General features: G+C 43.3%; 1 protein-coding gene and 2 pseudogenes across 1 annotated transcript in view; 1 reads left to right on the top strand and 2 right to left on the bottom strand.

Moving 5' to 3' along the window:
- Nucleotides 1-12,396: 12,396 nt before the first annotated feature.
- Nucleotides 12,397-34,536, top strand: LOC150053680 (serine/threonine-protein phosphatase 2A regulatory subunit B'' subunit gamma pseudogene; annotated as a pseudogene).
- An 18,672-nt stretch (nucleotides 34,537-53,208) lies between these two features.
- Nucleotides 53,209-54,597, bottom strand: LOC150053681 (lupus La protein homolog; annotated as a pseudogene).
- Nucleotides 54,598-72,011: 17,414 nt separating this feature from the next.
- Nps (neuropeptide S) overlaps nucleotides 72,012-72,089 on the bottom strand; it is a gene marked incomplete at its 5' end in the record, with an annotated part of 3,726 nt that continues 3,648 nt past the window's right edge. The window contains one exon of the mRNA XM_090346828.1: nucleotides 72,012-72,089. This exon is cut by the window's right edge and continues 99 nt beyond it. Coding sequence (XP_090202954.1) covers nucleotides 72,012-72,089 — 78 coding nt within the window.

Raw genomic sequence — 72,089 nt, forward strand, 5'->3', positions numbered from 1 at the left:
TAAAATGCAGAAAAAGTCATTTTCTACATGTTTACTATCCATGTTGATTAGCAGTACTCAGTTTTCTCTATGGAGTATTTCCCTCGTTTTTTCATTTTTGCTGAACACATGAACTCATGTGGGCTTCTTTTCTTTTATTTGATGTTTGGAAAACTTGGTGGAGGGTGGAGACAATATTTAAGCATTCTCCACTTGGTTATCAGAAAAATCTCTTTAATGTAGTTTCAGTCCACGTGCATTCCCGCTTAAGCTTTTGTTTGTTTCTGCAAGACTACTGAAAAAGATAAAAGGCCTCTGTGTATAGAACAAATACAAATACATTTCTTAAAAATGGAATCTGTGAAAATATTTGACAGTAAGACACAAAAATGGCTTATAAACATTTATTAACAAAATATATTTACCTTTAACTGAAAATTAGAATTGCAGACAATGTTAAAACTGCATATTTTATGACACTTGAAATTCTGGACCAAATGTGAATCTTCTCCAAAGTAGTATATATTTTTAAACTATATAACATTCAACATATATAACATATAAAAATATAACATTCAACATATTTTCTAGAGTAAGGTAATAATGGTAGAAAACATAGACTGAGTAGTTACACTATATAACCTAGAGGACCTAACCCTGCTAAAATTGTCTTCAGTGTCATGTGCTCATAAATAATTTCTTAACAGTGATTAGAAACTTGTTTATACAATAAAAGTATGTTGCATAATGAGTCTTCCTATTATGCAGATAATAAAGACAACTTGGAGGCACTCTGGAAAAAAAGCTGAAGTTTATTAAAGATATAAATTATAAATTCAACAGATGCAAAATAATAAGTGTGAAACATATTATTTATGTGCTCATGTAATTATTCTCCCATTTTCTTCTAATATCCTTTTGTTATTAGCAATTGTGTACCCAATTACTCTTCCTTGACTTCTTCCTATGCTGTGGCTTTAATATTAGACCTGTGCACTCACTCACACCGACATCTCACAACAATGACTACTAACTTTGACAGAGTGTGGCAGTAAAATTGAAATACAATAGAAAATGACATTTCTAACCAGACTGTGGACTCTTTTCCTAACTTTACCCCAACCATGAATTACAGAAAACCAAACTCAGATGAAGTCCTTGTACATATAAAACAAATAAGCGGAAGCTGGAGTGATTTTTGTTGTTTGCTTGAGTCTCTGGGCTCAGAAGGAGTTTAGATTAAAACAGTTCTGCATCGCATCTGGCGGCCCACAGGTTCACAAGGTGTTTCTTTTTAGCTTCAGAGAAGTCTTCATTAATTGTGTCTTCCTTGCAGGCCTTTGTAATTCCTCAGGAGAGGCGTGAGTACAATTAGTTTACCGTCGCCTGGGGAACAAGGTTAAACTTATTGACTGAAAGGCCGCATCCAAGTGTGACATCTATTCTCTACCCGTGAATAATTGTGTGCTGACTACACGATCAATTCGCCTGGTAGTAAATCATACTTTTCCCTAAAATAGAAATGTATATATAAACAAAAGGGACAGTAAGTAAAGGTTCCATGGTGATGCTTGAGATTGTGCTTTTTATAAGAGCATCGATGACCTCTCTCAGGCTGACAGCTGTGATTTGTCTAGACTAGAGGTCATCACTTCCAGTTGGTAGGTTGGAGCCTGCAGCTAAGGTGGCTTGGAAGTGTCCTGTGACTGGGGGTGGCCTTCTGTGGGCTCTGAGTCTGCCCTGTCCCCTGGGACAGGCAGGCTCCTGAGATAGAGGGTGGTCCCCAGTGTCCTGGGATGGAGACTGTGTCCCCAGTCTCGCCATCTTGGGAGGTGGTGACAACTTTGGGAAATAGATCTTGGGCATGAAGAGGGCTGTGGGCGGGTTGTGCTTCTGAAGGGCATCTTGTTCCTGTCTTTCTCTGTGTGCTGTCGGCTGCCTGGGAGCCTCCTCTCAACTGTGGAGCCAGCTGGCCATGCCTGAAATGCTGGAACCAGGACCCAGAGTGAGTCCCTGCTCCTTTTCAGTGGCTTCTCCTGGGTATTTGTCACAACAACAGGGCGGGGCGGGGGGCGCTAACCCCCTCTCTCTCCTCTCCAGTCTCTTGATTTCAATACTCCAAGTCCAGGCAGCCTTCTCTTCTTAGAATGTACTTAGGTCTAACAACGCATAACCACAGTATCTTCAGTGGTTCAGAGTCTGAACTATCTGTACCTCATAGAGATATTTGAAAAATGGTTGAAGAGGGGAATTCAGGGAGGGAAGGAATGGAAATAGCTATTTATCAGCCGATGTGGGTACTGTGTTCAGTCTCTACACAACCCCCAGAGGGCACCTAGGGGGTTCCCCACTTCCTGACGAAGCTCAGATCTGGAGGCCACATCAAAGAAGCACAAGTCCTTGAAAACTTGAGCCTCGGGACTGGGCCTGGCCATTTATCAGTCAACAGGCAGACAACAATTGCAGACAGAGGCTGAAATCGTTGAGTACATTTCCTTCCCAACTAGTTTCTGGACCAAAATTTTACCTCTTCTCATAAGTCTTGATCAGATCAATATGAGCCCAATGCTCGCACTGGCTGACATCTTCTTCTAAATCATTTTTATTTTTTTCTGCAATGGAAAAATCTATCTTTAAAACAAGGGCAAAGTATATTTTCCCAAGTCAAAAGAGTGCCCACAGAAAGTCATATTATTTTCCTGTCATGTGTAATAGACACTTATTATTTTCACCCAAGGAAGAGTCAGATCTGATTCCTACAAAGGAAGGGTCAGTAATAAGAATTTTATGAGTTTCAAATCCCCAGTCAGACATCTTCAAGGAAGGTCAGTGCTTACAGATGTGCTCTGAAGCCCCGAGTGCCAAATGTATGCCCACACAGGTGCACGGAGCAGAAGGCAAAGCCAGCTCTCCTCTGAGGAGTTTTACACACCATCTTTTGGCTCTAACATCAGTATTTCAGAGATAATATTCAGAGATGAAAGTTATTAGTTTTGATTTCTTTTATGCTATCCTAGAAGCTGCGCAGTAGAAGTTAAGACCCAATTTTGAGATTCATAGCTTACTGGTAGGACTATATTTCAGACAGATATTTGACACATACTATAACCCTTGATTTATTAGTATCTATTTTATACATTTTATTGGGGAGGAGGTAGCAATGTAGCATTTGAAAATTCAGGGCCAGATATGTTGGGTAACTTACATTATTCCTGGCTGCTATAATTAATACTTTAAACGAGTCTTCTCAGGATGCCTTGGGATATTTTGATCTAAGTATATAAGTATAAAAATCTTGTTTCCTCTGCTGGCCTAGGAGTGAGGATAATTCAGGAGCAGAGACACAGCTTCTTTCTGTATGCAGCATGGCCATCTCACTGAAGATATATATGCTTTTTGATATGCATTAGGTTTACTCTTCTGGAATACTAGAGATTTCAATTTATATATAGGTCATAAAGTAGCTTTTCCAACATTTGCAGTAGTTATTCAGGTTAAAACTGAACCACTGGAATTTTGGAATTGAGACTGAAATTCTTCTCATCAGAAAAATGCATTCTCTTGGGGGTTGGACTTTGGCATTCTGATATATGAAGTAAGCTGAAATAAATGGCTGGGAAAAAGTAAGTGGTTAGAAATATGCCCTAGTGTTCCAGCAAGTTGGAGAATTTAGAAGTTTCATGATGTCATTTTTCTACAACTGGATGGAAATGAGGTGTGCCTAATTTGAATAAAATCTAATACTGCATTATTTTAAGTTTCTTCGGTGTGAGAGGTAAGTATACCCCTTCCTCAAGCCTCTGTTAAACACGGTTAACAATTCAGTTGGGATGGTTCTAATTTAAATTATATTTTATATGATGTGTCACTCAATTTATATCTCTTCCTTTTAAGAACATAAAACTTTCATATTTCTAGAATCACTTTTTCAACTTTCTTGCATTCACCATCCAGCTGAATTTAAGGACATGAACTCGCAAGCACACACCGTCTTCTGGGGACCCATAGCCTTTTTTCAGGCCTGCAAGTGCATTCTTACACCTCATCCTCATTTCCAGCAGCCATCCCTTGATGGCACTTGGTTGTTTAGGCAATTTGACCCCTACAGGTGATAAACAATATTTCTGAGTTGTAGTCTTCAAGTGGTTTGGCTCATTTTCCTTTGAAAAATAATCTATCCTATAAAATATTTTTTTAATTCAACACCCAATGCTTCTAGCACAACTGTGAAAGACATATAGTATTTCAGAAGGCTGTGTATATTTATATCCTAGAGTGAAGTAACTCAGTCATTTTTTAATGATCCAGTATTATTTGATACCATAGTACCAGATTTGAGGTCCACCCTCATCCATTGAAGACATACATGAACTATTCTTTTATTGTTTTGTTTTGTGGGGGGTGTTTGTTCTTTTTGTTTATTTTTGTCAGTCCTGGGGCTTGAACTCAGGGCCTGAGCACTGTCCTTGGGTTTTCTCAGGCTAGAACTCTACCACTTGAGCCACAGCACCGCTTCCAGCTTTTTCTCTATATGTGGCACTGAGGAATTGAATCCAGGTGTTTGTGCTTGCTTGGCAAGCACTCTCCCACCCAGCCCAGCTCCCAGCCCCATGAAATATTCCTAATAATGAGAAATGCCACTGTATTTACACTTTCTATTTGAACTTATAGCTTCGTTCCACTTCTGCTTAGAGTTTTCTCTAAGTAAAATGTGTTCTGGAAAGCCTGTAATGGATGGCTGTTGGTGGGGTCCAGTACTCTCCTCTGCAGGGTCCTTCTCAGTGACCTGCAACCTTGCGTGTCCGTCAAGATGAGGAAGAGCCAGTGCCCTGGGCCCCACACTCAGTGTGTGTGCTCAGCATAGAAGCCAGGCACAATTCACAGGGAGAGGGGCATCCTGAGCATAGAGGAGGACAAGGCAGAAGGGGGCCTCTGTGACTGTTCACCAACCGAGGGCTAGTGTCCCCAAATAGTCTCTGGAGGAACAGTGGTGTCACCTAGAAACACTCAGTGTTCACTTCTCAAAAGTGTCTACCCCCAGCAAGAGGACACAGCTTGGTGGTACAGCATGTGCTTAAGATGCTACAAACTGTGGGTTGGATTCCTCCAGCACCGCGAAGAAATAAATAATAAACAAATAAATAAATGCAACAAAATGAAAGCGATCTCTTTTTCTTACTGTTGGTCCTTCTGAATAATTTTCCTTCTCTTCTTTCCAAACTGAAAATCCTCTCCTTAGGAAGAAGAAGCAATGCCATGACCACCGGAGGCATTTTACTCAAGCTCGTCCTCCGTGAAGTCCTGCTTCTCTGCAGAGCCGCTGGCTCCACGTCTGTAGGGCAAAGACTGTGATAGTTCTTTTCTCCCTCCCTTCTTCCCTCCTTCCCTTCCTTTTTTCTCCTGCTCTCCCTCTATCCCTCTTTCCTTTTCTTGCTTGTGCTAAGCAGCACACACTATCACAGAGTGACTCCCTCCCTCCACTCTATTTATATAAAAATAACCTTGTACTCTTAGATAAAGCATTATCATGTTCTCATTGAGAATAACTCTTCATCCTAATAAGCTCTGGGATTCTCACAACTTCCCACCCTTCTGGATTTTCTTTCTTTCTTTTAACTTTCTGTTAACAGCAGCAAGTTAACATGTTTCTGTGTACTTATGTACCGCATTCATAGTTCACTCAGGTATTACATTTATAGTTTAGTTAAAGCTCCATAAAGATACAGTACTTTCACTCTGGGATTCACCAAAATGTCTCTGCAGCTAACTAGAGTCTGACTCTTAATAGTTAATAAATATCTATTGATTGAACGAATGTGCTGGGAAACGCTCAGGCACAGCCCCCGTAACTAGAAAGCATGCTGGAGTTTGCTATGGATTAAAGTCCAATCAATGCAGTAGGCTTTACCTGAGTGAATAACTTGCTTTGAGAATCGAAGTTGAAAGAGGCACTCTACTAATATTGTTTCATGACTGTTCTCCACCAGGGCAAGACAGAGGGCACGCCTGGGCCACTGGTTCCTCTCCCAATCCAACATGGAAGACCTGGAGGATGAAGAGAGGACTGCGTGGCTTTGGAGAATGCAAATAAAGATCTCTTGCGTCCTCAGGGACCCCCATAGGATCAAGACCCATTGTAGGGAGAAAATAGCAGTGCAGGGAGGACAGGCGGCAGGCAGGCAGGGCGCTCTGCCTTGGTGCTGTTTTTCTTTCTGCCTTGCCCTGTGCTGCTTGCTGTCTCTCTCATCACTAATGTGGCCCAGATGAACTACCTCTGGAGGCCAGCGAGGCTGGCAGGGTGGGGCTGGACTAGGAGAACTCCTGCCACCGCATTCTACGGACCCTGCGCCTGTTAGAGCCCTGTTAGAGCCTGTTAGAACAAAAAGGCGCTGTGTCTCTCAGGAAAACAACAATGGAGGGACCGTGGGTTCTCAGGGAAGGCCTCAGAAGGACAGGAAGCAGGGCATTCCACCCACATGGGGGCTTCAGTCATCACAGCTCTTCTTGGAGCTCCCTCCCTTTTAAGCCCACCCAGAGCAGGACAAACAGACCCATAATAAAATTGGCCCCAAAGCCCATACTAGAAATGACACTCAGGGAAAACAGTCTTCGGATGCAAAGTTAGCCGATGTGTGAGGACACCATGGCCTGGGAAAGGAAAGAAACCGAAAAAGGAACAGCGCGGGGTGGACAAACCAGGACAAATGGGGAAATAGTCTGTGTAAAAGCACACCGGCTCAAATAGATAATAAAACAGAGGAATGAAGGAGATAGCATGGCCTCTCCCCGCCCCCACTGCCCAGCCCCTCCCCTACCAAAGAGGTTCATGATCCACAAATTCAGCTCAGAAAACTGGCCGCAGGCACCCAGCTCAAAGGCGCTCTGCAGCCTGGTCCATAGCTGGCAAGTGAAGACCTGCCCACGCCTTCATCTGGCACATGTCCAGCGGAAAGTCTACACTGCCCACAGGTTTTAACACTTCCTCAGGTGGACAGGAGAAGTGGAAGTCACCTTCTTCTTTTCCTCACCTTTCCCAGTCCAGCACTGCAGTTCAGCACTACGTGACTGGAGTGAGAGCCTGGAGAATGAGGATGAGATCAAAAGGCCATGGAAGGAACAGAAATCCAGAGAGCAGAAACAGTGAGTCTACCCTTCCTGCCCCAGGCTCCAATCAGTTATTTGCAGCTATCTGTGGCATTAAACTGGATAACCTTAGCCATGAGGCCTTTGGCCTTGAATCTTTCTCAAAACAGTACATAAACAACAACCAAAAAAGGTCTGAAAAGGCCAGATCTGCTTCAAACATAGGACATTAGAGTTTATGGTTTGAAGTACAAGCTTAGATAGAGCACATCATATTATTCTGTCATGTTCTATATATTTTCCCCTAAACAAAATTTAAATTCAAAGCTGCATTTTAAGCAAGGGCTATATTTTTCAGGTGATCAAAACAAGAACCATTGATCAATGTACACCGCTGGCCTAAAATGGAGAGTCCTTCATTTGTGAGCAGGAGGAATTCATGCAGATGCTGCTGAGAGCCCCGCTGCCGTCATTCAGGGTAACTTCCAAGGTCATACTTGATCACATTTTTTTTGTTCTGAGGTGAATTTATACCCAGGGAATGTTTCTTTACATGGTTGTCTTATTAGGCTGCAGGAGAAGCCCGGGGGTGGAGAGGTGAAGTGGGAGAGCAGAGGAGAGAGAGAGAGAGAGAACCAAAAGGAGATTTTGCTTTGGATGCTTTCAACCCTTGTTGGCTTAAGATTTCAGAGGTCTCAGTCCATCCAGTTGGCAGGAAGGCTGTGGTAGAGCAGTTCACATCATAGCTGAAGCAAGAGGGGAGCAAAAGTAAAAGATGGAGGGAGGAAGAAAGGAAGGGAAAGAGAGAGGGACCAAAAAAAATTGGTTTTTAGTAAATGCTTAAAAATAGTCAGACCCAAAACATCCTTTCAGTTCTCTCCCTCCATGCTTCTCTCCCCCCACCTCCTACCTTCCTCCCCCCCCTCTCTCTCTCTCTCTCACACACACACACACACACACACACACACACACACACACACACACACACATTCTCTCAAGTATTTTCAAAACTTTAAAAAGTTTTTAATTTTATTGTTGGGGTGATGTACAGAGGGATTTCAGTTACACTCATCAGGTAGTGGGTAGATTACCTCCTGAACGCTGTTACCCCTCCCATGTTTTATTACACTCATCAGGTAGTGGGTAGATTACCTCCTGAACGCTGTTACCCCTCCCATGTTTCATTACACTCATCAGGTAGTGGGTAGATTACCTCCTGAACACTGTTACCCCTCCCATGTTTTATTACACTCATCAGGTAGTGGGTAGATTACCTCCTGAACGCTGTTACCCCTCCCATGTTTTATTACACTCATCAGGTAGTGGGTAGATTACCTCCTGAACACTGTTACCCCTTACCATGTTTTATCACACTTTACCTCCCCCTTTTCAAAGCTTTTGATGACTAGTAGTTAATTAAACCTTAAATCTGGGAGTTGGCCCTAAATAGCCATATACAAATGTTGCATGTTTGCAGAGGGCATGTAATATCGGGAGAAGTGTTTGTTTGTTGTTGTTGTTGTTTTAAACAAATGGGTGCAGAAAACAATAGATGAGCAGATTGGTTGGACTGTGAGATGCCCTAGGCCTGTGTATGCACAGGCTGTGGTTCTCTGAGGGAGACAGCACATTGCCCAGCTACCAGAGCGTCCAGTGGGCTGAGCATTTCCACTCCCCCCCCCAGGAGCGAGTACTTGTGCTCAGTGCTCACTATCTCAAGGAGCCCAGGACAGGGGAGAAGGGCAGGTGCCAGCAGTCTCTGCTTCAAAATAAGAGCCTCAGCTGGGAGTTTGGCCTAGTGGTTAAAGTGCTTGCCTAGCATGCACGAAGACCCGGGTTCGATTTCTTGGTACCACATACATAGAAAAAGCCAGAAGTGGTGCTGTGGCTCAAGTGGTAGAGCTCCAGCCTTGAGAAAGTCCAAGGACAGTGCTCAGACCCTGAGCTTAAGCCCAGGACTGGCAAAAACAAGACAAAATAAGAGCGTCAAAGGCCACCACAGCTCCCCATGCCCCAAGTTCCCAGCCTGTATTTCAAACGCAGTTCAAAACAACACTAAAAACGGGGAAGAAGTAAACGCATGGATTATCTAAAAGTCTTTAAATGGTACTAAAATACAGTCCCTTAGGCATTTAACACAGGACACAGTTCAGAGGGTAATAAATAGAATAGCCCAAACAAGAAGTAGAGCATATACTGACAGGGTGAGCGTTCCAGGCCCCAAGGAAAGGTTATATAAAACAAACGCTTCTAAAAATGTGAAGTGCAAGCAATTCACCTGAGCCCCACTCTCTCTTATTTGACAATGTGTCCTATAAATTTCTAAAATATCAGAAAAAGTGATGGATTTTGGCTTGCTAAAGGTCAACTTTCTATTTTCCCTCTCCCTCCTCCTTCCCTCCCTCCCTTTCTCATTTCCTTAACTTTTCTAAATATATTATACATATTTTAAATTCGCACAATTAATTAGACTTACAAATCAGAAGTAGAAGGAACCATCAGTCAGATGAGTTCATGAGCAAACCCCAAATCCAACCCCACCCCTCTTGCATTCTTTACTTTTCTTACTTGCTCTTTCCTTCCCTCCCCCCTTACACAAATGATAAATCCTCAAGACTAAATATGAGTTCATTTAACCCTCTCACACTGCCTAGCATTTACATTACTTCAGGTGTCCTAAAGAAATAAACACCCCAAAGCGTCTACCTTCACGGATATGAGTTCTCGCAGTGCCTCACCCTCATATTTAGAATTTCAGACACAATTGGTGAATCAAAGAGTGCTCTTCCTAGATGGCTTTTGCTCACCACTGGTGCTCTATCACTTAGCCCAGACCTCCAGAGTGTCACAGACTTTTCTTCCCCAGGCTTTCTTCAAACTGTGAACTTCAGATCTCAGCCTCCCGAGAAGCTAGGGTTTTTCCAGTGTGAGCCCCTGGGCATTTGACAGTCTCATTTCATCTTAATTGCTCTGGAGGTATTGTATGACTTTACACTGCCACCAGCAATCTGCACTCTGCCCACAGCATCTTTCCCTGGCCGGAGAGCAAAGTTAAAATGTCTTGTTATTTCAACAACCCCATCCAATCTGTGCACATTTATTAATTACTTGCTACAGAGAGTGACAACAGACCATGGCCTGACCTCCAGAGAATTCACAATCTATTTTTTTTTAATTTACCAAGCTTTAAATCTGAGCGCTGACCATAAATTAATTTTTATCTACTATCTAGTGCTAAGGAAAACTCTGTAATGAAACAGAAGTCTCATGAAATACAGATAGTTTCATATGAATTATAAAAGCAGGTATGTCTCCTCAATGAATCCCCAGATGTGGTTCTGTTTACAGACGCAGCACCCTTTGAAAGCTGAAGGGGCTGCGTGGCCTCAGGGCGGGACCCAGAACCTTTCTCTCAGGCTTCCTCCAGGGAGCCAAAGCATCTTCCCAGGGTACCTGGGGTCGGGGAAGGGCAGTTGCTGGAAGCGGTCTACTCCAGGAGACAGCACACATCCTAGTGGTGCACCGGAGTAGGGTCAGAAGGCAGTGGAGTTTTATGTCCCGCCTGTCTCAAAAGGGTCCAGGGGGTCTTCAAACTGCCCAATGGCTGTTTCCCCGTTTAAGAGTGTGAGACTGAAATGGGCATGCACAGCATGGAGCAGAATCACGCTGTGGTGAAGGATCTCTGCAGTCAGCGTGGCTGTGGGTGATCCTGGGCAGGTTTCTGGACACTGGGCATTCCTGTCAATCCGGAGTGCAGCCCTCACAGCTCCCTCACTGTGGGTGGTGAGCCATGATGCGAGGTGTAAACGCTCAGTTCAGCATGGCCCCAGCCCTCCTCCACGAGGAACAAATCCTATTTTATCCACACAAGTTCAATGCATATCACAAAAGGCCATCTTTTCAAAGACATAACCACAGTATCGTTACTGTGCTTTAAAAAGTAACAAGTAATTCTTTAATATCAAACATCCGGAGATTGAATTTCTACATCACTGTAATTGTTTTAAAGTTTTTGTTTGACCAAGAACTCGTGGAAAGTCTGTAAACAATTAATTGATTAATTAGTTTGGCATTAATCTATAAACTGGGCTCTCTCTCTCTCTCTCTCTCTCTCTCTCTCTCTCTCTCGCTCTCGCTCTCGCTCTCGCTCTCGCTCTCGCTCTCGCTCTCATTGTTTATTGAAGAACAGAATCCTTGTCCTATACAGTTCTGAAAGTTATAGATTTGATTATTGCCCTCTCCTATCTTGATGTTTCTTCTGTCTAGTCATGGTGTTCTTGGAAAATTGGCCATGAGGTTTAGAGACTTCATTGAATTCCAGCACAAATTTTAGAAGTTATAGTCAATGTTTTCTGACACCATTTTCCATGCTCATGTTCATGCTCATGTGGCCACAAAGAGTAATATTAAGTTGGCATCCATGTCATTATATATTAATACGTATAAAACTAACCCGTTTAAATGTCCAAAGTGCTGACATTTAACATATGTAAATGCCCATTAAGCTCTGATGACAACCAACTTGTAGCTGTATAATGTTTCCTGTCATGAACATTTTCCTGGTATCCTTTTGAAATTCATCCCTGCCCCTCTGTATCCCCAGGTAAGTCACTGATGCAGTTTCTGTAGTGATGGATTTGTTTGATTTTTCTTGAATTTCATATAAATTGAATAAGCTGGCACAGACACTTTTGTAACTGTCTTCTTTCACTCAGTATAATACTTTTGAGATTCGCCGTATGTTCAGTGTATCAGTGGTTCATTCATTTTTATTTCTCTGTAGTATTACATTAGGTGGACCTGCTACATTTTGTTTGTCTGACTTGCTGATGGAGGTTGGGTTGTTTCTGGGTTGGGAATCAACCCAGAATCAAGAGGTTATGAATATTTGTGCACAAGTTTTGTCTCTGACATAGGTTTCCATTTCTCTGGAAGACATTTCTCTGTGGCTATGTGATGAAGAGTGGATCTTGGTCCCAGATGCTGTGTGGTTCTCAGAGGATCCTGTGGAGTGAAAGCTGCCAGTGCTCAGCATTCTGAAACCACACCACATCCCAACCCCGTTCACCATCACTCAGCATCTGTCACATCCAAATTCATCACATGACGACAGGAGTGTGAGCAGATGGTGACAGGAATGTGAGCAGATGGTGACAGATGAGTGTGAGCAGATGGTGACAGAGGAGTGTGAGATGAAGGATGACAGGAGTGTGAGCAGATGATGACAGAAGTGTGAGCAGATCATGACAGTAGTGTGAGCAGATGATGACAGGAGTGTGAGCAGATGGTGACAGAGGAGTGTGAGATGAAGGATGACAGGAGTGTGAGCAGATGATGACAAAGGAGTGTGAGCAGATGGTGACAGAGGAGTGTGAGCAGATGATGACAGAGGAGTATGAGCAGATGATGACAGAGGAGTGTGAGCAGATGATGACAAGAGTGTCAGCAGATGATGACAGGAGTGTGAGCAGATGATGACAGGAGTGTGAACAGATGATGACAGAGGAGTGTGAACAGATGGTGACAGAGGAGTGTCAGCAGATGATGACAGAAGTGTGAGCAGATGATGACAGGAGTGTGAGCAGATGATGACAGGAGTGTGAGCAGATGGTGACAGAGGAGTGTGAGCAGATGATGACAGGAGTGTCAGCAGATGATGACAGAAGTGTGAGCAGATGATGACAGGAGTGTGAGCAGATGATGACAGGAGTGTGAGCAGATGGTGACAGGAGTGTGAGCAGATGGTGACAGGAGTGTGAGCAGATGGTGACAGGAGTGTGAGCAGATGATGACAGGAGTGTGAACAGATGATGACAGGAGTGTGAGCAGATGGTGACAGAGGAGTGTGAGCAGATGGTGACAGGAGTGTGAGCAGATGATGACAGAGGAGTGTGAGCAGATGGTGACAGGAGTGTGAGCAGATGGTGACAGGAGTGTCAGCAGATGGTGACAGGAGTGTGAGCAGATGATGACAGGAGTGTGAGCAGATGATGACAGGAGTGTGAGCAGATGATGACAGAGGAGTGTGAGCAGATGGTGACAGGAGTGTGAGCAGATGATGACAGGAGTGTGAGCAGATGGTGACAGGAGTGTGAGCAGATGATGACAGGAGTGTGAGCAGATGATGACAAGAGTGTGAGCAGATGATGACAGAAGTGTGAGCAGATGGTGACAGGAGTGTGAGCAGATGATGACAGGAGTGTGAGCAGATGATGACAGGAGTGTGAACAGATGATGACAGAGGAGTGTGAGCAGATGATGACAAGAGTGTCAGCAGATGATGACAGGAGTGTGAGCAGATGGTGACAGAGGAGTGTGAGCAGATGATGACAGGAGTGTGAGCAGATGATGACAGAGGAGTGTGAGCTGAAGGATGACAGCAATGTGAGCAGATGATGACTGGAGTGTGAGCAGATGTGACAGGAGTGTGAGCAGATGGTGACACAGGAGTGTGAGCTGATGGTGACAGGAGTGTGAGCAGATGGTGACAGGAGTGTGAGCAGATGGTGACAGGAGTGTGAGCAGATGGTGACAGAGGAATGTGAGCAGATGGTGACAGGAGTGTGAGCAGATGGTGACAGGAGTGTGAGCAGATGATGACAGGAGTGTGAGCAGATGATGGCAGGAGTGTGAGCAAATGGTGACAGAGGAGTGTGAGCAGATGATGACAGGAGTGTGAGCAGATGACGACAGGAGTGTGAGCAGATGGTGACAGGAGTGTGAGCAGATGGTGACAGGAGTGTGAGCAGATGGTGACAGGAGTGTGAGCAGATGATGACAGGAGTGTGAACAGATGGTGACAGGAGTGTGAGCAGATGGTGACAGAGGAGTGTGAGCAGATGGTGACAGGAGTGTGAGCTGCATTGTCACAACGGTGGAGCAGAGGAGGCTGCTCCCTTCATGGTGGCCAGGAAGTAGAGGATGCTGAGCCACCAGATTGGCGGTGGATTAACACCTTGCTAACGTCAGAATCTTCACCACCCAATCACTTCCCACACAAAATGCTGCATTAAGTGGCAGGTAAACCACCAGGAAGGACATTTTAAATCCCCTTTCTGTTCTTTTATATATATTTATATGTTCCCTTCCCATTACTATTGAAATGTAATGTGCGTGTGTGTGTGTGTGTGTGTGTGTGTGTGTGTGTGTGTGTGTGGTGTAAGTCTGCTCGGCTTGATGAAATGAAGGCCCAGGAACTGATCCTGAGATCTTTTGGCTCAAGACTAGTACTCTACGCTGGAACTATAGCTTCACTTCCAGTGTTTGTGTGGTGAATTGGAAGTGAGAATCTCAAAGACTTTTCTTCCCAGGCTGGCTTCAAATTGTGGTCCTTACATCTCAGCCTCTTGAGTACAGGCACAAGACACTGGCATCCACCTTCTGACAAAATGACAGGCTATATCTCCCTCCATCCCCCAATGCTTGAAATGAACCCCTCCCCGCCTCTGTACCCAGGCACCTTGGTTTCACATTAGTAAAGAATAGTACTGTGTCTTTGGAACATTCCCTACTAACTATCCACGTGGCATTAAGTTGGAAAGTCAGTTGAAATAATGTATTTCTCCGTGTACTTATGTTATTCATTTCATAGTTCATATTCATTTGATCTCATTTATTTCCAGCTTCAGGGTTTGCTTTTGTCTGTTGATTCAATTTTAGTGTTGGGGTATGAAGACTATTAGCTGTTTTCAAACACCTCAACTACATGCAGTCAAAGTATCCTGCTTCCCTGTTGACACCATGGTTTCTATCCCACCTGGCACTTGTTTGTGACTGACTCATGCTTTAGCTTGAAATCTGAAAGAGTTCCCCATTCCTTCTCTTTATATTCAGGGATCCTGCATCCCTCCTTTCTTTTACAGGTTCAGCACGATACCTGCTGTCTCAACTTACATGTTTATCCCGGGGTTTACTCTGTGGGAGGAAAGCTGGCCCTGTCCTGGGCTTACATGGCTTTGTAATTTTCCTTTGGGTGCAGGCAGCATGAGGCTTTCCACTGGCATCTTACTGAGGGACCTGCATGGTACCTCACATGTACAGCAATTATATATGCTATTATGTATTATACTATGTATTGCTGCTTTGTGCTTGTCGATGTCTGTTCAGGGTAAGAGCCTTGAGGAAGGATGAGGGTAAATGCAAAGGTAATTTTGTTAGACATTACCTAATGTCCTTAATGGGGTCTCTACCAGTTTATACCCTCAGAAATATGTGTCAATGTAAGTTCTCCACAGCCGTGCCAGCAAAAGCAACCATTCTTTCAGGGATATCTATAATTCTTTCCAAGATAACCACCGTTTTCAACGGAGTAGGGCCCACAGATAGAATCAGTGACATTAAAAAAAAATGGTGGCTGTTATCAATAAGAGAATGCCAAAGTGATTTTGCAGTAGTAGCAAAATCACAAGACTGAGTGATGTACAAAGAGTGCCCTTCTCTCCCACCCACTCCAGATCAAGGCGCTGACTGGCTAGAGTGGCTATCTGTCCCCAGGTCAGGCTTTGTTGTTCTATCTTCTACAGGCAAAGCATGCTGTCCTCGAGCAGCAGGGAGGACAGAAAAGTGATCCCTTCTCCCTGAGCCCTTTGTGAGGGTGCCAGCCAGTCCCATGTACCAAGCTTGGAAAGGCCACAGCTCTGACTACAGTTGCCTTGAGGATGGGAGGGGCTGGCCTCCCTAACCAGCACCAAACCGCAGCACGGCGGCCCATCCTGTCCTATGCAGATCCATTGCCATTTTCTGAAACATTCTTAAGTCCCCATGAAAACATTTGCCATTTTGATGGTAACTCAAAAATAGTTTTTGTGTTTGTCATCTTTTGGCAGCAAAAATTAAATTAGTTACCTGGGCAGATTATATATCCCTTGGGCAGGATTTCATTTTTTATATCAAAGAAGTAGGAAAAGTTAAATCATAAAGCACATTGAAACTAATGGCATTATTGTCAAATTGTTATCAACTTTTACTTAATGATACCCATAATCCAAAAGCCTGCATTCAGCATGTCAGCAGATAAACACAGGTACTAAAAGATGTCTTTTACTCTTCAGGATGTAGCTGACTTGAACTAGTTACATGTGCTTTAGTTATTTGTTATGTACAATTATGTATAATTTTAGCTTGTTTTGCCCAGAGGACGGGTCCCCCCAAAGAAGACCACCGAGATAGAGGCGTCCGAAATGCAAAAGCAAGGTTTATTGCCGGATACAAGCCAGGCAGGGAACTCATCCGCAGGCACTGGGCAGCGAGGCTGGGAGGAGTCATTGATCAGGGTTTACACAGCCTTTTTTTTTTTTTTAAACCAGTCCCAGGCTTGAGCTCAGGGCCTGAGCACTGTCCTTGGGCTTTGTCAAGGCTAGAGCTCTACCACTTGAGCCACAGCACCACTTCCAGATTTTGTCTATGTATGTGGTACTGAGGAATCCAACCCAGGTCTTCATGCATGCTAGGCAAGCACTCTACCACTAGGCCAAACTCCCTGCCCTACAAAGCCTTTTTAAAGGCAAAAATTACACCCATCAGGTGGTCAAGTGAGATAGGGAGTTTCCCAGGCTGGTGGAAACTGGCAGAAAGTTCTCACGCCAGCTGGGTCCCATTCAAGTGTCAGGGAGTACTGGAGGGGGTGGGTTGGGGGGTCTCTACAAGCTATACATTGTATTAATTAAGGAATGAGATTGGCATACTGACTTGTTTTAAAAAATCAATATGCGAGTTGATTCCTATAGATCTGCATTATTTAATCTTAGCAAGTTTTAGTTACATAGCTTCTAAGATTCATTTCGCATTTGCTTCTTGATAATTAAAAACATATCATCAAACATATCATTTTACATTACAATTTACATTCTATTAGTAAACAGTATATTATTTCAAAGACAATATATCATTTCCAGTTGAATGTTGTCCTCCTCCTGTTCCACAGAAAGGTATGTTGAAGTCTTCCCTCTTGGCGTTTCAGAACATGACTCCAGATCACAGGTCCTTGCATGTGTTTCCATGTAAGACCAGTGTGTACTGAAATAATGTGGGTCCCTAATACAATGTGATTAAGGTCCTTCCAGAATAAAATCATGCAAGGGAAGATTTCCTCAGAAAGACTGCACAGTGCTCCCATCTGTTTATGTCATGGAGCTTGGGGGCCTCTGGGAAGAGTGAAGATCCTCTGGGAAGATGGGCAGGAGTCTGGCCTGGGTACACCAATATGGTGGACTTCCGGCCTCCAAAACTGAGGTGAGAAATTTCTGTGGCTTTGAGTCATCTGCTTCACACCTCAAGAAAGCTCACAGATACGTGAAATAACCTATTTATGTAAAAGTAGAAGTGAGGTAATTATGATAGAAAGTAAATCTTATTTGATTGACTTTGTGATTCAGGTTCTGTGGAGAGTTGTGTCCAGAAAATTTAATGAGCTCCGTCAGAAGCTCAGGTTTTTTTGATTAAGGATATTTAAAGCAAGCAGTAAAAATGTTTTTTTTTTATCAGAAATGTTATCTTGGCAAAGGCATATTAATGATTTTTAATTTTCCCATCTCTTCTGAATGTGTCTTGTTAAATCAATTGCCTCTCCGTGAAGGAGTGAGAAGTATACTTATTGGTAATTCTGTGAATCAGTACGTATTTTGTTGCTACGCTTCCCAAAGTTAGAAAAAGCAGCTCTTTTTCTAAATCTGATGTTCACCAATGAATTTTGCTTTCAACAAAAGTGACAGAAGATATACAATTGATGATGGATTTTTCATTACAACTGTATTTTATTATTTAGAATTGAGGAATAGACTTAATGTTTGTCTCTTTCTAGTAAAAAGTTATGTATGCACATAACTATTTAGAATGAATTCCATAAAGTTGCCTTTATCTCATTAGGGCATGCATTTCCAATAAAATGATGTATTTACCTTTAATAATTGTTGCCTTAAGTATGAAATTAATTTGAATTGTGTTTATATTTTTGATAACATACACTCTGGTGCTGATTATAATTATACTTCAATCTTGAAGGTAATTTTAGTAACCATAGTTTCAGAAAACTTTAATGATTTAAATATTTAAATACATCCTTTTATTGGAAGGAATAAGGATGAAGTAAACAGCAAAGTCTTTCACTCATAAAGTATATGTGGCATCAGTGGCAGTAGTAGCTCATGTTTGTAGACAAGCCACCCAGGACACAGAGATTGAGAGTGGGAGGTCAACAATGGCCTCTGTCTGCGTTACGCTTCCATCACAGTGAGATGACAGGAAAATATCATATCCATTCACCTTGTCTGTCAGATCTCTCTGTCCATATCACTCTATTCAGCTTCTCTCCACGGGCATGAAGTCTCATGGATTTTTCTGCCTCGATGGCCTGAAACCATGGTCTGCCTGTGCTCAGCCTCCAGACATCAAGGACCACAGACATTAGCAACCATGTATTAGCCTCATGTATTTTCTAAGTGGGTGATATAAATACACAGTCATCATCATGGTATTTTGATTGCTTTGGAAATACTGAAATTGGGACTTTATTTGTTTATTATTTTTTAGTGTTGGGGCTTAACCTCTGGGCCTGGGCACTATCCCTGAATCCTTTTGCTTACTGTTAGTGCTCTATCATTTGGGCCACGGTATCACTTCTGGTTTTCTGGTGGTTAATAGGAGATGAGTCTCATAGACTTTTCTGTCCCGGGCAGCTTTGGACTGTGACCCCCAGATCTCAGTGTCCTGAGTAGCTAGAATTACAGGTGTGAGCCACAAGCACCTGGCTAAATAGGAACCTTTTTAATGCCAATATTTATAGTATTTTAGAAATTATCTTCAAGTATTTAAACAGAATTAATAATCTAAGACACAACTTAAAATATACAAAGAGGGTACATGGTTTTCCAAGTCATTATAAGGAAATGTTTTCTCTTATCTCCTACATGAATTTTCTGGGCAGGCTAAGCAATACCAAATAATACCATGTGTTGATCTAAACACCGAGTAATTGACCTTGACCCTCTCCAGTGTTGCCAGTGTATGAAACAGATTGCTTTCTCCCTAATCACTCTAATTTGAGTTGCTAATAGTTTCTATGTATTTGTTTTTCTCTTCTTTGTTGTTTTCTTATTCTTTTTTAATATAAAATACATAAAATATAAAACCCACCTCAAAGCCTAGCAGCAGACTCAAGAGAGGAAGAAGGGCAGACAGAAAACACTATAAAAAGTTCCTGCTAATTCAAGAAAGACATCACAGAGAAGCAAGTGAGTGGGAAGAAATACCAGCAGGAGACTGGAAGCCACAGTAGTAGCCCTCCCTTCTGAGGAGGGGACCAAAGAGTTTGCAGGATGTACAGAGATGATGTGGAGAAGGACTGGGAAGGCACTTGCCCCTAGCATCTCTAAATAAGTGGCTGTAAATGGCTGGAGATTGCATGCCATCCATGGCGGGCTGCTTCTGTCCTAGTGGTGTCTAGTACTGGGAGTGTGGTGGACAAATCTTTGGTGACTTCACAGCACCTCACATCCAGGCATGAAAACCCAGAACTCCAGCCAGCTGCTGTCTGCTATGCTTGAGCACTTCAATTGAAATGGGAGACTGAAACTTCCAGCTAACCATGCAGAGTCAGCTATGAAAATTCCAACTCAGGTAATGGGATCCCTCTAAATGTCAACAATCCAGACAATGGCAGAATCTAATGATTGTAAACCGGATAAAATTTCTAAGAATTCAAAATAACAATGGTAAGACTGGTGAAAAAAATCAACCAGGTGAACAATCATACTAATGGCTTTAATCCAACATAAAATAAAGAACTGCTTAAAAAGTGATGAACACAATGGAGGACATGAAGTAAAAATTCAATAAAAACAGAAATTCTGAAGAATAAAATGAAAGTGAAATATTAGAAATGGAAAGCTCAATAAATCATAACTCAGTTGGAAACCTCATCTGTAGACCAAATCAAGTATAGGGCAGAGTATTAGGATCTGAAGTAAAAACAAATGAATAACAGTATTCAGACAGTAATAAAAAAAATAAGGAAGTATAAACAGGACATGTAAGACTTCTGAAACAACATTAAGAGAACAAACCTAAAAATCATGGACATAGAAGAAGAGAGGATACAAGCTGAAAGCTAGAGTACTGAATACATATAGATTCAAAAACAGTCAATGTTTGTGAATACCAGAAAATTTGCTCAAGGACACTAAGCAGAGGGCTCAAAGGTCTTGCCCACATTCAGTTAACTACATTTCTTGAACAACCAAAATGGCCCATGACACTGCTAGATGTTGGCATTCTGTGAAAAATCAAAGTTATGTGGCCATACCATTGAGGACCCTTAGGAGATGGTGGGAAGGATAAACAGGCACAACATGTGCATGTCATTTGCAGTAAGCATGCAACTAAAACATGGAATTAGCCTAAAAGCAAACACAGCACTGCAGAAAGACATCTCCAGAGTGATGAGCCATACAGGGAATGGTGAAGGATGAGAGTGCAGTGAGACTCATGGGCAGACTCACCCCTGCGAGAGGGGCGAGTGTGGAGGGCTCCAGGTGAGAGGGAGCTGCCCCAGGAACTGATGGGTCAAGGCATCAGAAGCTCCTGATGGAGAGGCAGGGAGGTGACCACTGAGAGGGATGGAGCACAGGCTAGAGAGCTTCTACAACGACAAGAGGGCATGTGAGGTTTATCTCCAGCAATCAGGGACAGAGTCTCGCAGACCTGACAGAATTTTAAGCAAGGATGTAACATCATCTAGGTTATGTCTCTGATTGCTGGCTGGAAGAGTGGAAATGGAAGGACAGGGAGTCCACGGGAGTGAGTGGGGACTGAATGGGAGAGGGGAGAAGTTGCCTGAAGGGATACAGTCTGACCTGTTCCAGGCATAACACATTTATTTATTCCAACCATTAGAAACTAATGAACACTGGGCTTAAAAAAAACAGCGTAGAAATAAAAAGAAATGAGTTAACAGACCACAAAGGATGTGGATAACCCTTAAAAGGCAGCCTTTTAATTTCTTTTGGAGAGAGAGAGAATCTTACCATGTAGCCTAAAACTAGGATATAGTGGTGTTTATTTGTTGTGTTCTTTTTGTCATAATTGAAATCAATTTTTGCCATATGAAATCAACAAAAATCACAGGATATCAAGTTGACTCACTTGAGACATGCTATAAATAGAGGCATTGCATTATGATAAGGGGATTAGCTCATCAATAAGATATAATAATCCTAATGATGAATAAACTTAATTATAAAAACAGAGAATACAAAGAACCAAAAAGCAATGGAGCCAAGAAGATAAAGAAGAGAAGGAGGAGGAGGAGGAAGTAGAAATATTTGAAGTTAAAGAAGTCACCAGCCTTCTATCAATAATTGATAGTATATTTGATTTTTAAGTTCAGTAGAATATATGCTATCACATATAACGATAGATAATAGGATATATATGGAGATAAGTCAATCTCAAACAGAAGTATTGCATGATGTTACTAATATGCAGAATCTAGACTTAGAAAAATTCATGATTGTAAAATGAGACTGGAGGGAAGAATCCATAGAAGGAGGAGGGGAAAAGGAGAAAGTGTAGGCATGTGGGGGGAATGTTTAGAAGTGTGTGTGTGTGTGTGTGTGTGTGTGTGTGTGTGTGTGTGTGTGTGTAAAATTAGCACAATGAAACCCGCCAAGAACTGTTAAATGGAGAGCAGAGGAAGGAAAATGACTGAGAAGGAATGTTAGCAGGGCTTGGTGGCTCACATCTGTAATCCTAGCTATGTAGGAGGCTGAGATCTGAGGCTCGAGATCCAAAGCCAGCTGGGCACTGAAGTCCACGAGACTCTCCTCTGCAGAGAACCACCGGAAACTGATAGTGGTGCTGAGCTCCAGGGCTAGGGTGATAGCCTGGAGCTGAAGAGCTCACGGACAGTGCCCAGGCCCGCAGATCAAGTCCCACGACCAAAAAATAAATGAATAAAGGCGTGTCAAAGAACCTGTGTGCATACTGTTAGACTCACAGCGACATTTTTTGTACAGTTTATATTGACCAAAAAAATTAAAAGTCAGTGGGATATAGGAAAGTTGGAAACACTGTTAGATGAGTTGATTTAACTATAGCAAAAAGGGAGAGTGACTGGAGCTCACAGCTTAAACACCAGAAATAGAGATGGCACGACTCATTAATAGGAAAGAAGCTATAAATGTATGTGGCAGTCAAGGACACAGAAAAATGAAAAAAAGAAAAAAATGCAAGCTGCTTGGTGGAGGAGATCAGCATAAACTCAGCCATACTGAACATAGGAAAAACTGGAAATTGTAAATACTAGGATGACATACGAAACAAAAGGCATTTGTGTAGATCCCTAAGAGGCCTTAAAAGCAGGTGTGAATATTATGAATGACTTCAAACAAGAACCTAGAAGGAATGGAAAAAGTTCTTTAAAGAGACATCACTAACGCTCTTTGAAGGCAAATTAGATCACTTACCTGGACAGCATTCCCTTACACAGCTGCGGGACAACACGGCATCTCTGATAAATTCAATCAAGCATTAAAAGAAGAAATGAGCGAGGGAATCCTCTATTTGTATGATCCTAGAGTCACTTTCATATTCAAGTAGGCTTAATGTTGCCATACATGAAAACGAAGCTCAGACCAGTTTTTCCTCTCCCTCCCCTTCTTTTACTCCTCTCCCACTCCCTCTATTCCTCTTTTTCTCTTCTTTTCCTCCTTCACTTCTTATCCTCCCCCTCTCACTCTCCTTCTCAATAAAATATGATCAAATTGAATTTAGAATATACTGAAAGTGGCCAGAATGAGTTTATCTTAAAATTGAATAATTGGTCTAATATTCAAATACTGAATAAATGACAATATTGTGATTTTTTTTTAGAAACAGCAAATTAAACTTAAAAAGAAATATGAGTAAATACTTGCAAGAGTAACTACGACCTTAAAAGCTGAAATTCAGAGTTATTGAGGATTTGGAACCACTGAACGTTTTGTATATTGCTGGCAGGAATGGAAAATGGAAAAGATTTAATGGTCTTCATTAAGTCAAACCAACACTTGCAATGTCTTCCACGTGTCCCTGCTGTTACATGCTTAGACGTGAATTTGCTCAAGAGAAATGAAAATATAGAGCCTCCAATGGCTTTCCTGAAATCGTCCCTCAAATTTGCTGGTCAGGGCCCCAAACGGTCAAACCTAAAGGTCCATAAAGCTGACTCAAAGAGAAAAACTCAGGACACAGAAATAAAACAGTGGCTCAAATAATCATGTAGAAACACTGAATAGGAAATATTAGAGTGATCTGAAAAAGTTGAATAGGAAGTACTGATCATCAAAAGCTCAACCTACACCAGAGTTACTATTTTTTTTTTCAGAAAATACGATCAACTTATTTTCAAATAAACTTACTAGATCAGGTTAATGTGTAGTAGATGGCTTTAATAAGGAGGCAACATTTTAATTAGCCTGCCCATCTTGCATGTAAATGAATGCGTGGAAACACTTTGTTCTCTTGGGCAGCTTAAGCACTTCCCTCTCTAATCTTATTTACATTCTTAATTTGCTTTGCAAATTTTTTATTACCTAGATAAAATTCAAGTGGTCACAAATTGAGAAGAGACATATCTGAATTAATGAGGCTCCCCTATCTCCATTTTGGATGATGCACTCTTGGCTTCTTAAAGAGAAGTGCTTCATTCTACATTCCCAGGATGCCCTGGCAGGTTCCTGGGTCTTCACACTCCACTCGGTGTCTGTCTGCTGTTGCCAGGATGGTGCCAATTGCCTGGTTGACAGAAAATATCAATTTGGCTCATTTCCCTTTTGAGCTAAAAATTGTAAGTCCTAAAGAATAAATAAAAGCATCAGACAATATTTGAATGAGGTCCTCAACTACGAGCAGTTTCCAAATAAAGATCATTCAGATTACATGGTGTTAAAATATTTATTAATGTCGATAAGCTGTTGATGGACGCAGCAGTCTCCTTTTCTGTTTTCTCCCTGTGATCCTGGCTTCCTTCCTCACATACCGACTTTTGGGTCCTGGCTCACATGTCGTCAGAAGGCAGCTGCCTCAAAGCCTCCAGACCACTGAGCCTGAAACCCATCCTAATCCCCTGTGTCTCAGGACCCCGAGGGAGGCACTTGGAGCTTCTCTATTCCCCATGACCCACACCCCAGCTGTCTTCATCCACTGTACGATTTATTCACCCCCTGGAGACTGCAACGAGGAGAAGACAAAGGCAAAGAGGTGATACTGAATTCACAGCCCAGGGATGCCTGCAGCATCACATCCAGGAATAAAAATGACTGAATTCTCCCCGAGAGCTTCCTGAGACAGCTGATACCTTGATTCTGGACCTCTGCCTTCTAGAGCAGTGAAGGTATCCACTGCTTTAGTGGTTCGGATGTAGGAAATTTGACAAGCATCTCTAGGAAATGAAGTCATCTCCTGCTAGAATCAAGTATTTGTGCACTCACAATTATTTTACTGACTGCTAGTGTGGGCCTCCTTAGACAGCCACAGTCCTCACCATCAAGGGACACAGGCCTCCTGTTTGCTCTCGTGGGAGCATGTCTCAGGAATCCAGGTCCTGACTGAAGAGCCAACTGCCTGTGCCTGCACACATGGAGAGTTCAACTTTGGTCACATATATGTGGCCTGGGAAAGTCACCGCCTTTGTAATCACCTTGCCCCTGACCCAAGACACCCCTAAACATCCCCCTCTCACCAACCATTCAATACGGGCTTCTGTGCCTAACCTCCACCCCAAAAATGTGCTAAGCACACTTCAACAGTATAAGAAATGTTCTAGCTACTGAGAAAAACATGATTGAGGTAGAGAAAGTCTTTGAAATTTTAGAGCATGTATCTTGCAGGAAGCACACATAAAGTGAACCAGATAAGGGAAGAAGATGATCCCAGCCCAATTCAATGCAACCAAAGTTAAAGTCACTTTGTGAATCAAGTAATGAGGAAGTTTGGGGGATACATTCCACTTCTACAGAATAAGCATAAAAGCATGTCTAGCCAGGGTGGACAGCATCTCTAGAAGAGCTTTCATTGGCTTATTCTAACCTGCTCTTAACTAATCATGTTGATGGAGAGATCTCATTGGTCTCCCTTGGTCATGTGACCACCATTCAGCCAATCACTCTGGCTTATAGAATTGTTTGCCAATGTGCATCCTGTGTCTCCTCTTTGAGGGTCTGAGGTAAGGGAGTTGAGTGAGATTACAGTGGCTGGGGACTGGGCTGGGGTGCTGATCAAAGGGGACCATTTACCACAAAGTTCTTCCAAACACACCCCCCCCCCACTTCCCACTCCCCTGCACTTGAATGCAAATCCTCCACTTTGGTGTGTCCTCCTTTATGGCACCAAGAGAGGAGAGCCAAAAGGACTGTAAGCCAGGAGGAATCTAACCACTCCAGGAATTCTCAGTCATTGCTTTGTGGGCACATCCTGTATCTGTGTACAGAGAAGTCATCATCTTAAAAGTGGCTGCAAGGCTTCAGGATTGCCCCATGGATGATTTTTGCCCAGGGTAAATGGGTGACCACAAGATCTCATCGCAGTATCCAGATTTCTCTTCTATGTTACCTGTGTGACTGGCTAAATGTTCTCCCTTCTCAGCTCCATTAGAGAAGGAACAGATTGTTTATATGAAGAAGAGGAAGAAGAAGAAGAGGAGGAGGAGGAGGAGGACGAGGAGGAGGAGGAGGAAGAGGAGGAGAAGGAGAAGGAGAAGGAGAAGAAGAAGAAGAAGAAGAAGAAGAAGAAGAAGAAGAAGAAGAAGAAGAAGAAGAAGAAGAAGAAGAGGAGGAGGAGGAGGAGGAGGAGGAGGAGGAGGAGGAGGAGGAGGAAGAAGAAGAAGAAGAAGAAGAAGAAGAAGAAGAAGAAGAAGAAGAAGAAGAAGAAGAAGACGACGACGATGACAATGGCTTCCCAGCTGTGCAAAATAGGGTCAGCTCGGAGCGTTTTTGCCAGGGAGAGACAGCAGGCTGGCACAGCCTGACATTAACTTTCCCTGCAGGTAGCCACCAAAAGCACTGTGCTCCCCAGCATGCTGACAGCAGAACTACATGGTACAGCTGATCCTCCAACAGCTGCCTCCTCACCACATTGGGACCAGCGTGCTTGGTGCATCCGCCAGCACTGCTGCCAGGGTTTGGGAGCGCAGATGAGACTCCCCAAGGCAGGGCAGAATCCAAACTATCATTTCAGCCAAGATCTTGTTACACTCACGTGCAGCTGCTGCATTCAGAAATACAATGGATTTTTCCCCCTCTAAATGGGTTCTGCTCCTCTGAACTGCTTCATTTACTGCTTTTTCCTACAACTTTGGCTGTTGGGCATAATAGCATAACTGCTGAACTGGCCTACTGTTAACAACCGATTTCTGAAGAGTTCTTTTCATGTCCCAGGCTCTTCTGAAGAAAGAGATGTTGCCCCCTTCTGTCATTTTGCCAATCATGACTTTTCTTTTTAATCGCCTTTTATTTTCCCTCCTATGACTCAAAATCCCTAGTGCAAACAGAATTGAGCTACTCTACCTGCTGACACTGAAAGGCCCTGTGATTTTGTACCCTAGCCAGCTCTTTTCATTATGACACTGTGGAGGAGCAATGAAAGTTGTTCTGTCTTTAGGTGCTGTGGTCTACTGGACTGATGGATCTCAGTGCTGTAATCCACAGCACTGCTACTACCTTTGAGTCAGTTTGCAAAACACCTTTTTGCTTGCAGTATCAGAGGGATGTTCTAGTGTATCAAGCCTGGAGTGACTGCGGGATGTCACTTATCATTAGCCAGTAGAAACATCTCATTCAGCACCTACTATGTGCAAGAGCACGTATGTCAGATGCCAGGGGAGGACCAGTGTTGGATGAATCTCTCTGTGTCTTAAGGAGGCCACTACCCACTGAGTAGTCAGATAGAAACACACAGTCCCCTGGAAGATAAGCAGATATCCCGATTGGTACAGCAGGGGTGGAGGGTGGGAGTGTATCAAAAGGCCCAAAGGTAAGCAGGTTTTCCAGGGCTCAGGAAGGGAGAAGGGAAGCATGGGGCATGGGCAGCCAGTTAGCTCATTCTGAGGAAGTGCCTGCTGAGGACTTGTGGGCCTTTGCTGAGATGCATATTGCAACATCGGAGCAATCATGACTGACCAGGAATTAGACTCTACAAATGTGATGGTTGGAATCATGGCTTGAGGCATTTGTGTCTAAAATTGCTCCTTGGTAATTAGATATTTTGAGATGCACTATATAACCCTAATTTTCCTTTTACTTAAAATTACAGTTTACTACAATTACGAACATAACCCACTTACATTGGATCAGTCTGATAGCTATTCTGTGTTACGGTGTAATTACACAGCTATCCTGTATTCCTGTGGTCCTCAATTGCCAGAAAAGGGAGAGTTGGAGGGAAACTCTCAGAAAGAATAGGTGGTGGAAAGGTGGTGTGTCCCTTGGTCCCCGTGCTCCAGGTTACAAAGACCCCAGCTGTCAGCCCAATATGTGGTCCCTCTCTTCAAACATAGCTCGGAGGGCCTGGACAGTTCCAGGACCTGCTTTCCTTGCTTATTGAAAACTATTTAATTCAGTTTTGTTTTTTTTTTTTTTGGTCTGGACAGGCGGAACTCTTGTCCCTGCTTTTGTGGCTCGGTCTGGACAAGTGTAGGTAAATCACTCGAGACTCAGCACAGTAAAGGGAATTTTTGGTTTTACTGTCATCCTTCTTTCCCCCTTCATTAGGTTTCCATTCCTGTAACGTTAAACAGCTGATGGAATTCGGTAAGAGACAAGGTTTGTCAAAGCACACTGATTTTGAGGGGCTAGTCCAGGGTCAGTTGGCCCTGTTGTTTGTAGGAGAGAACAACAAGCCAGAGGAGTTAGGGTGGGATGCACAGAGGCAGAAAGAGAAGGGCCCAGAGCCCCAGCGCTCCTTCCAGACACACTCCAAATGACCCGTGAGGCTGCACCTCCCAATTGGACAGGGCTGGGCCAAGCCTTGAATGCACGAAGACCTGCAGGGATGGCAAGGTCTGGACTGTAGCAGTTTCCTCTCCCCTTTCGCCGATCCTAGCCTGACTGACATCCGTACGCCAATCTGTGTGCTTTTCACCTCTCTTGGTACCGTCGGTGTAACTCACCTCAGCTTCTTGCATATGGCCGGCCACTCTCTGCCCTTCAGACTGTAAAGTGTGATCACTAGAGCTTTATCAGTTCTGATGACTGTACGGGCCAAGCTATGTTGCCTGGCCCAGCAATAGCATCTGATGGCATGGCTGGATGACGACAGCCTTCTGAAAAGAGTGGTGGAAGACACAGGGACCAAAATGCTCTGCAATAAGTTCAAGAGAAAAGTCTGTACAGAATAAATAGAAAAAATGCTGGGTGCGGTGGCTCACGCCTGTCATCCCAGCCACTCAGGAGGCCGAGATCTGAGGATAGCAGTTCAAAGCCAGCTGGGCACTAAAAAGTCCATGAGACTCTTATCTCCAAGTAATCACCAGAAAACCTGAAGTAGTGCTGTGGCTCAAGGGGTAGGACAGCAGCCTTGAGCTGAAGAGCTCAGGGACAGCGCCCAGGCCCAGAGTTCAAGTCCTATAATCGAAAGGAAGGAAGGAAGGAAGGAAGGAAGGAAGGAAGGAAGGAAGGAAGGAAGGAAGGAAGGAAGAAAGGAAGGAAGGAAAGAGAGAGAGAGAAAGAGAGAGAAAGAAAGAAAGAAAGAAAGGAAGGAAGGAAGGAAGGAAGAAAGAAGGAAAGAAAAGAGAGAGAGAGAAAGAAAGAAAGAAAGGAAGGAAGGAAGGAAGGAAGGAAGGAAGGAAGGAAGGAAGGAAGGAAAGAGAGAGAGAGAAAGAGAGAAAAAGAAAGAAAGAAAGAAAGAAAGAAAGAAAAGCAGGAAGGAAGGAAGGAAGGAAGAAAGGAAGGAAAGAGAGAGAGAGAAAGAGAGAGAGAGAAAGAAAGAAAGAAAAAAGAAAGAAAGAAAGAAAGAAAGAAAGGCAGGAAGGAAGGAAGGAAGGAAGAAAGAAAGAAAGAAAGAAGGAAAGAAAAGAGAGAGAGAAAGAAAGAAAGAAAGAAAGAAAGAAAGGAAGGAAGGAAGGAAGGAAGGAAGGAAGGAAGGAAGGAGGAAAGAAAGAAAGAAAGAAAGAAAGAAAGAAAGAAAGAAAGAAAGAAAGAAAGAGAAAGGAAGGAAGGAAGGAAGAAATCCGGGGTGTAGCCTAGTGGTAGAGTGCTCACCTAGCATGCATGAAGCCCTGGGTTCAACTCCTCCAAACCACATATTCAGAAAAAGCTGGAATGGTGCTGTGTGGATCAAGTGTTGTCAGGGCACTAATACTGCGTAAAAAGTGTCCTTGAGCAAAAGTGTCTAAGGAGAGTCCATAGGCCCTGAGTTCAAGCCCCAGGACTGTCAATACATACATACATACATACATACATACATACATACATACATACACAGTGGCCCAGTCGCTGTGCAGTGGAGACCCTATGAAGAGTAGAAAGTGGAGGAGACAAAACTGGATGAGACATTGATTCGCATTTCTGTATCTCCAGACAAAGTAAATTCAAAAGCAAAGAATATTACCACAGATTTTTTAAAGTCATCTCATAATAATAGAGGGATTGATTCATTAAGAATACATAGCTAAACATTTATGCTTCTACCAAGAGAACTTGAAAATGTGCAGAGCAATACCAAAGAGGAATGGAGGAAGAAATAGGAAGCTCACTATGTCCAAAAATCTCAGTACTCATTTTCAAAACAAATAACAGACAATTCAGAAAATAGATACAAAAGTGGAATTTTATTTTTATGCTGATAAAGATAATTCAGCTTTCACTATAATACATACTTTTTGTTGTAAAGACATACTTTTCTCACAATATTACCTGTGTCTTTATACTTACACTGGATTCCTACAGGCACCATATGTATGGTGAGTCTATACCAACTAAATTTGACAATTTACAATTTTGGATGGTCTATAAAATGTTAGTAAAATTCACATAGAATATACACAGAATAGTTTCCAAGGTTAACCAATTTCTAAGCTATAAGTAGATCTTAATACATGTGAAGGGATTCAATTTGTATGCTATCTGGCCATAAGAAAATTAAGTTAGAAATCTATAACCAAAAGATACCAGATAAATCTCCAAGTATTTGGAAAACAATTCATCAGTTAAAGAGGACATCAAAAAAGAAATAAAAGCATATTCTAATAGAATTAAATCATGCTGATATGTCCAAAAACACAACAAACAAACAATTGCAACTAAGTCACAACAAATCAAAGGGAAATGACTAAATTTGCACCAGTTTACTATTGGAGAAATACAGACCACTGGTGCACAACTGCAGCTTCTTTAAGATGATAAATAAGTTATTACTGAAACCCAAAGTAATCAGAAATGTGTAGATTTGAGAAACCATCAATACAACATTTCTCTAAAGAGAAAATGGAAAAACTTAAAACCAGTTCTTTGAGAAATCAGTAAAATTGATAAACTTCCAGCTAAGTTTATCAAGAAAAAGAGAGAAGACAAGGGCATCCAATATCAGAGTGGAAATAAATGGCTACAAAACAGATCATGCTGAGATCTGAGGATCATGGTTCAAAGCCAGCCTGGGCATGAAAATCCATGAGACCCTTACCTTCAATTAATCACCAGAAAACCAGAAGTAGTGCTCAAAGTAGTTGAGTGCTAGCCTGGAGCTGAAGAGCTCAGGGACAGCACCCAGGACCAGAGTTCAAGCCCCACGACCCACATAAGTAAATAAATAAATAAAATTACATAGATATTTGCAAAGAAAGGAGAGTATTATGAGCAAGTTTAAACCCAGCAACTTAGACAGAGCAGATAATATCTTGAAATAAAAATTCTGAGGCTCATTCAAGAAATCCATATGCCTATGGAAAGGTATAGCAAATTTTTAATACATTTTTGAAGTTATTCTACCCAAATTGTACTTCAGTAATGACACCAAGAATGTGTTAATTGATACATGAGTGAATGAATGTCTTCTAATATACCCCTGTCTTAAAAAATATACAGACTGAAAAAAATTAAGACAGATGTGTAGGGATCAACTAGATACTTGAAAAAAACAAGCTATAACTAAACCTTCCTATGATTTTTGAAAAATTATGACCAAATTTTGTCACATGAATATGTGTGAATGTCTATATATGCATGTGTATATATACTGTAGCTGTACTGTGCCAGCACAAACAGAAGCACATTTAAAATCATACATGCTCTGTGTTCACATCTAGTACTATCAAATGGACGATTATGAAAAATTCATAAACTTACACAGGATTTTCTTTACATAGAATACACAATTAAGAAATCTTGTAGCATTTTATCTTGCATGCGTTTTGTCCATTTACCTAATGGATCTGTGAGTTCTTTTTGGCAAGTCTCTACCGCAGCCTTCTTTGTAAGTGCTGAGTGGTTTGTCACTAGTCTGCACGTGGTCAGCCCAAGGTAGAGGCGTGTTGGAGGCCGGAAGGGTTCTGCTTGTGCAGGCAGAGATCACAGCACCCCATGCTCTGCTCATCTTGTGCAGCCAGAGTTGTCACTGCGCAGATAGGAATCCCCACCAACCAAGACCGTGCAGGTAATTGAGTTAACATTGCAAGAGCTTACATTGTTTCACTTTCTACACCAGACAACATAAAGTAGCTTCCAAAATCTCTGAAGACAAAATATGAATGGACAGTAACTGCATTCCATTTTCCTTTTTCATCAGTGGTTGGCAGGCATATGACTGCCAAGGAGGCAGTAAGTCTAAAAGCATGAACCCAGCACGTCTTACCAAGACTCCGAGCTGTCAACTAATCCAAACTTTAAGGGATACAGACACCCACAAGAGAAGGGAGCAGATTGCAATAGGAACTTGATTGCAATGATGGACTTGAAGAAGGAAGTCTGTGTGTTTCATAGCACGAGAAACAGCCATGACTTTTTCCCACCTTCATTTACCTTCAATTCATCACTGGTTATCAGCTCAAGTTTGTCTCCCACTCTTTAGCTTGATGGCATCAAGTTGCCCCTTAAGATTCAAATTTTGCAAAAGGCAAATTAATTGTGGTGAATTTACACAATGAACTGATACTTCCCAGTGAACAGTACTAAACTTTTTTGTGTGTGGGTTATAGGGCTTGAACTTGGCCTGGGCATTGCCCCTGAGCTCTTCAGCTCAAGGCTACTGCCCTACCCCTGGGCCTGGGTGTTGTCCCTGAGCACTTCAGCTCAAGGCTACCACCCTTCCCTTGAGCCACGCCCCACTTCCCGTTTTCTAGAGGTTAATTGGAGATAAGAGTCTCAGGTCCTTTTGTGGCCGGGCTGGCTTTGAATCTTGATTCTCAGGTCTCAGCCTCCAGAGTAGCTAGGATTATGGGCATGAGCCACCGTGCCCTGCTAGTAATAAACTTTTTGAGTGCCTGGATTCATGTGGCAATCTAAAAAAAAATACTCTGCAGAAAAGAAAACATGGCACAAAATGGTAATTGCAGTGTTATTCCACTGAAGTGAATGTCAAAGCTCAGAAAGATGTTCTTCATTCATGTGTGGGGATGCCACACATGGATCCAGGTGACCACCACAGTTGAGGGTATGAAAACTCTGTAACCAGCACAAAGGCATAAGTGGGAATTCTCTTACATATAGTCATGCTCCAGTAAAGGCCTTGAAAAAGACCTCATCCTCTGAAAAGATAATTGGATGTGATTTCTTTTTGATGAGCCATAACTTCCTCTCACACGTGCCTTGCCACTGTCCCTTGTCATGTGGTTCTTTATCCGGGGGCGGAGACTCAAAAGAGACTGAACCGAGATGTTTGGATTCTCATCTTTCTAAATCATGACATAATTAAACCTCTTTTGTTTACCAAGCCAGCAGCAATGTAGTCCTTCCACATTTACCAGAAAGAAATGAAGATTTATGATCATACAAACAGCTGTCCATGACTGAATGGCCATTCCATTTGCCATAACTAAGTTAGAAATAATGCTTCTGTCCTCTGTGTCTTCTCCAAACCAGCATCATCCATGATCAGAGGCCTTGCAGGGTAGCATCGTCCATACACCTAGTGGCATCAGGTCAGCCTGAAGTGACACGGCAACATCAAATGCAGGCCAACTTGAGAGGGAGTTAGCCACGGACTGCAAAGAAGTGCTTTACCAGAGGCAAGAGATTCCCCACAGGGACTGGAAAGGAGAAAAAAATGAACAAGAACTAAAAGATGAAGAAATGGATTTCTACTCAGAATGGAAAGGTGGTAATTTTTTTAAAAAAAAAAACACAAATTCTGTAAGACCATTCCCTGATTTTTATTATAGGCTGCCAGCTGAAGAGGAATTCATACTACAGAGCTCTTTCTACAAAGGAAAAGCAGAGAACTTTTAGATAATGAGGAATTGCAGAACTTATAGTGTGGCGCTAGATAACACCAGGCACCACTTCTGATTGGAGAGGAAGCAATGACCCATTAGGAAAGCTTTTTGAAGGTTGGTGAAAAGGCTGGACAAAAATGCAAGTAATTTTTTTATTGCAAAAGTCTTTGCTAAACTCCTTCCTACAAATCCATATGGAAGAATTTCCATCATGCATTTTTTTAGTTATGCCATGAGAAAGTTTGGCTTTATCAAATAAGAATAGGACTGAGTTTTTATATGATGTTGCTGAACAAGAAGATCCTCAAGAATCTGATTTAGAAAACTGCATTTTGGAGCTTATCCCTACTTTGCCACAACTAGGTGGGCTGGAAACAATCCTTTTATTCTTTCTGTGTTTGTATAGCAGTCAGGAAGTTCTTCTTCTTTTTGGATCCTCTAAGAACAGGGAAGATAAAAGTTCAAGATATTTCAGCATGTAGCCTCCTAGATGATTTACTTGAGCTAAAGGATGAGGAACTGTTCAAAGAGATCCAAGAAACAAATTGGTTTTCTGTTCCTTCTGCCTTAAGGGCTTATGGTCAGTTTTTGAATATTGATAAGGATCACAATGGCATGCTTAGTAAAGAACTGTCGGCTGTGAAACAGTAACAGTGACCCAAGTCTTCTTAGATCCAGTTTTCCAGGAATGTCTCTCTCACAATGGAGGAATGTACTTCATTTTTGCCTTAGAAAGGAACTTGCTCTTCTACAATTTATTTCCAAACTGCTTGATATCAAGAACAAGGTATAGCTTAATTATTTCTTTAGGCCCATACAAAAAGTAATGAAAATCCATAGGCAAGATCCCGTTTCTTTCAAGATGTCAAGGATGAAATCTTTGACTCGGTAAAACCAAGTGATCCTTTGAAAATCTCTCTTCAAGATGTAATCCACAGTAATTAAGGACAGACAGTCACTGCCATCTAACTGATCTGAATGGTTTCTGGACTTATGAGAACATAGAAGCCCTCGTAAATGACAGTGAAGACTCGGCAGCCTTGATGATACATGATCCCCGAAAGATTAGGCACCTTCATTAAGGTACTTGAATGCTTCATGTAGAATCTTTGAAGCAGAATCCTTGGATGTGCTCTCAATAAAACACTCAATACATCTATAGAACATAAAAAAATAGAGCCATAGAGTTGGGTACGGTGGCTCATGCCTGTCATCCTAGCGGAGGATCACAGGTTCAAAGCCAGCCCAGGCACTAAAGTCCATGAGATTCTTCTCTCCAATTAACCACTAGGAAACTGGAAGTGGTGCTGTGGTTCAAGGGGTAGAGTGGTAGTCTTGAGCTGAAGAGCTCAGGGACAGCACCTAGGCCTAGAGTTCAAGCCCCATGACTGACAAAAAGGGAGGGGCCATGGCTACTCAACAGCCATCCACCCATCTCACAATCCCTCCATCCCTCACCCTGCCATGCAGTCGTCCATCACATTCACACTCAGAAGATCCCAGCCTCACTCATCCAGTCTTACAGTTATCAGCTGGTCCCACTTCAGTGGACTCTTCCATAAATAGGTAAACACAAAATATATAATACTCGATCTCATTAAGGAAACAATGTAAGAAAACGAACTAACATCCTCAGATGTGTCCCTTGGGCTGTGTGGACCACCAGCTATGAGGAGGATGCTAAGCACTACCCAGGATGGAAGGAAGGACAAACGCTGGCCCAGCAGCCTCAGAAACACAGCCACTTCCTTAAGAGTTGAGTCCCAAGGGCTGTGGACAGCAAAATGTCTCTATTTGTCATAGTTTGTCATGATGGTCCCAGGATACTGGCATGTGATGAATTCCACATAACTGATATGTGTGTGTGTTGGTGATAAGTCTCTGGTTAGCTATTATTCATGCCATGGAATATTTTAAGTTTCCCTGAAGCAGATGGCAGAAGACAGACTTCTCGGATGAGTCCTTTGATTTTTCTAAAGTTGGGTTTGCTGAGCTCTGTGCTGATTGACAAGGCCCAGTAACCCTTGGCTGTATGTAAATTTGGAAAGAGACTGAATGTGGAATTGATGGTGGTGACCAGCAGATGGTCTGGCGCTCATTAGAAATAGTGTGTGGAGACGTTCTCATGGTCTCCTAGTGGTTTTTCATCCTGAAACCCAAGATGACAGGAGCTGCCTCCTCGTTACTAAATTTGCTTCGTTTGCTAGGGGACATGGAGGAGCTGGGAATGGAGCTCAGGCTGCAGTCAGAGACAAAGCTCAAGTGGGCATCAGGGTGGAGAGTGGGCATCCCATATAGAGGTGGTCTCACTGTGTCCCTCACTTTGCAACCCCATCCAGCTACCAGATCCTCCCTCTGCCAGCTGCAGAGCCCACCACTGTGCCCGGGTGGCGCTGTCATCCCTGTACTCCCTTCCATGGCAGATCAGTGCACTTTGTAGAAGGAGCTGGGCAACGGAAATGCTTGTTTAGAAACAACACAACTTAGTCCAGGATCTGGATACAGGGAAGTTCCCAAATAAACGAAAAAGCAATGGCTTTTCTTCATGAGGTTCTCTCATTCTTCGTCAACATGTTAAAGTTCTGTGTTAAGAATGTGTTCTCTTTCATGCTGTGAAAACCTGTCCTCCTGCACTAGAAGCTGTCTGAAAAGGGAATTTGTCATTTGAGCCAGTGTTTGATGACGGAAAATAAAATCTGACTTCCATATTCCAATTTAGCCTCCTGGTGCTGTTCTGTCAGTTCAAACATTCCATCTCACCAAAATGCAACTTTGTGTGGTTCTAGCTGCTGTGAATTCTTCTGACAGAAATTTCAGCTCTCGCAGAGTTAATGTCATTGTTCATTTTCCATGTGGAAGTTATTTCAAAATTGTGGTTTCCTTGGGACCTGGAAACGGGTCGCTTTTAAAGGAGACGTTAGAAGAAACCTTTGCCTGTAAAGTCTGAAAACATGCCAGGTAATAAAGACTTCCAGAGGCTTCTGTGGTCACTGAGTATGGACACAAGATGATCTATACAGAACATCTTCACCTCAAACTTACGGAGACATACACATAAAGTATTTGCACAGAGGGTTGGACAAAGACACGTCATAGACAAGTAAGCTTGTTGAAAGGTGCTCACCACTGAAAGTCATTAAGGAAACGGGTCTAAAAACACAAGTAGATGCCTGCAATGCTTCTGACTTGAGTCTTCCTGAAGCAGAGGCTACTTCACACCCAGCTGTCACACCAGAAGTCAGTAGGGAGCAGCTGAGCCGGGACATGGGACTAGTCTAAGAAAGTCATTTTCAGGGAAGGATTTTATAGTAGTAGGCAAGACAAAGAAACACATGTTTTTGTCTCCTGTCCATGCATGCTGAACAGTAAGTTATTCTAAGTCTAGCTCATGGTGAAATATTTGCAAGTAAGTCTTCAGGTCCTAAGAATAATTTCCAGCCTGGAATGGGTGGTCTTACCTAACAAAGGCCTGTTAGTAATACATAAAAAAAACCCTCCAGTTCAGCATGAAGAGGCATAAATCTAGCAAAGATGTGGGTACACTGTATAAGGAAAGGTGTATCTAGAAGTGACCGTGAGGCTCCACCTCATAAGTCATCTGGTAAATGCATCTCCAAACCACAGTGAGAGTGCTGTACACCCAGTTTCAAAGACTGCCAATGGAAAGGGTGGTTTTTCAATTCGAAATAATGAGAAAAATTCAAACACTGTGAATACGACTTAAGAAATTGCTCACTCCTCCCTTCCAGCTTGATCTCAGAAATGACTTGAGCTGAGATGCTTACATCCTGAGAGAAATGCTATAAGGATGATTTATTCTGCTTCAAAACAAGTGTCAGTCGCCTGATGGGAAAACACACCCTTATCAAAGGTCTCAATGAGACTGCATCTCATTCTGATTTAAAGTTGCCTTTTGCTCAAATAACTAAGCAACTGGTTCAATAAAGTCCTTTAACTTGCAGTTGGCTAATCTCAAAGATGTTAATGATAATGTGATGTTATATCAATATGTGCTTGCTATGTTTATGACAAGGACAACTATGAACATTAATTACACTTCAGATTGTTTTATGGTTAGCTAGTGGCACAGATGCTGCAGCAATGTGTGAGAACTGTACAGCCTCAGGTATGACCAGGGAATACAGATACTAGATGTTCTGAGGGAGCTAATCTCTTACAGGTAATAACTCTCCAATAGCGGCACCTAAGACGATGATGTTCGTGGAAGAATTGCATTAAGAAATTATCCCAGGAACACATGCTGGAGGAATGAGAAAGTGGAAGCACGTCACAGAAGGTGGGTACCAGCCCAGGCCGGTATGACTCTGGTTTATTCTCCATGGCATGCTGTGGAGATCTGTGGCTCACCTCTCAAGAGTTACCCACATTAGTGGAAGAGAAAGGAGCCATGGGTACTGCTGGATACAGGCTGCTCCAGGGGCGAGTATGTTCCCAGGTACTTTTCCTCTCTTCCCTGCACAGAAGCACGGCACATGGTAGCCCAGCAAAGGGGCATAGATGCTGTCTTGTTGGATCCAGAGCGGGGTATGTGAAAGTCGTGAAGGACCAAGATGTGAGTGGTAAGGATGCATTTAGTGCGATACGCCATAAGCTTTGTACACCAAATGTGTCTCACTTCCAAGACCTACCCTCACATCTGTTTACAGCAACATCTGCTAACTAGCAATGGAACCTTAATAACGAAACCCTGATTATACTTTAGACACAAGAAGCCCCACGGAAATAGCTGCACTTCCAGGCTTCCTTGCAGCTAGGTTTGGTGCTTCTCTGTGCCTCTTCCTTCTACTCTTTCTTATTTTTCCTTCTTGGTTCAGAGGTCAGCTGTAGCAGGAGCAGGTAGGCAAGGTAGCAAGGTCTTCTACAAGGTAGTAGAGTGCAAAGATGGGAGGTGGAGGCCCCAAGCCGTTTGTTGGGTCACCTGCATCAGCCCTTCATGGTCCATTCCTGTGACCTAAACCTGGCACCAGTTCTTATTAGAGTGTCCTTTATCTGCAGATGGATAAGGATTCATAACCAGTACCGCACTGAGTGGATAGGGAACAAATGACATAATGGTATAATAAAAATAGATGTGATTGTGCTTGTGTTTGGTCAAATGTTGATCAAATGAGAAGTGACCTTGAACGTTTGCCAGACTCTCTGGATGAAAGAAGGTGCCCACTCGGGCTTTCTAAATCATGATTGGATTGTTTTTCTTCAAGGAAAAAAAATAATAGACACATTAAGATAAGGAGAATAATTCATTGTTCATCTGAATGATAAAGAATGGCTCACAGATTTGGTTTATTTTAACAGATGTTGAACACGCTTAATCAACAATTGCTGGGAAAAATGGAATTTGTTTATTGCAGATGACAAGATTGTTGAAAGGAAGATGAGCTGGGGAGCTGGAGGAAGACAATTGATGGTGGGGACGATTAATCACTGGAGACTCTTGGCTCATTTACATGGGATGAGATTTACTGCACTGATGGCAAAATAAAGTGCATCATCCATCGTCTCTCCTCACCGAGAGGCAGCCGTGATGTCGGTGCCCACCACTGACCATGGAGCTCTCCCAGGTGAGGGCCTTGTCATCTCGTGGGATCCCCAGGTCTGAGCTCTCATTTCCTACCTCATCCCTTTCCTTGGCGGATCGTGGGCTTGTGCTAGCAATGGAGTGGAGAAGAGAGAGGAGGGGAGCCTCCTTCAGCCTGCCCCTGCAGGAGCATGCAGCCCCTGGCTCGGGAGATGCACTTTTGAGGTCAGTCATTGACTTCTCGACAGGGCAGCCCCCCCCCTCAGGGGATGCAGCATTAGTCGAGTCCTCTCAGGAGGCAGGGAGACTCGGGGACAATGCCCATTTCCATGCCTACGCCATTCCAGGAGCTCCAGTGCTGAGATGCAGTCAGGAAAGACAACAGGTCTGGGTCTAGAATCTGAAAGATGGGCACTTTGGGGCCAAGGGGCTCCAATGCAAGCCAGTTTTTAGAAACAGATGGACTGGCTGCCCAGCCTTTCACCTGTTAAACCCTGAGCCTGGTTCTCGTTGTTCTTCCTGGTGTATTTCAAACCTTATTTTTTCATATTAAAGCAGGCCTGGACACTGAGTTTAAAAACAAAACTTAGCGCAATTGAGAGGCAATAAGAAATTTGAGGAGAAAATGAGCAAACAAAAAAATTACAGCCCAACTAGTCTATCTGCACATACGAAGATAGAAGAGTGAAAACTTGATATTGTTTGAAGTAGTGGGAATGTCTTAGAAGTTCAGAAGATATAAATGATAAAATGAAATATAAAATAAAGGGGAAGGGAGTAAGAACAACAGAGACCAGTTTGTTAAGATTCATTATCTACATCTATGAAATGTCACAATGAATCCTCCATGTACAACTAATGGATGCTAAAGAAAAAAGCAATCAAAAGTTCAACATTTTTCCATTCAATTACATCTCGTGGTAAGAGGCAGATGCTGGTATCTCCAGGAGTCTGTGTAAAAGAGTAAGCATCAATAGATACAAATTGCTGCAAGGTTGTAAGAGTCTCTCTGCAAACAAGCACTTTCTCTATACTAAAATTTTTAAATCTATAAAGCCCAGAAGATCAGCATGCATATTTTAGGTGGAATAATTGCATAAATGCTCGTTAATTTTTGTTGTACAATGCTGACTTCCAAGTACTGAAAGGCTGACAAATGACTCTTTAACCCAAACTCCTATCTAGCAAATGTACAGCAAGAAAGAGCTGCTATCTAGCCTTCAGGCACACACTTATGCCTTCCAAAATGGAAATATTGTGATTTTTCCCGTGGATGTGTATGAAAAAGCTGAATATCTCAGAGTCTATGCCAGTCTCTGAATGGTCTTTATTTTTGTGTTCCTTTTGCTTACAAGAAGAATGACTCAAAAATCACTGCAGGAGCCTTGGAAATCAACCTGCAGATCAGTATAAACCCTGTCTCCTGCCTCACCCCATCTGTAAGAATTCAAGTGGTTAGGCCTACATGCCATCAACCTAAAATTATACTAAAAAATACTGGAAGAAAATCAGAGAATAGTTTGCAGACTGGGCAGAAAGATTTTAAAAAATTCAACTTAGAGAATGATCCATACAGCAAAAATTGAGACTTGATATGCTTAAAAATGATCAGTTAAGGCAAATAAGATTGGAGGTGTAGAACACACACATGTATGGTAGGAGACTTCTAATGAGATTCTTGTTATCTAAGTCAATAATAAGAAAACAAGAATCTTTCTTGCTCTGGACAAGGATTTGGATTGACAATGTAGAAAAATGACAATTGTGTCAGCCATTAAGGAAAAGCCAAATAACACACTACATGATCCATGATACCCACGCAAGCTGGCCTTAAAATAAAATAGAAATTTTGGAGGCCAGGACTTTGGCCTCATGGTAGTATGCTTGCCTAGCATGCATGAAGACTGGGTTCGATTCCCTGGTCCCACATACATAGGAAAAAGCCAGAAGTGGTGCTGTGACTCAAGTAGTAGAGCCCTAGCCTTGAGAAAGTCCAAGGACAATGCTTAGGCACTGAATTCAAGCCCTAGGACTGGCAAAAAAAGAACATTTTAAATGTTGGCAAGAAAACAGAGCACTTGGTATACTAAAGGGATACAAAAGATTATAACCACTTTAAATAACAGTTCAATAGTCTTCCACAAAATTAAACATATTTAGCATCATACCCAGAAGTTCCAATTTTATATGTTTATCTGAAAGATAGAAAATTTTCAGAGGTCTACACACAGATATTTATAGTAGCAAATTTATTTTCACCCAAATTTGTGAACAACTCAAAGGTCCACAAATTGGTAAACAGATAAATCATTTCTTTTATAGGAAGAAATGCCACTCAGTAATTAAGAATAAAAATAAGAGTAAGACAAATTGCTAACTAGATTAACCTCATAGGTAACTCTCAGAAGCACGATGCGAATTGGGCACATTACACTTAAATGGCCACTATATGATTCAATTCACATTAATGACATTCTAGCAAAAACAAAGTTTTAGGAACAGACCAGCAGTCCTCAGACCCGGGGAGTGAGGAGGGAGGAGAGACCAGGCTGCAGAGTGATAGTGAGAAGGGCTAACAGGATCTTTTTAGCGGTATGGAAAGAGTTGATGTCCTTAACCTGTCTCCAAAGTGGCTGTATTCCTGTCAATTTATAGAACTATACACCTAAAGTGAATGAGTTTCACTCAGTGGAAAGGTATGAGATGGTCGGGTACAAGATGTGTCCTCCATTGGACCCTGAGCCCAGAAGATCCTGCTGGGTAAACAAGACAACTTAAAAAAAAACAACTATAAATGATATTTTTGAGTCAGTATGGGCAACAAAATGAAATATAGTGGTTACTGAATAATGTTAATTTCTTGAGATATAACCATAGGAGGAACAATAAGAGAAGGTCCTTGCTTTGCAGAGACAAGATTAAGTGTTCAGGAGTGAGAAATATACCATTACATCTGTAAGTTGTTTTCAAGTACTAGAGAAAAGTGGTGTGGGGTATGTGTGTACAAAGTGAGAGAGCAAGAAAGCAAGGTGGGGGAAAAAGAATAAATGAGAACGAGAGAAAGGTTCATGTATAGTATAGTAAGTCTGAGTAGAATACTCATTGTACCATTTTTTTTCTGTTTTCCTGTAGGTTTGACAATTTTCAAGTGAAGAGTTGGCAGAAAAATGTGTTAATCCTTTTTTACCCAACAGTGACCTTTGAAAAAGTTTATCTTGACATAATCAAAGCTATACACAGATGTAGGGGTAATCCACTCCGAATTCTGTAGTTCATGCTTAAATTTTTAGAAAATACCAAAATGTCCAGCAATATCCAATACCTGACACAGTGGGAATCCAACACATTTTTTATTGAACAAATTTGTGTTTGAATTATGGGATCATGAATAAATAAATTATAGACTATAAATATAATAGAATGTTATATTGACTTTAAGTATGCTTTGTTAAATATTTAATGACATGTGAAATGTTTATGCTATATTTAAATGAAAAATTCAGACTGTGAGACTTGAAGATAGGAAGTGGTTTTCAAAAGATTTTTTTTGACACATGGAGAGAAAGCCTAGAAACAATGAACTAAAAAGTTCAAGTTGGTTGTTGTTTCTAGTGACAGGATTTACATTTTTGTTGTTGTTTATACTTTGCCCTATTTTCCACTTTTTGATACTGAGTATATTCTTTTTTGTTTAGTTTTTGTTCTGACATCTAATACTGTGATTGAGTTTAGCAATGCGTGGGAAAGGGGAGAGACATGTCTAGAAGAATATCAGAAAACAAGTCTGCATAGGGAGGCAAAACAGGATTGACAGCATAAAATAATGGATGATTCCTGCAAATGATACAAGGATTAACTGATTCACAACCTTTGTGGCAAAACGCAAGACTTACGCATTTTTAAATATATCTTAATAAAACAGTAGCATTTTCTGACTTTGTGTTACTCTTAGCACAAATTTAAAACTTAGAATTAGCTAAAGCAATTGTTCTGTTTCCCAGAATTTTCTTGGAAGCCCCCTTATCTCCAACTACATAGTGTGTGTGTGTGTGTGTGTGTGTGTGTGTGTGTGTGTGTGTGTGTGTGTGTGATGTATAGATGTGTGTACTGGCTGGGGTAGAGAGAGACCCTTCTCCTGTGTGCGGCAGCTGGGGTACACAAAAAGCCCCTGTCTGATGTGTCTCCACCCCCACTGGATGACACCCACTCCCAGTCAGAGCCCGTCTCTCCAGATCTATGACTGCAGGGAAGAACACTGAACAGGAAAGAGGCCTTGAAAAGGCCAAGAGGAAATGTGTGAAAATGTGAAGCTGTTTGTCAAAATCTTCCAGCCCTAGGCAGCCCTGGGCTCCGGAATCCTGTCGCTGTGGATCAAGGCTGTGTCAGAAGGAAGCTGTGGGGCCTGGGATTTCAGAAGACATCCTCAGCACTGAGGAGACCTTGTCTGGAAGAAGGGCCGTGGAGTATCTGGCTCAGTGCACACTGTGTGGGACACGGTGCAGGGTCTGGGCTCGGTGCACACAGTGAGGGGACTGGTTCAGCGAACACAGGCTCTGTGCAGGGTCTGAGCACAATTCACACAGTGCAGAGTCTGGGCTCAGTGCGCACAGGTGCTGTGCAGAGTTTTCTCAGGGTTAGAGCTGGGAAGCCAAGGTCCCAGGGTAGTGAAGCCAGGGCCATGCTGACAGGATTTAGGGTTGACATGTCTAGTGCATGTTTGGGGAGTAAAGGAGTAGCTAAGCAGCTCAGCTTGCTCTGAGTGGAGCTGGAGGCCATGGTAAGTTTTGTGTCTGAAATCACCCACTCTCCCCTAGGGGAGATCCTAACACCAGGCAACAGAGGACCTGGGCTGCAAGCCCCTGAGCTGAGGCTGCTTTCCATAGTGTGCCTTTCTCCAAAACTCAGTGATCTAGGGCTTGGCTGTGTTACGAGGCCGGGATGTGTCAAAATGAAAATAGAGAACCTAGCAGGAATTATTTAATTTAATTTTATTTTAATGTATAGAGGGGTTGCAGTTATGTTTGCCAGGTAGAAGGTGCATTACTTCTCACACATTGATATCCCTTCTCATGTTTTTGTCCCCATTTTCTTCCCCCTCCCCCCCTCATCTTGTTTTCCCCCCTTCCCTTTCCTATTCTAAATAAATAAATACACATATGTACAATATACCAGGTAACAAAGTCAGATACTGTAACAATATGAAATTAACCAAAGGGCAACAAAAGAGAAGAGAAAAAATATAGTACATTAAGAACAACAATCACTCATAATTAAGCTATTGTTTCCATGTCCTGGAGGTCCATTAATTTAGCCTCATCCTATATGGCTTTATGTATCTAGGGTTTGAGCTATTGTAATCCTCTGCTAGGAGAGTCCTAGGTTTGTACTAATTATTACAAATGAGGGAAGCCATTGAGCTTATGTTCCCTTGGGTCTGGCTTACTTCACTTAATATGATTTTTTTTCCAAGTCTTTCGCATGGGTGTCTCAGTGGTAGAATTCTCCCAAGTTTTTCCATTTCCTTATGAATGGGGCGATGTCGTTCTTTCTGATGGCATTCCATTGTGTATAAATACCACATCTTCTTGAGCCAATCTTGAGGGGCATCTGGATTGGTTCCATATCTTTGCTATGGTAAATAGTGCTGCAATGAATATCGTTGTTCTAGCAGAAAGTTTTAAGCAATTTTTATCCTTATGTAATTTTCTAAATTAATAAATAAAAAGCTGGGTGTCAGTGGTTCATTCCTGTTATTACAGGGATACTACCTTCTTGGGAAGCTGAGAACAGGAGGATTGACGTTTGAAGCCTGCTGGGACACAAAATGTCTATGAGACTCTCAATTTCCACAAAAGGAAAGTGGACACATTGATGCATTCTTGAGATCTCAGCAACCACTTAAAGACTGAAGTAGACAGACTGCAGATGAGGCCAGGAGTAAAGACTTTCAAACCAACCAGAGAGAAACAGGGTTGGAGGTGTGGCTCAGAGACATTACAAGGGTGAGGCTCTGAGTTCAAAAACAACCTCCACTTAAAATAAGTTTTGAATTGGTCATTTTGAATGGAGAATATTTTTTCTGCACTGTATTCCTAAAGCTGGCCATGAAGGCCCGGGGGAAACTTTTAGCAGTGGAAATGGAAGCTTTGCATCATTCTGTGCAGCAATAGCTTCTGCTGAGATCCGTGTGTTGCAATCAGTTCTTATCCCTTGCAATGGACACTGGCCCCTACATAATGCAATTATGCTGCAAAACTACTTTTATGTCTAGATTCAGCTGAGTTAAATACTAAGTGTAGAGTTCTACGAAACTGTGTGGTTAATAAATGATGTTACGACTTAATGCGATGCTTAGGAACCTTTGAGAGCTTTTATCTTCATATTTTAAATTCTTAATGATCCCTCCCCTTTCTTATTAAAGCCATTTGGAGAAATAAATCTTTTTCTTTAGGAAACCCTTAACATTTTCCTCATTTGCTGGAGGCAACTCTCTCTCTCTCTCTCTCTCTCTCTCTCTCTCTTCTCTCTCTCTCTCTCTCTCTCTCTCTCTCTCTCTCTCTCTCTCTCTCTCTCTCTCTCTCTCTCTCTCTCTCTCTCTGTTCCTATGGAACAAAGAGTTGAATTTTACTGTGACAATTCAGTTGGTCTGATCACAGTGTGAGCTGTCAGCACATATTTCCATATTCAGACATCTCTGAGTGGGTACACACATGTTTAGAGATACACACACACACACACACACACACACACACACACACACACACGCACACACAGAGTCACAATGTGGGAAGCCTTACAACACACAAGTAGCCAAGGTCCTCACAGGCTGTCCAGCCCAACTCTGTCACTCCACATGTGATGAATCTGAGGTTGAGAACGGAGAAGGGTGGTCAGGGAGAAGGGAAGGACTGCCCTGTCCTCTGTGGTGCCATGGGGAGGATGGGAGGCAGGATCAGGAGTTGGGAAGTGGCTCTGTTGCCAGCATGTGGTGAAAGACCACGTGCCTATATTCCTGATGGGAAGAGTCTGGCCCTGTACTCGCTGGTGAGAAGGCTGAGATGGAGGGGTGTGAGAGGAGGGGCCAAGGCCTCGTCCTGGGTGCTTCCTGAGGGAGAAGGCCTCAGAAACCATCCTCTACGTCTCACCTTCCTGCAACTCAGCAGCTGCTGGAGGCTTCCGTCCAGCCACCAGCGTCCTGCTTATTGAGGCCAGTCAGACCACGAAACCAAGTCAGACTTTACAGAAACCAAGTGGAAACTGCTCTGTGGTTGCAATTCTTATGTTTCCATTTTCAGCCGGGCCATAGCCTCCCATCATCCCCCGTCCCCCACCCCAGGCTGCAGCCACAGCCTCCTAGGTCTGCTCTGGTTGCTTATTTGTCCCTGGAACCTGAGTCAGAGCCGGCATCCTGAGGGAGATTTCCATGCCCTTCCCTGGACTACCCCCCAGAGGCCCATTTGTCGTCCTCAGACCTCCGAGGGTCCGATAGGCTCCCTGTGCCAGACACAAGGGGCATACTCAGTGCAGGGCTGCGAGTCCACGGCGGCCTGAGTTTCCAGCAGCCTCCCAGCCCTCCTTGGTGAGGACAGGCAGTGTTTCTGCTACTGGCTCAGGTGAGGGCTGAGAGATGACTTCAGTCTGATCAAGTGAGTCCTGGTTCCTGTTAGGCAGCTGTATCTCTTGATTTTGATGTTATTTTTCTTTATCTGCTGCTTTACAGCTCATGCAACTGTAGGTCACTTAAATATGCTCTAAAGCCAGAACAATTCCTTGGGAGCTTATCAGAGGCAGATGTAGAGTGAAAGCCGGGCCTGATGTCACTGGGCGCAATGGACCCTAGCCAGTGTTGGGGTGTCTCAAGGCCACTCTTAGGACATTTGCTGCTGCTGTTGGTAAGATTCGTCCTATTTAAAGGTGGTAAGGACAGTTGTACCATTAACTCCATGAATTTGCCTGTGTGATTTCCAAGACTGAAGTGAAAGCTCACCTGTGCTCCCCAGAGCTCTTCATGTGGGCACTGCAGACGGAGGCCGGCGCTGCAGAAGGAAGCTCCGTGAACACGCATCTTCTCCAGGTCATCCTCGTATCTCGTCCACTGGGGGGTGACAGGCAGGATGCAGGGTTATTAACTGTTAAGAGGAAAAACTTACTTTTAACAGAAATCACAATCCTTTTTCAAATTAAGGGAAAATGACTTGCTTATTTCAGCCAATAAAAATCATAGTCAAAATCATTTATTAACCAGCTGGTGGCAGTGTTTTCATTAAGAAAAGATAAAACAATACTTTGCACACTCCTTCTGAACCATTTTTATTGTGTTAAAAAGGATGGAGTTTTTTTTGTCCTTATCACCAATATGCTGAAAATTCCCACTGAATTTGGAGTTCTAAGAGGAACCAGAGTATTTGGTAGTTCTTCCAAAAGTTTGTGCCAGCAGGAAATTAATTATATAAAGTAGACAGGGGAAATTTAAATGTTTGTTTTGTTTTCTTTTTCAATTACTAATCCTTTTGTTACAATGTGTAAGAACAGACTGTAGATTCGCTCCACTGGGCAATGTATCCACTGGTGGGTTACAGATTGACTTCCCCTATGTCGACAAACACTTTATGTATGTGTTCATGCTGTAGCTTTAACTCAGGGCCTCAAGCTCTGTTTTAGCTTTTTCATTTAAGGCTGACACTCTACCACTTGAGCCACAATCTCTAGTCCCTGTTTTTTTGCTGGTTAATTAGAGATAAGAGTCTCTCCGGATTTGTCTTCTCTGGCTTTGAACCTTGATCCTCAATTCTCAGCCTCCTGAGTATTTAGGATTACAGACATGAGCCACCAGAGCCCAGCTAAGATGCATTTTTGACAAGGGAATCATTCCTCTTCACTGTGTAATATCAAAGAGAAGACAGTGGGATTCAGCTTTCTTCTCTAAAATGAAATGCTTTTTCTCACGCACTCTCTGCAGAAAAGGAAATCTGCCCGCAAAGAAGCAAGTCCTACGTCAGATCAGCAGAGTGCCTCGAGTTTTATTTCTGTACAAGGTCACATGACAGCATCCTTGCCAACGTTTAGATTCCATTATGCCAGAAAGAATTGCCAATCAGGTGTGGGAATAACGTTGCCCTCCTACTGAAAACACCCAAAATACCCGCAGCCTTGACCTCTCCATCTGGGAGGATGAATGAGCCCTTCTCTGAAGACCGAGCCTCCCACCCGATGCGCTGCTGGCGCCATCTGCGCCGTCTCCATCTGGGAATGGGGTCCAGAGCCCCCACAGCCGTGGGCTCTAAGTCAGCGCCGGTTCCCAGTAGACTCTGTGGCCCCTTGGCTCTGCGGGAAACACCGGATGGTACAAAGCAAAACTTGGCAGTCAGTATTTCCCCTCCTCGCATAGAATCTGTGCCTTCTTACTATTCCTGGGATAAGAAGTGGGTCACTTTTATTTCCAAGGGTATGTTGTTCTATTTGGCATTGCATTTAGGGTGATCTTTACTAATTAATACTGCCAAGCACCGTGGCCCAGCTGCCCCTGAGATGCCAAGTCCTCCACACTCATACAGCCGGCTGCTTGGGTCACCGTAAAGGCTTGCACAGCAAATTACAGAAAAACGAAGGCGGAAGCCTTGGGACTGCAGTTTTTAGTCCATGAAGACTGTGACGCCTGAGTGAAAAGCACTTTCTTGATTGGATCAAGTGGGGATACACAACCCGCCCTCAGGCAGGGTGGCAGATCCTGGAGGAATGAGCCATTCTCGTCTTCACATCTGCCGGAAACATCACAAGGACTTAGATGACTACCTGAGTGACAGACATGACACAAAATCTGTCCCAGTGCTTGCCCTGTGGCCAGGGAATCTGAGGCATGAGCAGATGCTACAGATGCCTGTAAGACACACATGATGGGCACCAGAGAAGAGAGGAAGCATCCAATGTCCTTCAGCAGTCCTTGGTCAAGGACCAGGATCCTCGTGTTCTCATGGATACTAGCCCATGGAAGACATGCATCATTTGGCGTACACAAAGTGATCTTAGCTTCAAAATAGGATGCTCTTTTGTTTCTGTACATAGTCACATGACAGCATCCTTGCCAATGTTCAGATTCCTTTCTGCCAAGAAGAATTGGCAGTTAGGTGTGGAAATTACGGTGCCCTCCTACTGAAAAACACTCAGAACACCCACGGCTTTGACCTCTCCATTTGGGAGATGAATGAGGCCTTCTCAGAAGGACTGAACCTTGCAGCCTAGCGGATCAGGGTTCTGGCCCTGGTGGGCAGAGCAATTGTCTTCAATTGGTAGAAGGTCTGGTTCATCAAAGAAAGGAAGAGATTTCAAAAAGTGCTCCATTTCAGCTCAGTACTTTCTAGCAATTCAAACTACTCCTGATACAGGGGGAGAACCTGAACGTGGCCTTAGAATGATTTGGAATATAAATCTTTATTCTTATCCAAACTGGTGGAATGACCTTGAAAAGGTTACTCATCTTCTCTCCTCCTCTCTCCTCCCTCTCTTCCAGTTTGTTATGGTTGATAACTTGGTCCAATCAGTCGGCATGGAGTGAATCTCCATGTAAATCATGAGTCCAAGCATCTAAAGGGATCATCATTCTTAAGAAGTCAGTGGCTATCAAAGGTCTAAACAGACAAGGCCATTTAATTTGCCAATACTTGATCCAGTGGCACTTCCACGCTCATTTCTGTGGCTTCAGGTAATCGTTTCAGTAACTTAGGGAAGAGTCTTGCCATTCATACTTTGGGGCCTAGAATTTGCATTAGAAGGGAAATTAACTGTCCCAATTAATGGTGATGCTAAATCTGAACTGGCATCTTTGGAGAGGGTAGTGGCTCAAGCAATCATCTCCCACATCTGACCTCTGTCCCACATGTCAGATTCCTCTGTGGTGAACCCTGGCTGCCCTTGCCCTACAGACGAGGAGAGTGGCAGAGGCGCATTCCTGTCCCCGCCCACTGAAGGTCAGTCACACTGGCAGTCTTCACAGGTCCTTTGTACCCTCTGTTTCTGAGCCCCATGAGAAGCTCCTCGCTGGTGTAACAGCCAAACCTACAAGTGTCTAAAGCCTCAGAAGATCAAAGGGCTGTCTTCCAAAATATGTTCCAAATAGCTGTAAATCTCTCCTTTAATCTGAATTGTAAATTCTACAAACACCACCATGATCTCCCAAGAGTCCCAGGAATGTGTGAACAGCTGGGCAAATGCTACTGTGGTGCTAATTGATTGACTAGCCCCAGACATGTCTGTCTTAGCCTGGCTTGAACTGGAGCAGTGTTCTGGTGGTGGTCTTCTGGCTTGCTAATGAAACATTATGAGCAGAGTGAGAGGGAGCTGCATCTTACAATTAATACCATGAGAAGATGGGAGGGAGAGACGGAGCTACACACACACCACAGATCAAATTGCGCTCTCAAAACTCTGCTGCTTCAAGTGAAGAGTCCTGGGTCTCACTAGGATCATGGATCTTGGTCAAGATCCATCTTGATGATTAGGATTATCAAGGCTCTCTTTCCAGGAGAAAGAATCTGTGTGGTCTCATTATTTGTAGTCTTGCTCTTTCCTCCCTTCCTCCTTCCCTTCCTCTCCTCTTTCCTAACCTCTGTCTCCCTCCCCCGCCCCCCGCCCCCCACCCTGGCCCACCATCCCCGCCATCTTCTCCTTTCCTTCTTCTCTTTCTTGTCAGTTAGATTTTAGTTTTATCAAACTTGCTCTATTCGTGACATGAGTTAAACATTTATTCCTTACCAATCTATTCACTCAACTCACTGTAAGCTCTTCAAGACCTTCAGCCAATTACCTAGTGTTAAAATCCACATTTCCAAAAATATTCTTGTATATTTTCATTTTGGTTTTTGGAAATATGTCATTAAATTATTATTTTTTTGTAAGATCATCCTTTGTTATTTATATATTATGTCTCTATCACAGTTTGTAGTCTAAGATTACTTTGCCTTGCTTTCATTGGAGTTAAAAGGCCTCATTAGCGGTATAATCTCTTGCCAAGATGTTCAGACATGTCATGATTTCTATTCCCTCGACCTCATGAAGAACTGAGTCTCAGAGCCCCTGCCCTCCTAAGCCTGGGCTGTCATCCAGAATGCCTGAGACACACTGTGGCTTGAACACACCTTCCTTGCTGGTCCTTGGTTTTCTACTCTGACCTTTCACCTCATGACCTGCTCCTCTATTCTGGGCTGTTGATCTAGACCATGTGTCAGGGCGAAGCCCATCTATCTGAAGGTTCAAGAAAGTATGTATAAGAAGTATGCATCCCTGAAATATTGCTCACCTGAAAAATGTCTCCTTTTTCAAAACTTTATTTGCTGTCTTTGCTGGGTCCAGAGATTCTGCAGGTTATAAAGTTCCATGCGATCAGCTTTCCACTCTTGGGCTATCAACCTTGGCTTTCAGCTAATTTTCAATGCTATTGGGAAGACTGATCTTGATTCTGGATCCCGTGCATGTTTTGGTTTCATATTTATTTTCTTCTTTCCTTTCTGGAAGGATTTCTTTTTAAGCTTTCTGAGCTTTCACCATGTTTAAATAGACTCACTGAGGCCTTCTGCCAGGATGTGTGGTGGATTTACATTCATGCCCTTCCATTCTCCCACATTTTCTTTCTCTGCACTCTGGGAATTGAACCCAGGAACCCAAGCATGTTAGGCAAGTGTCCTGCCAATGGAGCCATGCCTGCTTCAGTTTGCATTTTGGTTCTGAGAAGTAGAGTCCTGCTAACCTTTCCTAAGCTGGCTTAGAACTCATGATTCTCCTGCCTCCACCTCTCAAGTAGCTATGATTACAGGTATAGGCCCCCATACTTTTCCTCATTATTGCACATTTTCTTGCATTGTTTTGTTGATTTCTTTTGATCTTCTCTCACCTTTCAGAGATCCTCAGACCTCAGCCTCCTGTGTAGCTAGGATTACGGGCCTGAGCTACCATGTCAGGCTTCACCATGTCCATTTTGAGTAGGATGCATCAAGATAAATGTCACCCCGTCCACTATGCGTCCAACCCCATCCATCAGCTCAAGTTTTCTGGTACAATTTCACGTACATATGTTGAATATTATGAATAGAGCATAAACAGATTTCTAACAACTCACCCCCTTATTTAATCATCCCTGTTATTTCTACTTCAAAGTCCTCCAGGGCCGTGAACAACCAGGCTTTCTGAAGATCGCAGTACAGAAACACTCTTAATTGATTCTATTTTTTTCTTGCAGCCATGTTAGACTTAAGTTCTCGGAGGTCTGCTGGGTCATTGACCTCTTCTCTGTGTATGTCACCAATTCAAGAACTTTACTGCTGCCCTTTCCCTCTTTCTCTTTGTCCTTTTGAGTTCGTGCCTGTTTTCAACATCCTTTTGTTACCACGATTAATGAGTTCCTAGAGGACAGAAGTGTGTGTTTCACCTTCTGCCTTTAAGTAGAAGGTCAACCATCATTTCCCTGATGAAAACGTCAACAGCCATCAGAAATCACTTCCTCGTGTCTAAGACCACACAGGAATCTTTTATCACTTGTTTGCCCGTCTCGTTCTCTATGGAGATGAAAGAGAGTGAATCATGTCATTCCTGGGTATACTCTCAAGTATTCTGTTAACCTGCCACCAAAGGTGAGTGGAAGGAGCCCCCTCTTTCATTAGCAATCCACTTAACTTTTCACTTGTGCTTAAGTGCCATCTACAGCCCACTGTGATTTCTTCCATGCTTCTGGCTCTACTTATTCCCAGTTTTTCATTTCTTAAAATAGAGCAAAACATAAGTAAGTAATTTATTCATCTAGTGAGTGTTTATCTTTTTCCAGTTAAGTACAGGGATTACAACAGGAATTAGAGAAAAATGCTCTGCCCACAGGGACTTTATATCCCGCTATAGTACAGCTAAAATTCTAACAGTCCTTCTCTAAACATATTTTTGTGTGTTTGTTGTGTTCACATAGTACATATTTATAAGTTCATACTAATATGTTCTCATATTACAAAGGCAATTTAGAGGAAGAATATTCCTTTTGGTATTTCAATCTGGACACAAACAGAACATTAAAAAAATTCACTTAGCTAACAGCAAAAAAAGACAAATAATACAACCAAAACTTTTTTCATTATAGGTGGATATTGAAGTAGACCTAATTAGGTTTTTTTTTAAAGCCTCCAAAAACAAAAAGCAGCTTAAAACCTAAGATGAATTTTTTAAAAATTTGTTTACTAAACTACTGGTCTCCAGCGCCATTTTCTGTTTTCTGTTGTTTTGATGCAGGTCTCTTTCTTGTCTTGGTCTTTTCATTGGTCCAGCTGCATCCTTTTCATCATCACTGTCAAATTTTGTTTTCTTACTCTGAAAATGTACTTTTCCTTTTGCAGACCCAGGCTGGGAAGGTTTATTTCCCTTTTCCTTTTCCTTTAAATTTGCCCCCTTTTAACTTCCATTTGTTTAGGGATTCTTGTTGGTCATCAATGATTTTTTTCAGTGCTTGTTTTTCCACTTCTTCTAGTACATCCCAAGTCACTTCTTTGTTCCTTAATTGTAGGTTACCATTATTTGCACCTTTAGCTTTATCCAGTGCTTCCTTTATCTTTAAGTAGGATTATTCCCTCTTTTGCTCCTCTAACAAAGTCTATCCATTTTATTTCACCATGATTTGAGAAAGGGATGTGTAAATCTTCTCTACAGGTCTGATCATCTAAGTCCCCTGAAAATTTCAGCAAGTATCCAATCTTCTCTTGTATTGATTTCATTTCAGCATTTTCAGCTAACTTTTGTTTTTCCTCTTGTTCTTGTTTAGCTCTTAATTTAGCTTCCATTTTATTTTGCTTTCTTTCTTCATTTTTCTTTGCAAAATAATCATCCTTAAATAGTGTTCGCAGTTCTGTGTCTTTGTACTTCTGACCAGGGGTCTGTACAAACTTCTTGGCAGATTCATTGCTACCAAATGCAGCAAATATTGATCCCTTAAATGCTTTGTGCAATGTTCTTCTCATCTGAATATTTAACACCTGACCTTTATCTTCTAGCCATTCTTTTTATGTCATCGAGGGTTGCATCAGTTGGGAAGCCTTTAATGTAAACAGATCTGTTTTTACATCATTTTTATATTTATCAGTCACTTTAGGGATGAGTTTTCTTGGAGATCTTCTAATTTTAGTTTTATCTTCACTGATTTCCATGAGTTTTGCTTAAGGCTTCTACTATTAAATGAAAGTCTGCTGTCAGACGGTTTAACCTGTTGAATTTTATCATAATTTCCAGAGGTACCCAGCCTTTATCCAACTTGATCTGTTCTTTTAAAAACTTGTCTCATGATAAATTGAGGTCTCCAAAATACTACTCAATTTGATGACAGAATTTGGTCTCCAGAGCAGTCATTTTTTCTTTTTTTTTGCCAGTCCTGGACTTGAGCTCAGGGCCTGAGCACTGCCCCTGGATTTTTCTCAAGGCTAGAACTCTACCACTTGAGCCTCAGCACCACTTCTGGCTTTTTTCTATGTATGTGGTACCAAGGAATTGAACCCGGGTCTTCGTGCATGCTAGGCAAGCACTCTACCACTAGGCCAAACTCCTGGCCCCCAGCCATTTTTTCATTATCACCATTTTCAGCCATTGTGGCTGACTTCTAGGCCTGGTTCTGCAAACACATCGTGCACAGGTTCCCTCTAAACATAAGAAGAACGTGTGTGGATGTTGTGGGGTTGGTTGGGACAGTCCGTTTCAGTTCCCGTTCAGGTATAGTGGGGCATTACTGTTTTATCAGCCCATCATCTTAGCATTTTATGTATAAATTCTCTTCCCAAACTTCTCTTCTTTCCTGAGTTATACTAGCCACACAATATATGAAGGGAAAATGTGAACATAGTGTGTAATGAATATTTCTATCATTGAAGCTATCTTAAAGCATTTTTGTATTTATATCTATTTATCCAAACCTTGTTTGGGGATGTGTCTCTTATGAGCTCATAAAACTAAAATGGAGAATACTATTTACGAAAAGAAACAGTTGCTTCTGGGTGAATTTTGCATCAAGCTATAAAACTAGTATCAAACTTGAGCCTAGCATGGAGAAGTGGATTGTACTGAAACGAGAATAAGTTGGAGCCCGAGAGGGTTCTGGGGATGGATCCATCTGCACACTCATCCATGGATTTCCCAGTCCCCAGTGGAAGTGATGACTCATAACAAATGCACCTGCTGTCGTACCTGCTTGGAATCCCCTGATATCTCCAGTGCCAGCCCCCACCCCTTCCTGAAAACATACTAGAAGACTCGAATCCCTGAGCCCAGGGAAGTGGGCCACAGGTGCCTGTGAGAGGGCACTCTCACTTCTCTGGTCATAGTCTTGCTCCACACAGCTCAGGGGAGGGGGTTAGTCAGTCAGTAGGAGTCATTGATCCTGAAAACCATGCTCAGTCTACGTGACACCCAAGCAACTGTTTCACTTAATTCCTACCTCACAAATTGTTCCTGAGAGTTGAGTGTGTTGTAGTCTCTGGAAAAGTCTCTAAAAGAAAGCCCAGTGGAGGCCCAATGTGTAGCTTCTCCTAAGGATGTCCTCCACATCATAGCTTCTGACACACAGAGGATGAGGTTCAGATGGGTGATGAACACGTCACATACGTCATTCTGGACAGGGACTGACCCTTGACCATAGTTAATGGAGCCAACCAGGACATGGCCTGGGGCCTGGCCAGCCAGAATTCTCCTGTCCAGGTCTGCAGACAGAGAGAACAACTGGGAGAGCAAGTGTCCTTCTCTCGGTACAACTGACACCATCTGATGAGCTCACGGTGGCCCTGGGCCCCTCTGATGGAGTAGGAGGAGAGGAAACAGAGACAATGGCAGAGGGCTGTCCTCACTGACAGCCTGGCTGAGGCTGAGCCTGGTCCCAATGGCCTCCAAACTCATCCTGAATCCTTACTCTTGTGACTGGGCCCTGTTCGTCAGAGGAGTCAGTATGAGACCTCCCACGTCCCCAGCACATAAATGCCGCGTGGTTCTCCCCAGAACTGGATGTTCCTGACTTCCTGTGGGTCTTCCTCCTGCCACACGAAGCCAAGATCCTCTGGAGACTTACTTATTTCCCCAAGATTACATCAAGCTGTGTTTCAAATTAGAATGAAGAAATGGAGAAGGAAACGAATAGCGAGATGCCGTGGGGATTCACCGAAACCCACTGAGACTGTCTCTGGGAGCCAGGCTGCTGAGCAGCCAGACACCGCCCCTGCTCCAGCCACCCTGGAGGGGCAGCTTCCTCCTGCGCCTGCCAGAAGATTCTTTTCTGGCGTCTGGAGTCATGGAGAGTGCTGTGTCACATCCCTGGCTCCTGTGCTATTTCAACACACCTCCTATTGGATGACAGCTGCTTGAGGACAGAGACGCACTTCTTCTCTTCCACCCTCTCCTCCTCCATCTCGAAATCCTGCCATACATGGAGAAGGAAGAGTCACAGCATAGAGTCAGGCCCTGAGGGAAGCACCAGAGTTCTTCATTTGTGAAGATGTGATCACCATTCTGGAAGACCTCCCTGACGCTCAGACAGTGACAGGCGCATGCCATGCTGTGCCTGCATTCTAAAGAACCTGAACTATTGCACTATAACATGACATTTCTGTGCTTTCTCCTGCATCGGATCCCAGACTTGTTATGTTACAGTCCAAACAAGACCTTGGAGGGGTTGGGCAGTGGCTTTACCAGGGCTGGAATTGTGGATTCTGTATTTACAAAGAAATGTGAGTGCCAACAGGATTAAGGGTTAATAACGGTGTGATATATGCTAGTGCTATGTGTGTAAATATTTTCTACAAACTTGTGTGCCATCCTAGAATTAAATGTGGAAAAAGGAACTTGTGCATTAACTTCAGCAAGGAAAATTTAGAGGAAAGTAAATAGACAACCCACACAACCACTCTACTACAAGAATTCTAGAATACTCATGATTTTTAAAATATGTAGTTTAATCTTATAATTGACTTTTTTCCTTTCTAGCAACTAAATATCTTATTATGCAAGAGAAAAAGGAAATGAGAATGCAATAGATTTTCAAAGTCTATTTAATTTTTTTTATCATCTGTGTGAGACCATTTCACCAGGTAGGAAAACTTTTCTCTCATTAAACCAAATTACATTTTAAAAGTTTCAAAGCTTTTAGCAGCACTTGTCAGCAGTATTTTATTAGTGAAAATGCAGAATGGAAGGGGTGTTAACAGCAAGTAATTTCCAAGGCAGAGATGCTTTAAAAATTATGTGTGTGGGGGGGGGGACCTGGAATGGTGAAATGAGACCCAATCTGAAAAACAAAAAGACTATGGGTGTGACTCAATACTAGGTCACTTGTTTAGGAAGTATGGGACTCAGTTTAAACCAAAGGACCATAGAATGAATATATGTATTCATTATATAGAATATATATGCATTATTCTATATACTCATGTAATATTTGCTATGTATTCATTCATATATTCTTATATATTTATTCATATATATTATATATTCATTATATGATATGATACTATAATGTATCATATAATATACACAATGTATATTATAGAACATACTAAAGATTAAATAAATTACTATATATAATGCTATATATTTATGTATATCAGCAAGACCTCCACTAATGAGCCCTTAGCTTTAGATGGAGGAGTAAAATTAACTTGTTTAATGTCCAGAATCTTTTTTTTTTAATGTCCAGAATCTTAAGGTGAGAATGTCCTGAGTTTCCTATTGAACTGAGCAGTTTTAGAATTTTGTGAGAAGTGCAGAGTGGCAGCTAAGGCCAACAGATAAAGTTCATTTCCAGCCACTTAGGATGATGGCTGCAAAGGGGGTGGTATGTATATGGCCTTTTCGTTTGGTAGTGGAAGGGAGAGCTTGCATAACAACTGAGTCATTCCATTTGAATTATGTAAGACATAACAGCAGCTCGACACCTGACATCTGTCCTAGTCAATCCTGATTCTTGTGCATGATGCTGGTGGTATGAAATGCAGCATGTGTCTGCATCTGGGGCACACAGGCAAGGTATGGACCTCTGACATCAACACATACAGAGCCAGACTTTCCCAAAGAGGAGCTGAGAAGAGTTTTGATGACTGCGATAATTAGGGCAATGAAGGTGGTAACATACTAAGAATGACACTGTAAGTAACAGCTACTTCTGTCAGATATTAACAATCAGGCCCCTTACTGAGTATTTTACCATGCTATCTCATTTAACTGCTATAAACATTATAGAATATTGTCATCGATAGGTATTATGACTAGTTTACAGAATAAGGAACTATGTTCTACCAAAGATGAGAACTTTTCCCCAAGACTGAAAGCTACAGAGCTAGGATGACAGTGGGCCCATAATGCCAACGCCCTTGATCTTGACAGGACTTGAATGGAATCCATCTTGATCTGAGACGGGAGTTCAGGGAAGCCCCCCCCACACACACACACTTGCTTTGCAATAACATCACAGTGTCTGGTTTCTATCTCCAGTGCAGTTGTACTGTAAGTGGGACTTAGTGTTTAATCCTTCCATTGCATACACGCTTGTGGTTTCTAAAATGGAAGTTTTAAAGAGATAATGGATACTGCATAATGGCATAAATGTCCCAGAAGCTCTTGCAAAATATTTAATGTAGCTTTTACCATTAATTAGATTCAAACGTTGCTGCTATGTTAAGTCCCTGCAGAGCTTGAAAATTCTGGAGCCGTGGACAGGAGAGGCAATGCGCTCAGTAATGAATTGATGGAACCTCTCTCTGAAGTACAGGGTGGGGTGGGGGAGATGTTCTCTGTAAATCAGAAAAGAGCTCCTCTCCTGAGACCGCAGGGAGCAGGGAGCACATTCGTACTGCCTTACCTGCTCTTGCCTTTCATCAACGGTGAATGGGAAATTGCACCCCTCGCCTATCTCTCTCCCAGGATGATCAGGACCAGTTCACATGTGAACGCGAAAGCATTTTTCAATATTTATGGGAAAGAAGCCTCATCAGAATGGAAGTGATCACTTTGATTGCGGTAGCCACAGATAAAACAGAACACAGGAATGTTGGCAAGCCTTCCACCTCTGCACTCCTCCAAGAGGACTCTTCCTGTCTTCCCCACTCCTCTCTGCTCTGGATTTCTTTTTGTTTGTTTGTTTGGCCAGTCCTGGGCTTGAACTTGGGTCTTCATGCATGCTAGGCAAGCATTCTACCACTAGGCCAAACGCCAGGCCTCTGTTCTGGATTTCTGAGTGACAAGTCCTCAGTGTCCACTGGAGAGTGAGCAGGACCCACAGCTCCGGCAGCCACGGCGCCTGGGGAATGCATTAGCATTCGCACTGCATGGAGAGAAGGAAGTCTCCCACGAAAGAAGAGAGCAACTTCATCTTAATTTTGCTTGCTGAAGGCTTTATATAATACTTCTAAGGAAACAGCACCCTGAGGCAGGTCCCTTGGCAGATGAAGTGTGGTGGCCGAGTTATTAGAGAACATCAAAGCTGTTTAGTCAAAACCAAGGCACTGGAGAAAGGGCTGGCATCTGACTGCAATGGAAATAAAGGCTCTTGTTCACTCGGTATCCAGGCAGCAGAGGTGTCCTGGAGAAATGCTTGTTTACAAGCCGTAGAGCGCTCCCTTCAAAGCCATTCAGATGAAGAGAATGCGCTGGATTGCATCCGGCGGTGGCTGAAGGTAGGTTCATTTCAGACACAGCAGCTCAGGGCTGATGGCTCCCGATCTTGTGCCACATCAACACATTTCTCTTGTCATGGAAAAATGGCTGCCAGGGCTCCAGTCTTCATGGCTGTATGACTTCCCCTTTCCAGGCAGGTTCAGGCAGAGGCTAGCGCCCCTTCCTACAGAGGGGTCCTAGTAGCTGAACTGGCACATGGGTTCACATCACCAAACCTAGAATCAAGGCTGGATCCCATAGGCCCCCCCCCACCCAAGCCCAAGTTCCTGAGGCACAACCTTCTGTGACTGCTTCTGGAAGCAGGAACAGACAGTGTCCACTCTACAAGCCTAGAGCTAGCAAAAGGACGCCGCATCCACGAGACCTTCAAGTCCAGAAATGCTGTCCAAGCCCTGCATTTGTGGCTAAATACCAGGATCTTCCTGTCCTCAACATGAAGCCCATATCATCTGTTCTGACCTCACACACAACCCTTGGAAATCAGAGCTACTGCCAATGAAAGGAAATGTTCAGTTTTTTAATCTACAGAGGACTGCCTTCCATGACAGAGTAAAGGATCTCCTCGAGCTCCACATGCAAATCTCACAGATTTACTGGATGTTACTTGTCTGGGTCCCCATGGCAGCCCTGACCACAGTCAGCTCCCTACCATGTGGTCCACCAGAGTCACAGAGGCCCACACCCCATCAGGAGCCAGCTCTTTCACTTGCATGATGTCTGCCTACAGCTTGGGCCCCTGTTCCAATGGGGCTCAGAGCTCGAGAGCTACACTCACCTCCAGCCAGCGAGCCCACAGCTCCGACCAAGCCCATGGTACCTGCAGGGCCTGGGCAGAGGAGCGGAGAGAGGAGGACAGGGAGGACACTTTGAGGAGAAGGGGCAGGCAAATTGCTGGCTAGGCAGAGGGTTGCTACCTCACCCCTCCTGTGAGTGGAGGCTGCCAGAAGCCCAGGGGTCACAGAGAGTGCTGGCTATCTGAAAACAGTTGCCTTGCTCACCTGTGTCATGCCATCCTTGCTGTCATAGGACTTCATTCCATAGGAAGGGCTACCGTGAAGATTAGCTCACTTCCTGTTGTGAGGAGCCGGGTGTTGTTGCAGACTAAAATGTCAGTCAAAATGTGGTAGACAATGAGTATGACATTTGGTTCTACAAATTAGAATCCAACAACGAAGACTTAAGAGGAGAGAATGTCAAGATATGTACCATGGTCAGGATAACTACAAGATTAATAGACACTTATCCTGGTAAGATGACCGAACTTCAAAGAAATCCAATAATTCTTATAAATATTAGAATACATATATGCATGTGTATATAATCATGGTCTATATAATTGTATAATTGTGCTATGTCCCATATGTCCTTTATACAGTGGACATAGCATAATTACATACAAATACATGAATTACTCCTCAAAGACATAATAGAACTCCAGGAAAATAATGAGATAATTGAGAGTGTACAAAATGTTGAGAGTAAAACATATGCTAACCTCAACATAGTATATTCCACAAGAAGCAGTAAGCAGAGGGCATTGTGAGGGGGCAAAGATCACCGTTTGAGGCCAGCCCAGGCCAACAAAACACGTCTGCCAAAATCCATCCTAACCAATGAAAGGTTGAATGCAGTAGTAGGTGTGTGTCATTCCACACAGGACACTGAGAAGCACTGAGGCCAAGGCTGGCCTGTACTGGGGAGAGCTGTGAGTGGTACAAAGGGAAAGCTCAGCTGGACCCCCATGGGAGGGTGCTGAGAGGAGAAAACACAGACGGATTAAGACATTGTGTGTGACAGTTATTTACTCTGCAGGTTTGGAGTTGGAAGTGAGGGAGAAAATAAAGAGAGAAGAAGCTGGCAGTCATAGGTGGTTTGACTCAGGCTGGTGACACAGGGGCAGGCACAGTGAGACAGGCCGGCCTGCTTCTGTCTGCCCGCAGCAATTCTACAAAACCCAGAAGTCGCCCCTGTGTCTCAGCCATATCAGAACCTACATGAGGTTAGGATGGTATTTAGAGAAATAACTGGAATAACATCCAATTACTGTTTTCATCATTAAGAAGCATTGTCTCTCATTCCTTACCAGGTTAATTTAAAAGTGTGACTTAACATGCCTGTCTTGATGTACACTGACCTGGAATGTCGGTGAAGCTTTCTCTACAAAGCACCCATGTGAGCCCAGCTCTGTGTTGCTAAGTATGTTTAAGGGTCCTCTCCTGTCATGAAGACCCCATGGGTTCCATTTCACAGATGAGCTCGAGACTTGCGGAGGTCTGAGGACCTGTCTGCAGTTTGCTAAGTGACATGCTATTGAGCTTGAGTATGTCTGACTGCAAAGCCTGTCCTTATCAATCCCCAGAAAGTCGAGACTCCACTTCCAGGCCAGCCAAGCCCAGGGGGACCTGGGAGAGAGCACAGTGCACCAATTCGGAGCTGCAGGTTCTGTTTCTTAAAGACTATAAAAGAGTCGTAAGCCGTAATTCTTCCAGGTAGCTGGAGGCTTCCATCACGGTGGCAGGAAGCAGGATTCCAGCTAATGTCATCCTTTGGCAGCGGTCATATTTCACCTTGGTAATTACTAACCCGCCTGCCTGCCCAAGGAGGCGAGAAGTCTCATTGTGGACAGGAGGACAAGAGCACTGAACACCCTACAGGCTGACGGAGCTGTGAAACTGTTGACACAGTTGTAGATGGAAATATCCCAGCGCTCGGTTCCTGACAGGACAGCGAGGTTACAATACCATGTCAGCATTTCCCTCATGTAGTGTGGGCACGAGTATGTAAGTTCAGTTTCTTTTCTTTCTATTGTTCAGCCTTTCTCTTCCCTCTTTCCCATCCCCTGGGATGATTTCGCTAAGTGTTAGTCTCTATGATCAGAGGAACAGGGGCATTGCCCGCTTGGGTTCCTTCCCTAACAGTGTCCTCCTTTGGTCTCGCTGAGTCAGTCTAGCCGTTTTCTAACCTGCTACCTTCCAAGTGTGTAACATCTCTCAGATGTCCCGGGCACACTTCATAGCCTCTGTTTGCCCCTGCTGCCTTTTCTATTTAATTGCTCCCTGCCTGTCCCTCCTACAGCCTGCCTGCAGCCAGCTTGTGACCTTGAACAATGCTGAGAGGTCATGGCAGCTGGGGCTCACTGATAAGCTCTTAGGACTGCGATTGGCACACAGTAGGACTCCAGGAGCTCGGTTACGTGCAGGTGCATAGCCCTAACGTGGATCTTAGACTCAGCCTTGCCCCTAGGGACCTGTTCCTGTGTGGGCCCAGTGTCCTTCCACTGGGTGTGGATTCTATACCACCATCCCAGCAGTTCTGTGGTGTCTACACCCCTGTGCCTTTCCCTCCTTTTGCCTGTGGGAGAACCCTGTAGCTTTCCCTCAGCCACCAGCATCCCACAAAAGTGATGGCTGGGTGAAGTCACTTCCATGGCCATGTTATATAAGGCTCTGATGCCCATCATACTAGAAGATTCTCCCCCTTGCTGGCTTTGAGTAAGCGGGCAGCCATGGTGGAGGCTGAAGCAGATAAAAAGACTGAGCACAGTCTCCAGAAGCCGAGATGATCCCTCACCGGATTGAAACCCAGGCCAGGAATACAGAAATGCTGACAACAACCACACGAGCTTGGAAAGCAATCTGTGATGCCTCAGCATGAGCCCGCAGTCCAGTTGAGACAGACTGAGGGCCCCAAGTCACTGAGGCACTGGGTCCAGTCACCCAGGGCCAGACTCATAACCCTTAGATGATAGTACATGGTTGTTATTTTAAGCCAGTAACTCCTTGGTGACTTGTAGCACAGGGACAGAAATACACCTTCTGATTTTCATTCTGTTTCTTGTTCTGTGTGATCTTAGTGTGGACAGCTGTGGACAGCTGCATGCTAGGGACTACAGGACACATAACGCAAGGCAGACCTTCCCTTACCAGCCACGTGACCTGGAGAAAAATCACATCTGTCTGAGCTTCAGTCTCCTGGTCTGCACATAAAGACAGTACCATCCCAAATTCCCTGCAGGACTGCAACAGAGAAAATGAGACAATACATGGAAAGGTCTCTGTGCAAGCATTTAAGCCTGTTAAATAAGTTAGATGGTCCTCAAGCCGGAGCCTTTTACAACCCCATATTGAAAACCATGCAGCAAGATCTCTTCAGCTTTGATTTTGGGTTGTTTTGTCTTGTTGTAAAATATCTCCATAGATGACATCACTTAAGGTGACACAGGGCAGGAAGAACCTGCAAATACCCAGGCACACAGTCAACACAAGCCAGTCCCAGGTGCAGCTCAGGGGGGGCACACTCAGCAGCTGGACGGTCCCCTTCGCATCTGCTGTGGTCTCCCCAGAGAGGACCACTACATAGCCAGATCTGTGTATCCACTGTTTGTGCTCCAGAGAAAGGGTTCTAACTGCATCCTGTGTGGAGGGCAGGATCCCTAGGAATGCCCTCACACTCTGTGGGATGCACAGACTGAGCTAGGCTCTTAGCTGCTGGGGGACATTTCACATCTGGCACCATGACAGCACAAACATTTTATCTCTTTGAGTGTCACTCCCCCCTCTTCCCCTGCCAAGGTTGGGGCTAGAGAGAGCTGTCCAAGTACAGCCGAGGAAAACTATGTCCTCAGAGAAGAGAGGCAGAGCAGCGATGGGCTGCCAGCACAGACATGCCTCTTGCCTGTCTATAAATATTGACAGGGGAAACAGGAGAGGCAGAGGACAGGGGCTCGCTGGTTCCTGTTTTGCTATTACGATTTGATAGACCAATTGACAGATGAGAATGGTGAGTGAGGACTAAAACTCTGCCATCAGATTATCAAATTCTCTAGCCTACTCTACACAGGAAATGAAACTTGATTATTTTCAGACCTTCCCACCCTGAAGTGTCGATGCTCTCCTGCAGCTGTCCAAAGCTGAATCAGATAGTGTCTGGAATTTAAATTTTATAGCAGACACCTTGGTTTGTGTTATTAGGTTGCCACATTAGAAATAAATAGCCATCAGAAAGAATATAAGATCAGTACTCCTTAACTTGAAGTACAAAAGTTGAAATTGTAATTTTTGTACTTTTTGCCTCGGCTTTTCACCGACACATTCCTTCCTAAGCACAGCTGAGACGGTTCTATAAAGATTTTAGAAGGATTTTACAAAGCATGTTAGAAAATAGTTGTAGGAGCAGCATACCCCTTGCTCTTACATGGAAAGGAGTCCTTGGGATAGAGTTCCAGCTACAGGCTCAGACCCTGGGATGGACCTGAACTTGGCTTTAAAGGCCTGGGGGAGCAACCACTCTCCTTTCAGCACCTTGGAGAGCGCCCACCCTCCCTAACTGGGGCCAGGCCCACAGAAGGCTGCACACCACTGCAGACCTATCTCTCAGGCCGCAACTGTGAAGCAAGGGAGAAAATAGGGAATTTCTGTCCCTGGGCATCATTCATATAGTGAATAATTGCTACCTGTGTGGGAATTTCCCTTGTGTATATTTTATTTCTCTTTCTTATGAATTCATGAAGGCTGAAGATACACTTGATTGATAATGGCATTTGCTTACTGTGAACCTTCCTGTGGCTTCCTGGGCCACTGGGAGAAAAGCAGAGCCCTGGGGAGACCCTTCAGGGACTCATTAACCTGTCTGGTCACAGTTCTTTGCATCCTCTCTGTGCTCACTCAGGCCTGGGCTTCTTTATACATTATTGCAGCACTACCTTTAAAAAAAAGTATAAACTGTCATTAACTTCATGGAGGATTAACAAAAAACCACTCATCTCACCTTGAGCAAAGGAAAGATTTTTTTAATCCCACTGTAATAAAGGAAACTGAATTCACCATTATTGTGCTACCTCAAAGGTAAAAAAATATTTTAAGTTCATCCTTTGGTCTTAAATTCTATACATGGTGTTTAAAATCTCTTTCAATTGGAAATTATCTTTTGAATCTTAGAGGTGAATCTTATTTTAACCTTGAATGCTTGAATTTTAATTTCACAAGAAAAGTGACTGGAAGGCAAACAACTCTTGCTCTGTGGCACTAAACATATAATTGCAATGCATCAAGAGTTAGGATTAGAGTTAGTGTTGGCAAACATAAGGCCTAGGTTTGATCCCCAGCACCACAAACAAGAAGAAAAACCTATGTTCACTGTGCTCCAAGAATGTTGAAATTCTCGCTAATTCTTTCTAGCAATACTATCGATAACAACTTCATCAGAAATTACATGCCCAAATTTGCCTTGTGAAATGTTCCCCCTCTCTACTTTGCTGACCTTCTCATCACCATATAAACATACATATATACATATATATAATTGTATATGCTGATACATATTTGACCTGAATGTATACTGTTATACATAAATGTTATCTATACAACATGTGCACTGTTATTACTACCTGCCAATCTATCAAATAAGCTTCTCTACCAATAAGGTTGAAAGATCAGAAATACCATTTCTGAACTCTGGCCAAGTTGTCCACATCTGGAGCAGGTTCCATGTTGTTTTGGGTCAAGTAGATTGCATATTTATCAAATACATTTGGCCTGTTTCTTTGCTGCTATTTTCTCCCACTGTCTGTGGAATGTAGCAAGGGCATAACAAATATGTGTCAGACAAATGAATTAATACATACATGAAAGCAACCCTACAGAGCTAGTGAAACTGGCACCATCATGTTTGGGTAAAACTTGGGCTCACAAGGATTCTCAAAGCTTACTCAGCATGGCACAACTGGGCAAAACACAGTTGTAGTCTGTGAAGGCTGTGGACCTGGCTCTCTGGCTCTTCACGTCTGCCCTGTGTGCCTCGCTCCATGTTAGCATTCTCTCTGCCCCACCCCAGAAGTCTAAGCCCTCACCTGCTCTTTTTCTTACCCTCCTGGAAAATCTGTGAGTCAGGCATTCATTGGGTTGCACTTGGGTATCACTGAGGGAGTTTGCTAAGTCCTTGCTCATCCTGGAGACTGTGTTCTGAGATCTTCCAGAGCTGTGTCTGCTGCATCCACTCTAAAGGTGAGGTGTTGGGTCTCAACACCACCTGCTGGTGATGGGGACTAGAGCCCCTCGGACCCCTCTTACACCAGATCTGTCCTCGTCCACATGAGAGGGACAGGGGAGGAGCAAAGGAGTCTCAAAACAGGATGTGATGTGCTGTGTTCTCCCTGCCAGGAAGGCTCAGCTGTCCATTCTTGATCACCTGTCCAACGAGTGTCTAAACATGATTCCGAAACATTTTTTTTTATCTTCAACATGATGGTCCTACACCTTAGTAAGAGGTATAATGTTTCCTCAGAGGCCCAATTTTCCCATCTGCCCACTTGTATTCTACTATGACTTCTTTCAAAGTGCAGAAACTTTTTTCACAGTCCTTTTCCCCTGGAGGTTAAAATGATATTTTAGAACCAGAAATAGGAAGAGAAATTTTCCAATTATACTGTGGTGTTTTATTATTCCAGCCAATCCATATAAATGCAAATAGTAGAAAATTAGAAAGGTCCCCTGACACAGCGATCTTTCCTTCGTCGTGGCGGAGGTGCTCATCCCAGCACACTTGCCGCGAGCTCCTCCGTGCCGCACTCACTTTCTGTGTGGAAGCAGTGAATAACACCTATAGGTCTGTTAATTAACAATCCCACCAAAAGTGCTGAGCATGGAAGAAATGCCACTTTCCCCCCCCAAAAAAACCCTACTGTCCTGGCTGCCTTTGACTCAGTGCCCACCGAGCCTCATGGCACCACCCAGTCAGTCATTCCCGCCAGTCTGTAAGTTCAGGTGCTCCAAGGGCCAAGCCCAGGCTTGGCACCAAGTGAGGGGTGTGGAGCTACTACTGGCTATTCGCTTCTCCATGGGCCCAAGGCCAGTAACCATGGCAACAGAAAACAAAGGACAGTTTACTAACTGCACTAGCACCTCTACCTCTCATCCCTCTCCACATAGTCAGCTGGGAAACTCTGAGAAAAGTTTTGATTTCCTGTTTCAACTCTTTTCAAACAAACAGCGAAGTCTAACTGACCTCGGCTTCTCTTGGTGGCCACCAACCCAGCAGAGAGCTTGATGGAAATGGTCGATAGAGACATTATCTCCCAGGTCACATGTTGACCTCTAACGTGGTCCTCTTGAGGCTTCCTTTTGCCACCTGCAGGGAAGCATTGGTCTGCCCCACCCCAGGGTCCTGCACAGAGGTGGCTGCAAAGCTGAGCTGCCAGCGGTAGGCTGGTATCTTCTCCTCACACCTCCTGATGAGAGAACATCATGCGAGAAACTGCAGGCACTGCTGCTGTCTCCATGGGAGGGAATGTATTCTAGCAGGGAGGAAATCTGGATGAACAAAATTAGTTTTCTACCAATTTTAGCTACCTGGCTCCATCTGCAACTTGGACCCCATCTTCACTTAAGCAAGGTGATCGCATGTCATGCTGGTTAAAAAAAAAAAGACCTAATCTAGGATGATCATGGCCATACACTCCTGTAATTTCAGATACATTGAAGGTGAAAATAGGATTGTGGTCCAAGGCCTGAACAAGAGTGCAGAATCCCATCTGATAGAAAAAAGTAAAAGAACGGAGGCATAGCTCAAATAACGGTGCTTGCCTAGTGCTTCCTAAGTTCAAGCTCTAATGACACCGAAGGGAAAGAAGTTGAGAAGGAGGGAAGGAAGGAAAGCAGGAAAGAAGGAAGGAAGGAAAGCAGGAAAGAAGGAAGGAAGGAAAGAAGGAAGGAGGGAAGAAAGGATGGAAGGAAGGAAGGAAGAAAGGATGGAAGGAAGGAAGAAAGGATGGAAGGAAGGAAGAAAGGATGGAAGGAAGGAAGGAAGAAAGGATGGAAGGAAGGAAGGAAGAAAGGATGGAAGGAAGGAAGGAAGAAAGGATGGAAGGAAGGAAGGACGGAAGGAAGGAAGGAAGGAAGGAAGGAAGGAAGAAAGGAAGGAAGGAAAGAAGGAAGGAAGGAAGGAAAAGTAAAAGGATAGGACTCCAAACTTTTCCTTTGCAATTTGAAAATGCACCCCTGTGTGTGCATGCCTGTGTGCATGCGCGCATGGTCGGGGAGAGAGGAATAAGGAGAGAAGGAAAATGTGAATATGCTTTAGAATTTTTTTAAAGTTTTAACAAGGATGTATGTTAATATATGAAGGGTAAAAGTAGGGGAAAAGAGAAACATCTCCTGTTCTCTCCACGGGACGTGAGAGCTGGAGAGTTACCCTGGAAGTCCCTGTCTGCAGCCATCACCAGTTTGCGTTGAGGGAATGCACATGGTCTTGGCAGTCCAGCACCTCCAGATCCTTACACAGTGATTCTGCATGAGTAGAAGGGGAAGGCCCACTCAAAACTAAGGGAATCCTTTGCACAACTACTTAAAGAGTTTAAAAAGTAATTTTTTTTCAAAACCCAAGGTACCCTTCATATTTTCCTTTGGCTACATGAGCTTGTCTGTTTCTGTTTTTAACCATTCATGAAGGACTCCCAGATTTTTACCATTTCAAAGAAGGAGGTGGTCTCAGAGGGCCACTGTTATCTCCAGTCTTGTAACTTAACACTAAAAAGGAAGTGTGTCGGATGGGGAGTTTTGTTAGTTTACTTCCAGAATTGAAATTGAGTCTGTCCTTTTTAACATTTTTTTATTGTCAGTATAATGTATAGAGGGGTTATAGTTACATTCATCAGGTAGTAGGTGCATTACTTCTCGCACACTGATACCCCTTCTCATGTTTTTGTCCCTGTTTCCTCCCCCCACCCCTCCCAATCATCTTGTTTCCCTCCCTTCCCTTCCCTATTTCAAATAAACAAACGTGTATAGAATATACCAGGTAACAAAGTCAGATACAGTAACAAGATAAGATTTGCTTAAAATAACATAATTTCCCCATCTCCTCATCCATTGATCATGCTTCATTTCCTCCCCTAAAGGTCTTTGGTCCCATTTAATCTTGAAGGAATGTAGAGGGTTCATGCTCTACTGCTTCATGCTAAGTGCACCGTCGGCCCTTCCTGGAAAGAGGACAAAAGGCTCCCTAGGGATAGAGAGGGACAGAGAAGTCTCCTCTGGTTTAGAAATTCACCTGAGACATTCAGTTGACTGCCAGGCTCAGGGCCAGAAGAAGACCAGGATAGGAAGATACCATGTTATTCTTCAAATGAAAAGAAATTAAAGTGATACTAGTGTGATCGGTGATATTTGTGTGGTGATATTAAGTTTTTAAGGAATCATAGAACTTGGAGAGATGGACGTGCCTATAGATTTCATATATTGACTATGTTCAGATAAACAACACAATAGCTTGACCTCCGCCAGAGCATGTGAGGGATGAGGTCACAGCATTCTTGCACACACAAGGCTTTACGTCGGTAGTGAGTGTCTCCTAAAGATTGATCTGAAGTACTCTAATGACTCACAGAAATAGGATTCTTCACTCCTTCGTGAAGCTGGCTGTTTTCGTTTCCCCTATAAGAACTAAGAGAAATTGGTTTTATTTTTGAAAAGCAAATCTGGATGTTTCAGCATCTAGTACTTTTAAAACCCAGACCATAAGCCATGAAAATTTTCTCCACCTTTGAATAAGACCTTTGACTGCCATGCCCTGCCTTACAGGCACATACGTAGAGAAGCACAGGTTTACCTATCTGGAATTTCTGGAGCCAGCTTTTAAGTTTGCGATGCTTTGTTTTCCCCAGTTTACACTAGATGCTTACGGTCAGGGCCTGAATTTGCTCATAGAGAGACCGTGTTATTACCCTGAAGGAAGAATAAGTCAAAGTATTTCCGGTTCCATCTGCTTCCCTCATACCTGGAATATTTGATGAAAGAGAGAACGGGCCCGAGGTGATGGGAACACGTTTGAATCCAGGCACCAGAGGGTAACACGCAGCATGTTTGGCTTTCCCCCCTCCGCCTTCCTCACAGCCTTTTGAAGGGTCTTCCCCTGCCCGGCCCACGGCATCGTCCTGAGTCCCTGGACCAGAGCTGCAGGACACAACTCACAGCTGCCTCCTTACACTCAGGACCTGTGTGGGGACGCACTCCACATCAGTGTGAATTGAGCTCTGGAGTCATGACACACGAGGCCCAAGGAGACGGTAAGGGAGGGCACACCACCAGGAGGGGCAGGGCGGGGACAGAGAGCAGAGCTCAGGTAGGTTCAAGCTCCATGGGTCCTCCCATGGCCCCCTTCCTCTAGCAAGTCCTCACAGTGTCAGGCCAGCTCAGCTCATGCTTCACCTTCATCTGGGGGCAAAGGGGAAAGGAGTGCGCGTGGTTTCCCTAGGGACAAAGACAACACTCAGGCCACAGAGGCCTCCCATTTCCTCAACACCAAGAGAGGATGGTGACCTGCAGAATGTGGTTAAGTGTACTTGCCCCAGCTACCACTCTGCGGAGACTGCACGTCTCCATCTGAAGCAAGTGACTAAGGACACTGTGTTTCCGAAGCTTCAGGAATGCCAGGTCTGGGCCCTGTGTGGCTTTCAGGGAATGCGCTCACCGTATGGCAGAATTCAGCATGTGCAGATACTTCCCTTATCCCCGTGTCTTGGAAATGGCACACAAATCTACCTTTCCTTATTCTTCCTTTCCTTTTAATTTTGTTTTATGGTGAGGAAGAGTTTCCATGGAAGGGTGCTGGGCCTTTTCTGGGGGGATGGGAAGGAGCTCTGCCAGTGAGCAGAGCCTTGAGAAACTCCCAGATGGCTGCCCCACCCTGGGGCAGCCAGGTGGGCTCTTTGGATCTTTGCTGTTACTGGCAGTGTTTCATGTTTTCAGAGTTCTAAAGAGAACAAATACCCAAGACAAAACATGAATCCATACTTTAGTGTATTTGGAATCAGGGAAGGGAGGTAAGAATTCCATCCAGAGCGCTCTGAGGACATCTAATTGACTGATGGACCCGCTGTGATAGCGTTCATCTTAACTTTTGTTAATTTAACAAGTCTGTCTTACAAACTGAGGCAGCACAACCCAAAGTAATTAGTTCAGCTAACCACTTGAGAAATCACGTTTGTAGCACTCACTCGTCTGATACCACAATATTACAGACAGGAAGACAATCATACTAATGTCACGAGTATAAAAATCCTCACAGGATCTGGGCAGTTTATGATCAAAGCGAATGTACCCACCCTTATTTTGAAAGTCACCAACGAAGCGCACAAATAGTTTTTTTTCTCTCTGTCTCTCTCTTACAAGGGAAAGTTTCCAACAGGTTCACACTCTTTAAAACTCAATTTACTCAGAGCCAGTTAGGAGAGGGGAGATATTTGCAGAGTGGGAGGAAAGCAACATTTAGTGGTAAAGCTACAATAAACTTCTAGCATATCAGTCACACTCCACATAGTTTGAGATTAATTCCCAGGGTTCTTTGCACACTTATTCATCATTTTGCTCTTCGAAAGGAAGTTTTTTTCATTCCTGTGCCAACTCCATTGCGAAAAGACCTTTTCATGGACATCTC

Source organism: Megascapheus bottae, chromosome 15, assembly GCF_031878675.1.
Source record: "Megascapheus bottae isolate mThoBot1 chromosome 15, mThoBot2.hap1, whole genome shotgun sequence".
Classification (NCBI taxonomy): domain Eukaryota; kingdom Metazoa; phylum Chordata; class Mammalia; order Rodentia; family Geomyidae; genus Megascapheus; species Megascapheus bottae.